The sequence below is a fragment of the Pseudorca crassidens genome, chromosome 5 (assembly GCF_039906515.1).
Source record: "Pseudorca crassidens isolate mPseCra1 chromosome 5, mPseCra1.hap1, whole genome shotgun sequence".
Lineage (NCBI taxonomy): Eukaryota > Metazoa > Chordata > Mammalia > Artiodactyla > Delphinidae > Pseudorca > Pseudorca crassidens.
Genome location: NC_090300.1, coordinates 143,807,515 through 143,879,603, shown reverse-complemented (window position 1 = coordinate 143,879,603; position 72,089 = coordinate 143,807,515). Strand labels below are relative to the sequence as shown.

The 72,089-nt window shown below is 45.4% G+C and overlaps 1 protein-coding gene across 1 annotated transcript; it reads right to left on the bottom strand.

Annotated features, from left to right (window-relative positions):
- Positions 1 to 13,643: 13,643 nt before the first annotated feature.
- On the bottom strand, positions 13,644 to 69,643 carry PCP4 (Purkinje cell protein 4). Its single transcript, XM_067739528.1, has 3 exons — positions 69,504 to 69,643; positions 42,964 to 43,015; positions 13,644 to 14,051 (listed from the first exon to the last, which is right to left on the bottom strand). Exons 1-3 carry the CDS (start codon positions 69,510 to 69,512, stop codon positions 13,924 to 13,926), a joined length of 189 nt encoding a protein of 62 aa, XP_067595629.1. The 5' UTR covers positions 69,513 to 69,643; the 3' UTR covers positions 13,644 to 13,923.
- Positions 69,644 to 72,089: the final 2,446 nt, after the last annotated feature.

Below are 72,089 nucleotides of genomic sequence, written 5' to 3'. Positions count from 1 at the left end.
CAATGCCTCCTATAGAGCAGGTACCAAGTAAACTGATGCCAACTCAGACCCTCAGATGCCCCCTTCCTCCATCCATGGATGGACCACAGCACTCCAGCTCCAAGGATGAAATCTACTGCATCTACAGTAACTGAGAGCAGATTTGCCATAACTTTTAGCAGGCGTGTCCCCTAACTATACCCTTGTCAAGGGCATGGAGAGAAGTACTCTCTCTTACCTCAAAACCAAGCTAGAGGGAAATTATTTTCTTTCCCCCTATTTTTCTTTTCCCTTCCTCTCTTTCCTTTTCTTTTTCTCTTGGATTTTTTTTTTTTTTCAATCTTACCCTTCCTCCAATCTCACTCCTCTCCTGGACTTTGTTTCCTTAAACAAATATTTATTTCTTTGTGTCTATGTGTACAAGACAGATCTGGATCAATAATCGTAATGAAGTACAAAATTACACAAGCATGTTTTTCGCTCTTTGGACTTCTGCAAGCCAGCAGAAAATTTTCCAGAACAGACAGGACAGCAGGGAGAGAGACAGTAACCCTGGTTCCCTCCTCCCCACCCTCCGTGAATCCAAGGCCCTTTTGCTTACAGATATGCTGCATGGCTCTATTCAGACAAGGTAGTTTGGATCCACCTCAAACAAGCTGCCAACTGACGTTTTGCAGGTTGATGCAGATTATGCTAGAGATGCTGAAATGCAGTTCTGTGAGCAGCCAAAATAGAAATAAATTTTCAGTGTCCTCTCACCCGAAGGTCAATAATTGTGCTTGAGGAACATATCATGCTCCACTAGCCAGCTTTTCTTCTTTGACAGATGATTTTGTTAACATTTACTTCAATCAACTTGGGGTATCTGCATTGTCATCCTCGTTGATTGGTGTCATCCGGTTGCAGACCTAGACGGTAAGAATTTTGGCTGTTTCATCATTGTCCATTGAGGTGTCCTTGAACAAGTCATTGTGGGGAGAAGAAAGATGAGACCCTTTCCAGAGTGAAGGAAAGAGCATGTAACCCTCTAAGCACTTTGCTCCAGACAAGTCAGTGCCCAGTGATGAGTACGGGTCTGAGAACAGACTAGGGGATGTGTGGGAGAGGGTAACAATTGTGCCCACAAAGACCAACAGCCAGGCATCAGGGCTGCTAGAGGCTTTGTCATAGGAGCTAAAGGCACAGACCCTGAAAACAGTCTGCTCAGATGAAAACAGTGGTTCTCCCATTTACAAATGACATGGGACATTGTTCAGAGGATTCTGTGCTTCTGTTTACTTACCTGGATAACAAAGAGCATCAACCTCAGAAGTTTCTTGTGAGAATTATGATGATTAAAGATGATTAAAATGAGATTGTCCTTGCAAAGCCCTTAGCAGGGCACCTGGCTCAGAGGAAGTGCTCCCTTGAGTATTAGCCAATGTTGGGGACTGGCCAGATGCCCACCACCTCTGTCTCCTCCCTCTGAGCAAACAGAACAACTATATTTCCCAAGCTCCCTTGCAAATAGAGCTGTACTGTGCAACTAGTTCTGGGCAATGGAATGTGGGTGGACTCTTGTGCCAGTTCTAGGACTGACAGTAAAACAAACCTTGTGTAGTGCGTTGAAGAGTGGCTCCCAAAAAAAGACATATCCAAGTCCCCAACCCCCAGAGCCTGTGAAGATGTCCTTATCTGTGACAAGGAGTCTTTGCAGATGTAATGAAGTCAAAGATCTTGAGATGAGATAACCTTGAGTCTAGGGTAGGCCCTAAATCAAATGACAGGTATCCTCGTAAGAGAAGAGAAAGGGAAAGAGAGTGAAAGAAAGAACACAGATACACAGTGAAGGGGTCCAAGTGTAGATAGAGGCGGAGATTGGAGTTATGTGTCTATAGCCAAAGAAACTCAAGAATTGTCAGAGGCACAAGACGCTAGGAAAGAGGCATGGAATGGATTCTCCCTCAGTGTCTCCAGAAGGAACCAACCCTGCCAACATCTTGATCTTGAATTCTGGCCTCCAGAGCTGTGAGACAATAAATTTCTGTTGTTTTAAGCCCCCAGTTAGTGTCAATTTTTTATGGAAGCCCTAGGAAACTAAGACACCAGGTAAGCACTCAAGCTCTTTCTCTCACAAGCAAATGACCCAAGGAGAGCAGACTCACCCAAGAGATGGAGCCTGAATCCCTGAGTCACCACCTGGATGGAGAGCTGCCCGGGAGAGCTGACAGTGCTTATCAGATTGTACAGGAGTGAGAAACATGCTTCTTGTATACTGAACTGCTGAGATATGGGGTTGTTTGTTACAGCAGCTAGCATTAATTACCCTGAGCAATACAAATATTATGATGAAGAGATCAAAAGTAGGAATCCAGGTGAGACAGAAAGGAAGAGCAACCCAAGAGCAGGAAAGTTGAACAGAAGAGGAGGCAAGTGGTTCTCCCTCCTCACCCTCAGTGGTATATCAAGTTCTGGGTCTTGGGGATTCCCTGGCAGTCATTGTCAAAAAAAAAAAGGTTCTGGGTCTTTCTCGTTCAGTTGCACTCAAAACTCTGCTGGTCCCACCTTATCCTCAAAACCTGCTGGAGCTATTGTTGGCTCAGAGACATAGTCAGACCCCTTATTACAGAACAGGGCTGTCAAGTCCAGGACCCCATGGAGAAACACTAACATGATGTCCTGGGGAGACCTCACATAGAGGAGGAGTGTGGTCTCAGGCCAAAACCAACCCAAGAGCACACCCAGGACTGAGCCAACACTGCTCAGGCATCCAGGTTAAAGCAAGATAAAGATGGTATAATCTGTCCAGAAGACAACTCAGTTTGTCAGATCGTCCATTAAGAAAACTGGGAAATCATAGCCTGGGGCTTAGAAACTATAGGAAAAGAGGAGAGATGGTGCTCAGGAAATTCTGAGGGGCCACAGTGCAATCTGTGTCATCCCAAATGGAACTGATTTTAACTGGAATAGCTTATCATGGTCCTAGGACAGCATAGGTGCAGGGAGACAGGCTCTGTTCTGTGCAACCAGGATGCCTAGATCTTGTGTCCATCAGAGAATTATTGTCACAGGCATCAAGGACCCTCCTGGAAAGCAGTAACCCTCTGGCAGAGAGCCTTGAGGGAGCAAGACTGGACCAAATGCAAGGGAACGAGGATCATTTGGAGAGCAGCCTGGAGGGTAAGGGGGCCGAGCGAGACTCCACAAAAACAAGCAAGGGAACATCTGGAAGGAGCAGGGAGAGTGGGCCCTGGGGAGCATCCCTGGGGGGAGGGATGGATGCACACATGCAGAGAGCATTACTCCTGTTCATCCTGAGATGCAGAAGCCATGTCCCAGAGACCTGAGCGCCAAGTCATAACAAATCAATAAAGAAGGCAGCATCCCTGAAACGACCTGAATTTCCTGTTCTCTGACCTGAAAAAGCAGAGGAGCATTCACAGGAAATTCCCAAGGACGAGAGGGAGGGTTTCTTGGCTGAAGTTCCAGTGATGAAGCGGGTGAGGCTGCTCCAGAAACATAAGTCAATTCTTCCCATTTTTTAATTCTTAAGAAGCTGATTTCTTCATAAAAGCAGGTTGTAAAACGTATAATATAAACAAAACATATCTTCCATATGGTCCAGAATTCTTGGAACCTGGAGTTCTGGCTAAAAATGCCCACACATCTCCCTTGTCTCACAGTCTTGGCTTGGACTCCCCCAGAAGCAAACTTTAAGGCAAGGATTTGGATGAAGGTGGTTTGACAGGTTGGTTATCAGAGGCAGCATGGGCGGGGAAGTGCTGACATGAGGCAAGAAGGGAGTAAAGCCAATAAAGAGCATGTGGTCGAGCAGGTCACTACGTGCTATTGGGGGTCACCTCCACCAGGATCTCTGGAAGGCAGGATGGTACAGCCTCGGAGTGACCCCACCTGAGGAGCAAGGGAGCCAGGATGGTTGTCCTCTAGCCCCCCACTGGGCATTGGCCAGGGACTGCCTTGAGTAGCAGTGATGCCCCATCACCACCGAGACCTGCATGCAGGCTGAGACAAGCCCCCGGGGAGTAGCAGAGGCTTGCAGGAGGCCATAAGCATTAACTGGAGTGACCAGGGCCAGGAGACACGGGAGACACGCAGACCATTTGTCTCACCACATCAATCCCAACTCCCCAGACCAGACATACCAAGAGAAGTGGACAGACAGCAACTGTCCAGGGAACTTGGTCCATATACGATGCCCATCTCCGTAGTTAGGCCACCAAAGGTGACCCTTGTGTGGCAGAGAATGTACCACCCCTCTATATCCATCCTCCCAGGTGTCCGTCCCTTGTCCCCTTCCTGGAACTGGAATGTGGACATCATGGTGATCCATCTTAAACCAGAAGGGAAAGGGCAGGTCCTCAGGATGGAGTCAAACGAGACAGAAGGAACGTGTTTCTGATCCCAGGAGCTGCTCTCCCAGCCCCGGAAGGCTTCACCCAGACTGTCACAGGTGAGGCAAGCCTGTCGTTGGACCCACTTTTACTGGGGGTCTTGGTTAAAGCAGCTGAGCTCAAATCTCGATTGCCACCCCCTACCGTCTGCTTTTCTGAGATCTGGACGGTAATAGCGATGGAGAGGCTCCATATGTGTTTGCTTCCGAGCTTTCTTCCGCTTCCATTCCCAGGGAATTTTAGCAAAAGGTTGTGTAGCCTAGCAAGCGGGGGGCCTCCTGAGGCCTGGCTGGAGGAAAGCACAGCCTCGTGTCTCTGATGGAAAGTCGGGGATATGTTGAATCAGCCCTGTTTGTGGGTTAAGCTTCCTCGGGAGACACGCTGGCCCTTTAGGACTCTGGGCCGGGTCCAGGTGGTGCAGCCATGGACCAACCACTCCATTTCTCACAGCCTTGCTTTATTTGTTTATGAAATGCACGGGTGGATGAGATCCCACCCCCGGCCCACCCCCGGTGGCTTGAAGCATTGAACGCTTTTTGATTTATGAACAGGAAGGCACATAAGGGAGCGGTAGATGGGGGTGAGAGGACCGAGTGAGTGAGTGCTGGATTGAGAGCCCACAAGTTCATTTAGACCCAGACAGTCACCAAACACACTCCTCAAACAGCTCCCTGGAATCACCATCACACACCCCCTCGGAGGTTATCACATTAATAAAGGATCCCGAGTCCTGCTTTCCCATCCAACATTCAGCTCCACCAGGAGGATGCCCTTGGAGCTACACTGCAGCGGGAGGGTGGCAACGTTGGGGGAAAATTACAAATGCTGCAGAGTCTGCACTGCCCCCTCCCCACTCACAGCTCTGCAGCAGCAAAGTCATTCCCATGGCCACTGTGCTCGTCAGCTTGGCTCAGTGCCCTAGTGCTGCAAAGGCTGCCAGCTAGCTGGGTTGCAAACAGATCACACACAAAAGAGCCTGAGCGACACCTGAACCACGAGAAGATCCGCGATGACAGCCAGTGCTGGCCCCAGGCCAACCTCTGCAGCAGGACACGCCTATGCGTGGCCTCTGCCCACAGTTCTGCGGTCTTGGTAGCGGTTGATGCCGTGATGCTGCCAGGTCACTTCAGCCATCAACACCTCCCACCTTGGGGGATCCCACAGAAAATATGGGTGTGACGATGCTATGCAGCTTCCATCCACAGAGACCCACCCTGGTGACACGGTGATCTGCCGGTCATCTCAATGGCCTCATCCCTGGGCCACCATCTTGGACCTCAACAGATTTCTACTCGACGCATTGATGTGTCTGCACTGTCCTCATGGAGAGGGGTAAACTGTGGTCTCCCCCTGCCAAGGGATTCTCCATTAGCTAGTGCGATAATAATTAACACACGCATAGCAGGTAAGTTACAAGACCACACCAAGTGCTAAGGTACAAGAGATACAGCACAGAAAACACCACTGTATGAATTTCCTATTGCTGCTGTAACAAATTACAGCAAACCGGTACCTTGAAATAACACAAATTTACTATTACAGCTGTGGAGGTCAAGAGTCCAAAATGTATTTTAAGGATTGAAAATCAAGATGTGGGCAGGGCTGAGCTCCTTTTAGAGGCTCTGGTGGAAGAGCTGTTTCCGCCTTTTCCACCTTCTGAATGCCACCTGCATTCCTTGGCTCACAGCGCCTTCCTCTGCCTTCAAAGGGCATCACTCCAACCTCTATGCCATCATCATATCTTTTTCTAACATGATCCTCCTGCCTCCCTCTGATAAGGACCCCATGATTATGTTGGGTTCTCCCAGACAACCAGTATGATCTCCCTACCTCAAGATCCTTAACTTAATCACATCTGCAGAGGCCCTTTTGCCATCTAAGGTAACATATTTATATTTTCTGGGGCTTAGAACATGGGCATCATTGGGAGCCATTATTTTATCTACCACCTCTGTTGGAATTTGGAGGCAAAAGGAACTCCTAAGGGCTTGAATGAATGAGGGAGGCATCATGGGGACCACTAAAGATTGTAGACCCCTAAAGCCACCCTATGTGCATAAGAAATTGGTATTTGATGCCTCGTACTGAGTGATACAGGTGTCAAGGACCACAGGCTCTTAAGTCAGACACAGATGAGAGATTCCACTTCACCCCTCACAAACTGCATGACCCTAAGCATTTCCTGAGCCTCTCTGAGCCTTAGTTTTCTCATCTGTAAAATGGGGATAAAGCACCTACTTTATAAGATTATTAAGACTCAATGAGATAATATATGTATAAAGTGCTCAGTGGCTTGCTTCAGCCTGACACACAGAAGGGACTCTGTTCCCTCCCTACCACCCTGGGGACTTTATTATACCCACTTTACAGAGGGGGAAATTGAGGCCAGTGGAAGTTATGGTTCTTGCCCAGGACAACACCGGTGGAAGTAACTGAGTTGGAGCCAAAGCCTGGCTCTGCTGACCACAGGTGCAGGGCGGTCTGCTCCCCTGAGAGGGTAGGTGGAGAGGAGGAGCTTCATTCCACATGGAAGGAATGACAAAAAATATGCTAAGCAGGATCCTGGATTTGCAGTGTTCAGACACCTGCTGTCTTTGCAGCCACCACAGGCTTGGGGATTTGTTTGCTTTTTTATTTTTATTTTGTGGAAGGAAGTGTCCTAGAAATGTACATGTCTTGGTGCCCATCTATCCTGATTCTATTGTATGTCTACACATTGTCCGCTGGGCTGACTTAAAAAATCTACCACATGACTGCCTTTCTAAGACCCTCTTAAGAAAGAAAAATGAAGCATGAAGGCTGATTTTGAACTCTGACCAAATCAAGGTCTTGCTTGGCTGTTGACTGAATGAAACCACAGGGTCCCTTTATGTCTCTCAAATATGGATTTTCATGCCCTCAACTACAATGGGAGCTGATTTCTTCAGAGTACATGCAACTTGGATATGTATTTATTCATTCACTCTCCCAGCAAATATTTAGCAAGCAACTAACTTGCCGTCAAATGGATGTCCCTGACCTCACGGAGCTGAGCAGAGGATGTGACACTGATCAAAGAAGCACATAAATGCATGTGAAAGTGAAGCTGTAATAAGAGCCTTCAAGAACAGGACCTTATGTGTGGAGTGGGGGTGTGAGGGGAGGAGTTGCACCAGAAACAGTGGTGTGTTTCCTCCACCTCCTGAGCACACAGGTGGACAAATTTCCTGCTTTCCTAGAAAATATGTGTAGCCACGTGCCTGTGTTCAGACCAGTGGAACTGCTTTGAGTCATTTCTGGGCCTGGCCCTTTACAAACCTTTGATGCCATCTTCCATGAGGAGGACAGCCATGGCTCAGAACACCTGCCTCAGGCTCTGCACTGAGTAAGAAATAAGCTTCTACTGGGTGTGGTCTCCTGGATCTGGGTGCTGAGCTCTTCCAGCAGTTAGTTTTACCTCAACTGCTCCTGAAGGTAACTTGTCAGCTCAGAACTAAAGCATGGTAGGAGGTAACCGGATGCAAAGACTGAGGGGCAGGCTGAAACGCCCTGACATGGGAGGAAGGCCAGCACATCTGAAAAGCTGAAGTATCCAGAAAGTGAGGGGAGAGGGCACGTCAAGGAGATTGGCTTTATCCTAAGAGCACAGGGAAGCTGGTGCAAGGCTTTAAGTGTGGGGACAATAAGGCAAGGAAAAGGTGACACAATCAGATTCACATTCTTAAAAGAGTACTCTGGCTGCTACAGGGGAATGTTCTAGAAAGAGAACAGCGGGTGCAAAGTGGAGGAATCAGAGGAACAGTGAAGTGATCCCAGTGTGAGTGGTGAGGCTCTCTCCCAGTTATCAGGTCAACCCAGACCTTTGGACCAGTGGATCATTAGAGAGTGGGGTACAAGCTCTCCTGTCTCGAGGTGGATATGCTCCGTGTGTGGCTTCCACAGCACAGTGGATGGTTAGAGGACTAGGGCGCGGGTGGCCGTGGCAGTACCAGAGGGAAACATGTAGTCAGGGTGATGCTTCTGGCATTGGTAAGGTACACATGAGAACATGGCAGGGAAGACTTCTCCCAGTCTAACTGTGCTTTCACCTGCAACCAGGTGTCTCTGTGCAGGAATCCATCTCATAAGTCAATGACAGCCTGGCTTGGGACAAGACAGTCATCTCACTGGAACTCCTCAGTTCATTTTGCAGGTGGGCTAGGAAATGGTTCTTTAGTTGAGGGGCTGTAAGAAAAAAACCCTCCCTGAAACCCAAAAAGCACTAACAGAGAAGCCTTTCTCCATCCATCCACCCTTTGTGAGCTGTCACAACTCGTGTGATGGCATCTTTCTAAACTCTCAAGCAGCAGAGACCCTGCAACACTGGCACATAGAAATAACGAGAATGGTAGCTTCGGGGATTCAAAATCTTCATATTCACATCTGCTTTACAGGGCAAGGAGCAGAGAAAGGGCTAGTTCAGTGTTGTACTTTTGACAATCCTCTGGTCATTTTATCCATAAACCCTGATGAGGCCCTATGCAAACCCATCATTATCCCTGCCCTGCAGACCCACCCCTGACTCCCACGGAGGTCACATAAAACAAAGTAACAGTCACCGATATTCAATTAAGCATCTGTTAGCAAAAGAACAAACTATTTCCAAAAGGGCAACGTGGCACTGAGCAGAGTCCACTGTCACAGCTGTGAGGAAAACGTCAAGGCAGCAACTGAGAGGAAACAGTGGCAATGAGAACACATCAGACCCAGGTGGTCGATCAGTGGGGTTGCGGAGCAAGGCCAGTGTGTTATTCAGTCCAATCACATTACGGTAAAGGACTTTCAGGAGAGCTGGTGAGCCCTGCCCCTGAGAAGGTGGATCTTGTGGACTGAATGTGCCCCCCCAAAATTCATAGGGTGAAACCCTAACTCTTAATGCAATCATGTTAAGAGATGGTACCTTTGGGAGGTAACAGGCTTTAGAACAGGTCATGAGGGTGGACCCCCATGATGGGATTGGTGCTCTTATAAGAGAAGAAGAGACACCAGAGCTCTCTCTCTCCACCATGTGGGGACACAGCAAGAAGGAGGCCGTCTGCTTAGAGACAGACGGGTGGTTGCCAAGGGGGGAGGGGGACGGATTGTGAGTGTGGGGTTAGCAGATGCAAACTATTATATAGAGAATGGATCAACAACAAGGTCCTACTGTGTAGCACGGGGAACTATATTCAATATCCTGTGATAAACTGTAATGGAAAAGAATATGAAAAAGAATGTATATATATACACACATATATACATGTATGTATATGTATGTGTGTGTGTATATATATGTATAACTGAATCACTTTGCTGTACAATAGAAATTAATACATTGTAAATCAACTATACTTCAATAAAATAAATTTTAAAAGAAGAAGAAGGATGCCTCCTGCAAGCCAGGAAGAGAGCCCTCACTGGGGAACCAAATCTGCTGGCACCTTGATCATGGACTTCCAGCCTCCAGAACTGTGAGAAATAAATATTTATTGTTTAAGCCCCCCACTTTATGATATTATGTTACAGCAGCCCAAGCTAGGATATTGGACATTGCACAGTGACTGAGAAACCCCACCTGGATCATCCATGATTTGAATTGGAGTCAAGTGAAAACTCCTTAACATGCCATTAATATGAATCCTCACCTTAAACACAAATTCTAAATGAACTCTAATCGTAAACTCTTTCCCCCTATCTAAACTTCCCCTACAATTATACTAACTTATCGAGGTTAAACTTCAGCGTATACAAAATGTGTGCATTCAAAGGTACAATACTAGGCTTGCAAGACTTGAGAAAAGACAACGGCATGAAGTTAAACTCAAACAACTCAATTAAATGACCTATGGAGATGCCTACCTCATGCATGAGATGGTCTCTCACTGTCACTTGAGATGGAAAAATCCCTTCGCCTCCATCAAAACACAAGGATGGAGTGTAAGGAAGACAAGAAAGAACAAAGAAAGAAGCTAAAAAGAATAGAAAAGAAGAGAAAAAATATTGTTAATTACAGATCATAGATAAGACTGTCTGCTTGGAAATCTTAAAGAATCCACTGAAAAATGATCAGAGATTATGTAGTTCAGTAAGATGAGTAGTTAATGAGTTAAATATACAGATATCAGTAGTTTTCCTAGAAAACAGCAAAACCAGCTAGAGAACACTTTGGGGAAAGATTCTATTTAGAAGGACCAAAAAACTATGAAATCCCTAGAAATAGAACAGAAAGAAATCTGCAAGACCTATATGAAGAAAACTATAAAACTTGACTGAAAGTCATAAAATGCTCTAAGGACAATATTATAAAGACATCAATTCTTCCCTCACTGTACCCCAGTTTAGTTATAAATTCGTGTAAGTCTGCTTGTCCGTGGCATTTTATTTTTTTCCTGCATGTCTTGGATGTTCTATTCTTGGATGTCTGTGAGACCCGAATAATTCTTTCCTTTTTTAGTTCATGTGAGTGGGTTTCTGCTCATTTCAACCAAATGAGTCAACCTAGGCTGCCCTCCCATCTCTCGTGGGCCCATATATCTTGGGTCTTGGATCCTCTTATGCATCCCCCTGCATCTCTCTCCACATGAAATTTTGCAGCTTCTTGCAAAAAAAAAAGTTTGTTTTAAGAATTTGGGGCAGCTTTAACCTGCCACCATACCAGCTTCAGCCCCTACTCAATATCTCCTTCCCATTAACTGGCTCAGGTCCCATGACTATTGGTTCAAACTCACGAGGAAAAGATTCCTATTGTCAGAGCCCACCTCTTGGGTCAGGTGCCCACCACTGGCCCAGCTGGCTACAGCCAAGAGCAGAGTCCCATGAATTGGGTTGACTCAAGAAAAAGCATGCTGGTGGTGGAGGTGACGATTGACTCTTTACCTCATGGTTTATCATTAATAATCTTCCATTTATCACACATCCACAATGAGATATTTTAAATCCCTAACATTTTCCCATCTACCTTGCCAAGAAGATTTTATCATCACCTTGATGGTAAGGAAACCAGCTGCTCAAGGTAAACTTCTCTGCGGTCACTTGGCCGACCTGTAGGTCAGAGATGAATCCAGTTCCAAGTCCCGAGTGCTGGGGTCCTGTCTCCTGGCCTGCCCAAGTTTGGGTAGCAGTACACCCCCCCCAAGCTAGGGTGTGCTAATACATCGTATCTCTGGGTCTGCAAAGTTCAGCACCTCTTTCTCCTGGGCTTTGCCCTGACTCTCCTCCACCAGCCAACCACCCAGGCTATTTAACTACAACTCCCACCATCTTTCAGATGGCTGCTGAGGGTGGCAATTCCTCAGGAAGACTTGAATGATTCTCCAAGCCTGGATGAGCTGTCTTCTCTCTGTTGCACTGCAGTATGAATCTCCCCATTTTACTGTCTATTTATCGGTGCCTCTTCCCCACCAGCCTGCCAGCACCGTGACAGCACCAAGTACATACATGTAGTAGGAGTTCAATAAACATGCATGAAATACAACTGACACCATGTGCAGCCCAGCTCGGGTGCACCCTGGAGAGGAAAGTTCCATCCTCTTCTCTGCAATGAACACTGCAGCCCACGGGAGAAGAAAGGCCCTCCAAAGGCGGGAGTCATGAGCCACTGCTCTTTCCTCTGGCTCCACGAGTCCATAGACCCAACACACCCAATTCAATGCAGAGGGAGGTACATTTGGAGTCCCCCCACCCCATTGCTGTTGGCTGGAGTTTTAGACTCTCATGAATCCACCTGGGAAGTAAAAATTTAAATTCATCCCTGTGGTTCACAAGAAGTTAGATACACCCTTGTCCTGTGATTGGAATGAAGGTGTATCAGAATCATTGAGGGGTCTCTCCAAATGTCACAGCCCTCACCCTACTCCCCTCCTTTTGCTCTCATGGGGATTTGTCAGGGAGGGAGGGAGAGTTTCCTGTCCCTTAGAATATTGGGGAAGAACCCCTCCCTAGGACTCCCTGCTTTGAACGAAAAGTCCCCTCTTGGGGGAGCATCCTCACTATAAAACCAGATTTGCTTCCAGATTTGTTGAACTGTGCTGGCCATCAGGGCCAGACACATACAGCAAGGGGATATCCCACTTCCTTTATGTGAAATATTGGAGAGAATGAGAGAGAAATGGGGTTGCTGTGAGATGGGATGTAGAGGGAATTCATCGGAATTCCTTAAGCACTTGTTTTGTTCCCAACTTTCTTTACATTGGTGCTCCAGGGAACTGCAAAGAACACTACGTCACATTCATACCCCTGCTGTCTAATGAAGCTTTCTATGGAGAGCTCCCTCAACCCACTGTCCTCTTTTCAGCGGGGACCACAGGTCATCAGGAGTCCCAAGAAGCCCTGGCTGCTTGCCAGTGCTGCAATGATCCTAACTAGTGCTTGTCTAATTGGAAACCCATCAGAGGAGCCCGAGTTCGCCCTGTCCCTAGCAGCCCCAGAGAACTGTCCAGGAAAAGGAATGAAGATGAAATGCAGCTTCCACATCAGGTTCTCATGCGGCACAGCTCCAACCAACAGCCAGTCTCCGGGGCGGGGGCTTCCTGCCACCTGGGGCCCCAAGGCAGGCACTCACCCCGCCCCCTGGCTCTTGACTCGAAGGAGTGTTCTCTGCATGTGACAGCCCTCTCCTCCCTGCCTACTCTTTGGGGTGTGGGAAGCAATTCACCTACAAGGTTTGCAGGGGAAGAGATGGAATGGGAGAGAACTTGCAGCTTCTCCAAATTGCAGGATGTGCTAAATAATCCTAACAGGTGGCAACTCACTCCCTGAGGAGTGTCAGGAGCTGCGGAGGGGATGGGAGGGCAGACCAGAGAGCCACCTGGCCCTGGAGCACCCCAGGTACGGAGAGCTGCTGATGAGCGGCAGACCAGCCCTCAATAGTGGGGGCATCCCCTGCGGAGCTCTGAAATGCAAAATGCGCCTGCTGTGTAAACCTGGGTGACTGCCCCTAAACAGATGCATCGCCCTCCCCCTTCTTGTTCTCCTGGATGAGTCTTAATTCCCCAGGGAACATTCTGACTCTCTAGCACCCCAGGATCCAGGGCTCTAATCCAATCATAAGAAGAAAATTCATCGCCATCGCCAGTCAGAGGTTAGAACTCTCCAAATGAGACAGGCACAGCTGAGAACGCATCTTCCATTCTCAGCAGGAAAGCTCCTCACAGAAGGCACCCACCGTGTTTCAGCTCTAACCCTTAGAGGGAGAAGAAAATAGACATCTAGCCTTACTTCTAGCAACGGTAACTTCCCAAGTTAATATAAAGGGAGAAGTGGAGGCAGACACTTGAATCATGCATCTCAACTCCATTTTATTACAACATCAAGGAAAATAATCAGTTGCGAGAGGAATGATACTGGAGATAAACAGATATTAAGCCGCTCACAATTGCATAGTCTATGCCTTCCTACAAGGGTATAAATATCACGGGTCTCTGTACATGCATTGTGGGACTGTGGTGCACGTGGGTATCATGTGCAGATGATTTCCCTCGAAGGTGTTGTTCTTTTAATTTCTTGACAGGGTGGTTGAAGGTGGTGACTTCTGGCAGACTAGGAAGGGGCTCTCCCGCTAGGACTGGGACCCAGCCTTTTTCTTCTGGAATTTTCTGAACTGAGACTGAATGGCCACTGCTGCGCGTTCTGTCTCTGGTGCATCCATGTCGATGTCGAACTCCTCTTGAACCTTCTTCTGCCCATCTGGAGCAAGAAAAACACAAACATAAGGCAATCACTGAGCTGCAAGCAGGAAGACGGACAGCAGCTCTGGATCAACAAAGCCTCCGGGGCACCACGTGGCACCACCCCCAGCACAAGACCTAGTTTGCAAAATACAAGCCTGTGGAGTGCGTCCTGAAACTCCTCCGAGCTCAGAAGAAGCATCTTCTGGTTGCTTGGCCTCTACCCCTGTGAGGGAGGGACGATGAAACTCAAAGACACAGTCGCAACATCATAGATATCTTCTGTGCATGATTTTCTGTTCTTATGGCCCCATTTAACATTAGGGTTAACAGATACACACTACTATGTATAAAATAGATAAATAACAAGGACCTACTGTATAGCACAGGGAACTGTACTCAATATCTTGTAATAACCTGTAATGAAAAAGAATCTGAAAAAGAATATATATATATATATATATATATATATGTTTAACTGAATCTCTTTGCTGTACACTTGAAACTCACACAACACTGTAAATTAACTATACTTCAATTAAAATTTCATTTTAAATTTTAGCAGTGATGTTACTTTCCTCTGGTTTCTCATGTAGATACAATTTAAACAGTGCTACAGATATGGACCCAGTGATACAACCACTGGAGCTAAAAAAGTCACTGAGTTTCTGTGCACACACCCTTCTATTACCAATGAGATTTACTTATTGAATTAGGGCTTCTGTTTTTATCATTGTCACAGATGGATGACACCATTCGACCTTCACAATCAAGCTGGACTTTCACAAGTCTTACGTTTTGTTCCAACAAGGTAGGCTTTGCATTTTTTGTTAAGGCAGAGGAATGAACTCATTCACGGTTACAATCATTGAAAATAGGATACAAGCCAAAGCGAACTGATCACCTGTGCTGATTGTCCCTGTGTGCTGTGACCTTTCCAGCTAAATGCTGAAAACAAACAGATAAATAAAACCCTCTAATCACTCCTTCGGTCTAGTGAAAGTTAATCATTAGAATCATTAAAGGCATTACTTATTTTGCTTTTCTTTTTTGGACCAGGGATTAAACCCATGACCCCTGCAGTGGAAGCGCAGAGTCTTAACCACTGGACTGCCAGGCAAGTCCCAAAGGTATTTTTTAATACAGACACAAGGACCCACCCCAGACTCAGGGCTGCCTCTTTGTATGGCCACAGCGGAAGAGCTCCTGAGAACAAGACCAAGTTAGATAAATCAGCGTCCCTGCAGGTAGGGCCAGACAGCCCTACTTTTTAAGAAAGCCTCTCAGGTGATTCCAAGATGCAGGCAGAGTTGAGATCCAGCTACTTGACTTCAGATGAAGTAACAAACAAGGTCCTGAGGTTAATTCCAGGAAGAACTGGGGGCAGAACCCACCTCGGCACCTGGACGGAGAGCAACCCTACCACCCTGGGCTCACACCTGGAGCAGACGGGCTGGACAGTATGAACAGCACATCTAGCTTGGGGATGGGAAAATCGGGGGCCTTTGAGGCAGGAGAGGAAGCCCAGCCAGGGAGCAGGGAAAAGGCTCTATTCCTTGACTTTGTCACCAGGCAGCCTGAGTTCATCACTTAACCTAAATGTGGTCCGTCTTTTCAATGCCTGTCTTAGTGCCCTTGGATGAAAGTATTCAGGCAGCGCCCCCAGCATAGAGGGTAGAGGACACTGGGAATATATGCGAGACAGGTTCCTTCTCTCCTGTTTACTCTGTCCTGTTCTCTCTCACACAATCTCGTTTTTTCTCTCTCTCTCTCTCTCTCCCTCTCATAAATAGCTAGCTAGATAGCTAGGTAGTTAGAAAAGATAGATAGATGATAGATAGATAGATAGATAGATAGATAGATAGATAGATAGATAGATAGAATGATAGAATAAGTAGATAGATGAGAGAGAGAGAGAGAGGGAGAGAGATGCATCTGGTTGCGTGACATTTCCCTTGTAGATCCTCGAGCAGGCTCCTCTCAATTTTCCCAGAGACTAAGCAGGTTCTGCCCGGAGCCCTCCAATCCCACCTGCAACTGGGAGGAGAGGATGCTGGCTTTGTAAGCCTTGCCGGACTGATCGGTCCATGACCTAAATCAGCAGAATTGTTTTCCTCTATCCCAAATTGACTGCCGAGGTCCCTAAGTGCAGAGATTTTGAGTGCATCAATGTCCAGGGACTATTTGGGGCAATCTTTTTTAACCCATGAGAACCCAGATGATACGGAGAATAGTGGGATTGTCTCTTACTGCATCGGGTAGCCATCCACATTTTACTCCACACTGCAGGGCCCTTTCTTCAGAGACTCTCTAAGGGGCAGGGCCATTCGGAGGGATAGGAGTTTCCTGAACCTCAAGTTCATCCTTTAAAAATGTTTCACTAATGTTATCACATGAGCCCGGGACTAAAGTGCAAATATCTAGCGAACCTGAAATGTGATGGCTCCAGCTCACCGGCCCACAGCAAGGAGGAGAAGCAGCAGCTTCTGTACCAAGATTGTCATAAGATGGTTTGGAGACCCAAGCCCCTGTCCTCCCGGAGGAACCCTTGCATCTACTGTACCGTGATTGCAAAGGGGGAAAATGAGCTCTGACTCAACAGAAGATGGGAGATTCCTTTTTCAGATTTAAAATGTCGCTGCAGCCTGAAGCTTTTGAATAGCCTGGTTTATCTTTTCCCTTTTACAATAATGGAAGAAAACAGCAATATTATTTTTTGACACATGATGAATGAAGATGCGGAAAATTATGTATATTTAGGGAATGTATAATGAGACAGTAAGGGCGGGTCATAAACATGAATTTCACAATTATATCTTCAACTAATATCTTCAGCCAAAAGTGATTTATCGATTTCTCCCTCGTTTGAAAAGTATTCCAGTGTTTACAAAAGAAACCACTAATATTTCAGGAATCGTTACTCTCTCTACTTTGTAGAGTCAAACATGTCTTGGGGAAGGTCTGCCATGGTTACTCCTGCTGAGCCGTCCAGGGACGTGCAAAGCAGGAGGGGGACCCAGACTGTGGTGGAGAGGGGACAGCTAATTAGAATCGGTGGCACAGTGTTCAATGCAAATGATGTGAGGGCCTGGAGATGGGTCCATGTGGTCCTGGGAGCTAGAAAAGCAGAGCTCTGAGCACCCCAGACTCTGCAGGAGGGAAGGGATGATGGAGGTGAGCATCTGAGGGACCACTGCCAGTGCCCAGAGCCCCTGGCCCTGCAGAAATCTCAGTCATCAAGCTGCCTGCCAGGCTCTTCTCCCATGACTTGGGTGATGGTGACCATGGAGGGTGCAGGGTGGCCATACGAAAGCCTCCCTTCCCCGTCACTCCAGGGCAGAGGAGAGATGCCTACCACCAGCAGCAGCTGAGACCCAGAGGTAGGACCTCAGCCATGTCCGCTGGGGACAGGAAGGGCCCCAGGAGGGTGTGCTCCCTCCAGGGCCCACCCCATCCCCTCCCCCCACCGCATTGTGGCTCTCCTTGGGGCGATCACTATCTTATTCTACTTCCTGCTCTCCTCCCTAGTTTGTGGTCCATTGTCCCACTACAGCATGAGCTCCATAAGGGCAGGGACATCACCTGCCTTGTTCCAGTGGCTCAGCCAGGGCTCGGCACATCGTAGTTGTTCCATGAGTAACCAATGATTGCAAGTGAGTCCGTTAATCAATAAGGCAGGCGGCTGTCCAGTGCAGGCCTTTCCTGGAGGACTACACCAAGTCACTCACCCTGGGTGGGAACCGTTTCATTTCCACATGGCAGGGGGTCCTCAGCCCCTCTTCCACCACATGGCCTCTCGAGGAGGAGACTGGGAGGTGCCACGGCAAAGCCTCCGTGGGGCCTTGACCTCAGGTGACATGGTGAGGAAGAGGTGAGTTTCCTCTCTCGGATGGAAAATGTGGCCACTTGGAATGACGTCAGGAAGCGTTTTCTAAAGGGTCTTAGGGGATGGCCAGGGCCCTGGTGGGAGAAGGGGTGCCCAGGCGTGCAGAGGTGGGCATCTTCCGATACTCCCACTGATGGTGGATTCTCATGCCAGGGAGCCCCGGGTGGGCTAAGCCCCTCCATGCCCAGAGCAGTGCCTGCCACCAGCACCATGTCAGAGAATAAACAAAAGGCAGGCCTCACGTCAGGCAGACAGAGCCCTCCAGCCCCCTGGCGGATGGAGCTGACTCCTTCCCAACCCTCAGACCCTCCCGGCCCGGATGAGGCCGCTGGCAGAAGCAGGGCTGTGGGTCAAGGCGAGGTGGATTGGGGGTGTCTCTGCCTGCTCTGTGGCTCTCGGGAAGGTTCCTAGCTTCTCTGAGTCTCAGTTTGCTCATCTCAAAAATGGAGAAGTAAAAATATTTTTTTAAAAGCCTGCTCCGGGAGTTCCCTGGTGGCCTAGTGGTCAGGATTCTGGGCTTCCACTGCCGTGGCCCAGGGTCAGTCCCTGGTCTGGGAGCTGAGATCCCACAAGCCGCACAGCACGACCAAAAGAATTTTTAAAAAACCTTTTTAAAAGCCTGCTGCACCTAGTCACCAGTGTCATGTGCAAATCCAGGCCATGGTGTAAATTGCATGCAGGCCCAGTTGTGACGGGCAGGCCTTGCTACGTCAGAGACGGCTGTGGACAGTCACGTGGTTCTCCAGCCCGGCCAGGGCCCTGCATCTGCTCAGTGGTGAGGCTTACGGGTGCTTGGTCCCCAACGTGAAGGGGAAGGGATGCTGTCCAGCAGGGCCGGCCATGCAACCTCCAAACACAGCCCGGCAGGGGCGTCAAGGCATCAGGCCCCTCAGGTGGCCTGTGGCATTTGCTGGGCTTGTGTTTGTTGGGACGGTCCCTGCTCAGCAGCACAAAGCACAGAGACTCCTCCACCTAAAGAGGACCCCCAGGTCCCGTGAATAGACACCTGGGAGAGTGCAGAAGGGCGGTGCCAGTCCCTGCCGCTGGGAGGCCCTGAGGGCACCGGGCTCTGCACAGCTTCTCCATCAGAAGGGACAGTAGACCTCGGTGAGCTGTGCAGGGGACCTGAGCCGTCTTCATTTCCAGATCTCCCTGCAGCCACCCCGCTTGTCCTCTGCTGCCACTCACATCTGCACTGGGTGGGCTGCACCTGACGTTTTTATTCAGGGTCCCGATGCCTGACGTGGACAAAACACATCCCGCTCGGTTCCTGGCGGTGGCTTTTGAGCCTGAGCGCCTTGTAAACTGCCGGGGACTGAGCAGTCCTTATCACCTGTATCTGTCTGGGGTCCTGGAATTCAATCATTTCTGTATGTCCCTCCACGCAGGAGTTCTAAAGCTTACCAGAAGAATGGTCAACAGATTATTTATTCCAATCCACTGGTGTGATACAAAAAGATAGCAATTGCCAACTTCCCTGGAGAACGAGAGGAAAACCCACTTCCTGACAGTAGAGCTCAGGAGGTGTGAGTAGGACCCCAATTGCCATGTTCCGTGGACCAGGGCCCCCCACAGACCTTCAGGCCCATTGCCTGGAGCATCTGGTCTCAGAGACATGAGGCAATCTGAGGAGGTGAGGATTAAAACCTATCAGGCGGGGGCTTCCCTGGTGGCACAGTGGTTGACAGTCCGCCTGCCGATGCAGGGAACACGGGTTCGTGCCCCGGTCCGGGAAGATCCCACATGCCGCGGAGCGGCTGGGCCCGTGAGCCGTGGCCGCTGAGCCTGCGTGTCCGGAGCCTGTGCTCCGTGACGGGAGAGGCCACAACAGTGAGAGGCCCGTGGACCGCAAAAAAAAAAAAAAAAAAAAACCTATCAGGCGGGACAGCTGACTGTTTCCACCACAGTATCCGTCTACCTACCCGTTATCCATCTCTCCGTGTCCCCATCTATCTTCTCTCTGAGAACAAAAGGCACAGCTGCAAAAGCGTCCCAAGCAATTAGACTTTCCTCCCTAGGAAGACACTTCATCAAACAACCCAGGCACAACACAGAGCACTGCCGATGGCCCCAGCCTGATGAAAAAATGGTGCTTCCTGGGGCTTGGGATGTCTCAGGATTCAGCGCTGCCATGACCTCCCCACCAGGAAAACATCCAGTCCTATTCAGATTTATACTTTGCACGGCTCTAGGTATTCCTTACACCATTTTCCTGAGATATTGCCTTTTCCTTGCAGAAACTGAGACAGGGAATGGCCCTGCTGGTTTTCATTTTATTATATCATAGGAGAAACGTTGAGGTAGCCCTTCTTAAAGATGTCGTTATGTTAAGAACCAGTCTTCCCTGAGCATTAAACGGATCTTCCTTCCTAGACGTAAGTGGATTTTCTTTTACAGATCATTTGATGGCAAATGGAAAATCGAGAATCATAAATATAAAAGGAAGGAACTGCTACCGGGTAAAGACAATCCCAAATGGATATGACAAGTCTATGATGCTGTCATGAAAATCCATCCAATGGGAGAACGGTTTGATAGACTACAATCCTCTTTGCATGATAAACACAGAGTGTGAACTGATAAACACAGATCATCCCTACAGCCCATCAAAATTTCTTACTGAGCAGCTGTATTAACCAGTAGGGCTGCCATTATGAAATGCCACAGACTGGGTGTCTTAAACAGCAGACTTTTTTTTTTTTTTTTTTTTTAACAGTTCTGGAGCCTGGAAGCCCGAGACCAAGGTGTCAGATGCTGTGGTTTCTCCTGAGGCCTTTCTCCTTGGCTTGTAGACGGCTGCCTTCTTGCCATGTTCTCACATGGTCTGGGGTCTCTTCCTCTTCTTATAAGGACACCAGTCAGATTGGATTAGGACCCACCCTGATGACCTCATTTTAACTGAATCACCTCTTCAAAGGCACTATATCCAAACACAGTCACATTCTGAGGGACAATAGCAGTTGGGGGGCGGCAGGGGGTCAGGGCTTCAGCATAGGAATTTGGGGGGAGACAGAATTCAGACCTAATCTAACTTTGGGGCTCTCTAGGTTTTAAAGTAACTTTGCATTCTGTGCCTTGTCTGGCTTCTGCAAACGTTTATGAGAGCGGCAGGGGATATCCACCGTCCCCATTTTACAAAGGCTCAGAGACCATAAGGTGCCTCACCCAGGAGCACCCAGTGAGTGCTGGCCATGGGCTGATTCAGAATCCAGGTCTTGTTTTTATTCCCCAGGATGTTGTTCCTTTCAGGGCCTTAGACAGAGGCCAAGATGACAGCCTTCTGTATGGACCAGTTAATGTTGCTTAGGGGGAAAAAGAAATCTTAAATAGTCCAAGTCTAAACACATGGTACCATCTACCAGTTTGGAAAATCTGCCCGTTTACTAGGTGGTCCAGGAGAATTTATACCAAATTCTGTCGTTCGGCAAATGACCTGGAAGGCCTTGTACGGGCCCATCACTGTTCTAGGGGCTGTGAGAAAACAGAGCGCAAGCACAAAACCCTGCTCCCCTGAGAAAAGAGAAAATAAAAAGGTAAATTCATGGATAAGTATTAGAATTTCAGAAACTTCAAAAATAAAGCAGGGTGCTGAGTGGGAGAGCGAGTGTGCATGCTTTAAGGTGGCCAGGTACGGTCTCTGGGAAGGGGACAGAGTGGAGGGAGGAGGCCCGAACCCAAAGCGAACCTCACACCCACCTGCCCAGATTGGGAGCGGGGGGCAGGGGCCCTTCACCAATGAGAAAACACTTTTTGAAAAATTATTCTTCACTTGTTGAAAAAGTATTCTTCATCCATGCAGTTACCATCAAAGTGGCAGACTTCAAATAATTAGCATAAATTCTGTAGAAATTACCAGACATGTAGTCATCCAAGGTATAACAGAGCTACTCATGGATCCTGCAACAGCTCAGGATATGATTTTAAAAGTTGGAAATTCAGCATCATTCCAAAATCTATCATATTAACCACACGCTTGATCAAAGGAACTCTCACATTTGTTTACAATGAGGCAAAGTCATTGCCTAAAGATACTGGCAGTAATTCGTGAACCCAGGGGCTTGTGCACGCGTGTGCGCGCGCACACACACACACACACACACACACACACACAGGTAAAGGCTTTCGTTTACACATTTATAACCCTCCATATTTTAGGATTTATTTTCTAGAAACATATTACCTCCTAAGGCCTAATCCTGTCGATCAGAAATTTGCACATAAGCAGTAAATTGGGATATAATTGTCCTGAGTAGGAGTTTGCCTTGATTAGGAGGCAAAGCACAGAGCGTACTATAAAAGGACCTAAATTTTAGCACGCCATCAAGAAATAACAGTCATTTAACTTCGTATGCCCTGCAAATGGGGTATTTTAATGCCAAATTTCTTAGAATGTCCTACCTTCTTTCAAAGAAAAATGTTAACTTGGAAAGAAGTAACATCGGTCAGTTGGGTTGCCCTTGATACATATAAGCTAACTGACACATTGTGTTCAGGCTCCTGGGGACCCTGAGAGCTGGCCACTGACCCTCTCCCGACCAGGACTACCACAGAGTGGCCCAAGGACAGCCAGCATGGCTTCCTTCATAAGGATCCAAACCCAGCCCTCCAGGCAGGAAAAGTAAAGGGACAAATAAGAAAAGTAAGAATTGGAATGTTTATCCTTTAAGCCTCAAATTGGGTCAAAATACATCCAGAGAACAAGGCAGCTAATGTTAGGGAAAAGGTCAATTCCTCCTGGGAAAAAAATAATAATAAAAATAAATTGGTATACCTAGTTCATCACGATGTTGACACAGAGAGCCATTTCATGAAATGCCAATAAAAACAAAGACAACACATTCTTTAAAAAGCTGGAAATGAACAGGAAGAGGCCACAGCATCCTCAGCCAGTTGTTCCTGAGTTAAAACAGTGCCTCCCTTGCTGGGCGGGAGCATGGAATCCCAGCAAGCCAGCTCCGAGCTCCGAGCTCTGGGCGATTTCTCACTCCTGCCCGCTGGCTCAGGATTTATTGAATGGAGGCTGCTGGTGCGGAGAATTGCAATTTTCCAGTTCTGTGCTAAGCGGCAGAGACTAATGAGCAGGGTCAGGCATTAGCGGCGGCAGGCAAGGGGGTGGCTTTCCACAACTGCAGTGTTCTCTCTCGCATCAAATGAAAACACATTTCCCATTTCTCCTAACTTTGCATTTACCAAGTTAGCGCCCTTTTGGTACTTACAGCTTTTTCCAAGAGAGAGAAATTCTCTTTTGTCCTAAAATAGAGGCCTTCTGAAACCCACAGCCTCCACTGTTCCCATCAGGCTTTGGTAATATGAAGCCTCTCTCTCCCATAATCCCATTTCTCTGGCCCCTACCTGGATGTACCTTGCTCAGATGACTACCCAGCTGTGGCATTTAGGTAATCAGATAAGTGCACATCTGTGGGAATCAATGGAAAAGAATAAGCACTGGTGAGACCAAAAATTTCCCCAAACTCATTAAGCCTAGGAAGAGAACCAAAAAACGATATAAATATCGTTGAAAAAAGTTTTTCTATTGGAAAGGCAAAATCGGTTTCCTAGTTGTATTAGTCTGCTAGGGCTGCCTTAACAAACCACCACAGACAGTGCAGCTTACACAGCAGACTTTTATTGGCTCCAGTCCTGGAGGTTGGAAGTCCAAGGTCAAGGTGTGGGCAGGCTTGGCTCCTCTGAGGGCTCTCTGCCTGGCATGTAGACGGCCGTCTTCTCACTGTGTCTTCACACGCTCTTCCCTCTATGTGTACCTGTGTACTGATTTCTTCTTATAATGACACCAGGCATCTTGGATTAAGGCCCACCCTAATGAGCTCATTTTACCTTCATTACCTCTCTAAAGGCCATATTTCTAAATACAGTCACATTCTGAAGCACTAGGGGTTAGGGTTTCAACAGATGGATTTTAGGACATATAATTCAGCCCATGACACTAGCCAAAATGTCTCCATTTTCTAGGAAAAAAATAAAGGCGATGAGGTATGATAAGAAACAGCTTCGCTAGAGAAGCCTCAAATTCAAGTTCCAACTGACTGAGTGTGGTCAGATTTGCCTTTCTGAGGTTCACATCCTCCCCTGTGTTTGAAATGGGCATGATCATGAATCAAGGCTTGTTTCTGTCTCAAGACGTTTACAAGAGAGTGTGCACTGGCTGCTTTGTAATGTGTAAAGAGCAATGACAAATTCAGGGTTATCCCCTGGTGGTAATAGATGGGGGCCTACAGGCTGGGTTGCCCAGTACCCTCTCTTTCCACCTTCTCCCTCCACCACAGGTGTCCTGGGAGCAGAATTCTGCCACCCAGGCGAAGGGCCAGCCCGATAGGTACAGCGTGGCAGGATCTGAGAAGGCAGAAGTGAACCCAGCAGAGGCAACCAAACATAGGAAGAGGCCCCGTCCGGCAGACACAGAGGCAGAGGCATCCACAGGGTTTCGCCAGGGCAGTCGGCAAACATCAAGCATCCTGTGCCCAGTTCCAAGGGCCGGGCAGCAGCAGCAGTAGAAGGGCTTCTGCTGGAAGAACTTGCCGTGTGGTTGAGTGTTTCCGTATGCATTGTTCCTGGCTGTGCACAGCCAGGGCTGGGTTCTCTGCCTCCCAGAAATTCTGCAAGGCACCGATAACCTGTAATAAACCCCTTTCAGCTGAATCTAGCAAGAGTGGATTCTGCTGTCTGTGCCACCATCTCCTTCCTACAGGCACACCTAGCTTATGTGGGGCTGTGGGAGGAGAGGGGAGTTATGTAGGGAAAGGGTTGACATCAGATAGCAGGCTTTCATTTTATTTACATAGAAAATTCTTTACTATGTGCTGGAGAATAACTTGAATGAAAGTAGGTAAATAAGAACCTGTCGGACACAAGGATCACACTTCAGATGTTTCTTTCCTCTTCGGAGTACGTGGTGAAAATTCCTTCCCAGGAATCAGCAGCTAACTCACTTAACAGCAGACCTCTCAGAAAAGCCCCCGTTTTCCCTCCTTCACACTCTGAAGACTTCAAGCTGATTAGGGGTAAGGGGAATGTGGAGAACTTATGAGTCATCTAACACCTTAGACCTGCCCTCCATGCAAGCCAGCCAGGTATGTAAGTGCTCAAGAAACTCCACTAGTAGAAATGTGTTGTGGCCGAGTTGATTTCTTGCCTCTATTGACCCCCTTTTTCTTAGTTATAAAACTCCTGATTTGGTGCTGGGCACATGGTTACCCAGAATAAGCTTTTTATCCTCCTTACTGTTGGGTGACGTAGGTTCTGATCAATGCAATGTGGGTAGAAAGAAAGAAATCTCATTAAAAGAAAGCTAACCCTTTGCCCTTTTTACTTATTCCTATCTGCGCCCTACTAGCTGGAATGCAGATGAAATGGCTGGTGCTCGGGCAACTATTTTGGACCATAAGCCTTATGCTAAGGATAGCAAAACAGTAATACAGATGCTTGATGTTCCTTGAAATTATCCTGACTGCCCTCGACTACCTACCTCTAGATTCCTTTTGTATGAGAGAGGAATAACCGTTTTTGTTTAAGCCGTTGTTATCTTAGGGTTTCAGCTTCTTATAGATAAACCTCATCTACTTACACATATGTCCTTATAAGGGTATAGTTCATTTAAAAGCATTTTGTTTCAAGCTGATAACAAATTCAAATACACATCCCTGTGCATAGTATGGCTTCATTGTCTTCACTTAACTACATGCTTGTTCTTCTGATATATACATCTGTCCAATTTCTGATATGGCTGGCCATTTCTTTATAGCACTTAATACTTTAAAAATCTCAGGGGTTTTTACAGAAATATTGCCTGCATATCCAGTAACCTTTGCCAACCATCACTCGCAGGTTTCCCTGCTTCATCTCTCCTTTTCTCCTCATGGGGCATCAGCTTCTCTCGCCATACCCTTCCCCTTCTAGCTTTTGAAAGTATGTAGCTTTTCAAGTGCTTGAAAATTTAAGAAATGAACATGAGCTAGGTGGAGCTCCTAGGAAGGCATTCTCCCCAACCAGGTTTTGGCCCACTCCTTCCATTCTGCCTCAGGTCCATTTTCTTCTCTTCCTTTCAGAGCTTTGAAATAATTGGAGGGTTTTCCTTTCATTTATGTTACCTGGTTTTACCACTTCAGAAGGGTGGAACCTTCTCAGACTCACTTTTTCCCCAGCGTCTAAACTTCAAAATACCAGCTTTAAAGGATTAAATTCTGAAAATTTCACCAATATAGAGAATTTTCTAAAGTTCCCAAGTTTGAAATGAAAGAAAAGTCAAATGCAATCATAATCACGGGACATGTTCAAGTAGCTTCAAAGCAGCAATAATGCACCTAATTAATACTAAAAAACCTCACTTGACCCCATCGAATTTCTAACTCCCCTCACTGCATCATTCTAGAGAATTTGATTTAAAGGGGGAAGGTAGGTATCACCTCACACAAGTCAGAATGGCTATCATCAAAAAATCCACAAACGATAAATGCTGGAGAGGGTATGAAGAGAAAGGAACCCTTTTGCACTGTTGGTGGGAATGTAAATTGGTACAGCCACTATGGAAAACAGTATGGAGATTCCTTAAGAAACTAAAAATAGAGCTACCATACGACCCTGCAATCCCACTCCTGGGCACATACCCAGAGAAAAACATGGTCCGAAAGGATACATGCACCCCAGTGTTCATTGCAGTGCTGTAAACAGTAGTCAAGAGGTGGAAGCAACCTAAATGTCCATCGACAGAAGAATGGATAAAGAAGATGTGGTGCATATATACAATGGAATATTACTCAGCCATAAAAAAGAATGAAATAATGCCATCTGCAGCAACATGGATGGACCTAGAAGTTGTCTTACTGACTGAAGTAAGTCAGACAGAGGAAAAGAAACATAGTATGATATCACTTATATGCAGAATCTAAAAAAGAAAAATTGATACAAATGAACTTATTCACAAAACAGAAACAGACTCATGGACTTAGAGAAGGAACTTATGGTTATCAGGGGATAATGGTGGGGAGAAGGGATAGTTAAAGGAGTTTGGAATTGACGTACACACTGCTATATTTAAAATAGATAACCAACAAGGACTTACTTTAGAGCACAGGGAACTCTGCTCAGTATTCTGTAATAACCTAAATGAGAAAAGAATTTAAAAAGGAATAGATACATGTGTATGTATAACTGAATCACTTTGCTGTACACCTGAAACTAACACAAAATTGTTAATCAACTATACTCCAATATAAAATAAAAAGTGAAAAAAAAAAAAAGAAAGGGTGGGGGGAAGGTAGGTGCTAAGGTAGATGGAATGCATTCCAGAACTCCGAGCCGGAGGAGAAAAGCTGATGAGGACAAAGGCCAGACAAGCCTTAGGGTTCTCGTGAAATTAGCCAAGCTTTGTGAATGACGTGGAAAGCAAACAGCATTGTGGGTTGGAAAATCATCACATGGACGCCAGAGAGGGACCAAAGCTGTTTTCAGACTCTGGACCCGGGGTTCTCTTTTCCTCCCCTTTGCTCTCTGCAGCAGGCACTGACAGATTAGAGAGGCCTTTCTCCAGCAGCGTCACAGGTGCTTCTGCACCCTTCCTGGACCCCCCCGCCCCCGCCAGCAGCTGAGCAAGGTGGTGCGCTCTCTCCCCTGACACATACTGCTCCAGCTCTTCAGACCTGAGCCTTTAATCCAGGAGGACCGGTGTTTTCCTTGGCAGATTTTCAGGGATTACAAGATTTCTTAGACGCACAAGACTATTGGGCAGATGTGTCCGCTGTGTATATAGAATTTGACTTCGGAAGCAAAGCTTTGAAAGCAGGTCTGGGAAGCATGGCCAGAGCTCGGTACCTACCAGGTCCAGCTGCAGCCAGACCGATCAATCCCCATTACAGCTCAACAGCTTAAACCCGAGGCTGCCATCAGCATTGATTTCCCCATCTGGTGATGCACCTTGTGCTTCACAAATGTCCTGAGACAGGGACGGGCTCTGCATCGCGGTGCGAGCCTCTGTGCACAAATGCGTCTTTACATGTCAACAGAGATGCACATTCAGCTCCAGGAACTGCCGGCCCGTGGGTTTAGACTCAACATATTCTGGTCTCTTGATCCCACAGTGTCAGTCTTCCTTCCACACCCCATTTTGTAGGTTTCAGGCAAAAACACATCACTTCTGTTTGCTTTTTTAAAGTGACACTATCTTAAGAGCCCATGACCAAGTGCTTGCTGATTTGTTGGAAAGAGCTTTTTAGATGTGAGCCATTTTAAGCTTTGGGCTTCGTTATTCTACTTACCGGGAAGATGGGTTCACATATATGTAAAAAGAGAATAAAATCAAACACCCAAGGAAGAATAAAGTGATGTGATTTCTGGGCGAGGCAGCTCAATCACACAGAGCGTCTCAGATTCGGGAGGAATAGCTCACAGTAGAGTTTGGGTTTTAGTTTTAAGCATTATTTAATAATAATGTTCTGATGAGGAATCCCAAGAAGAAATGAATAAGACGTGCTTTCCCAGGTAAGTGGAAATGTGTTAAAGCCCCAGAGTCCTCTATTGGTTCAGGTGAAGAACACCTGGGAAGAATCCAGATGTGGGCTGTGCTCGGTCCCACGAGCCCTGCTTAACCAGGGCTTTATGTGACCCTGTGACAGGAAAGCAAGGCCTTGAACTTTGTACAGAGACCATCTGGCCCACCCCCATCCAGAAGTTCTTACCGACCAAAAATAAAGCAGAATATTTTTCTTACAAGAATTCCAAAAAGAAAACAATTTCCAGTGTCAGGCAACATAATCAAAACAGTATTTAATTTTGAAATAAATTTTTAATAACACGTAATTTTTCAAAGGACCAGCATGAAAATATTGTCCCTTGAAGCATTCTAATTATCAACGGAGGTAGTAGAAGCATTCCTGTCTAGATTAAAAATGGAAGCAGTGAAAAAATATCCATTTTTGGTGGCAGCAGCTCAAGGGAGCATTAAGTAGAGGCTGATGACAAGAAACTGATGAGAGAAACCAATTTAGATAGAATGCTAGGGGGAGAAAAAGTCTAACAGTCTAATGCTGGGGGGAGAAAAAGTCTAACAGTCTAACAGTCTAATGCTGGGGGGAGAAAAAGTCTAACAGTCTAACAGTCTAATGCTGGGGGGAGAGAAAGTCTAACCGTCTGCTCGAGAACAATGTGCTCCCAGAGCCATAGCATCTGACCTTTCACTAAAGTCATTTTAAGCTGAACTGAAAATCTACACAGCAGGGACTTCTATTCTGCCAGCTGTGAATGGCCAGGGCAACCTAGCAGGCTGCTTCCAGCCCAGATATGGAATTGGCAAGATTTTTGTTTTGTTTTGTTCACCTTTGAGGTGTGTGAACAGAAAAAGACTGAAAGACTGAACATCTTATCTGCAGCTCGCTCACAATGCCTTCAAAGACCCTACGCTAGCCTTCCCTACGCTAGCCTTCCCTACACTAATCTAGCTCATGATTTCAAAATTATAGTGCCGTTCCTGCACGCCTTGTTGTCATTTAAGATGTCAATGGGCTGGATTGATAGAAAATGCAAGTGAGACATTTTCCAGAAGTAGCTGCAACTCAATATTCAATTGCCATGGGGCTGGGGAGGGTACACCGCTGACAACCTCACATACCATTCCAATGATTCAGGGCAAATGGTGGCATTGCTTGGCCCACAAGGGAAATGGTTATAAAGTTTCAAAAGAAAATTGCAATACCTTCTGGCTGCAAAATCACAGTAACAATTTAATTTCAGGGGTTAAGGGAGCACTGACAGCAGCCTCTTTATGTGCACAGGTGTGTCCATTTTCGCCCTAGGAGGCCACCCACCTCTTTGTGTCCCTTTCATGCATGGACTCTTGTCGTCTACACCTGTCCTCGCCTGGAGGCCGGTCCCCAGCCGGGCAGCCTCGTTGTCAACCTGAATGAACACCACAGAAACATCCACGGAAATAAGCCACATTCGGAAACGCAGTTTGTCCAGACAAAAGGCCGTATTTTTCCATTTTAACCCATTTTGTTGAGATAGTTAACGTTAGTTATCACATGTCCACAGCCAGTGACAATCTGATTCAGATTCTGTCCACTGTACTTTCTTTCCCCTCTACTGCTTCCACCAAGAAATAGCATCTCATTTCTTCTTTGGACTCACTGGCAACATTCCCTCGATGTGTACAGAAAAGAGACAGAATCAGAATGTAGCCAAATTAGACAAGAGTCCAAAGAGAACATCGTCCCACAAAGAGGACATGGGGACCAAAAAAGTGAAATGATTCACTGTGAGTGAGCCGCCAGCAAATGGCCAAACCATAGAATGGCAGAGGGACCAGAGACTCTGGGGATTCACCCTTCCCCCACCCGCTTCACGAGAAAACTGAGACACAGAAGGGGTGTTCAGGCCAGACCACGCCGCCGAGCAGGTTCAGAAGCTCTGCGATCAGGGGAATGGCTAAAAAGTAAAGAACCTTAAAAGCAATTGACTGAAAGGGGAAAAGCCCTGCAGAGGAGGCAGATGTGGTGTCAGCTCTTCCATGGATAGACCCAGCAAAAATTTGATTCTAAACATTTCTCTATTCCTTTTGAAATTCCTAGGAAACAATTACTGAGCGTGACTACCTGGGAGGAACATTTAGAGCAGCCAGAAAATGCACTGTCATCTACAACAGGCATCGCCATGGGCTGTGTCTGATGACCCAGCTCATCTTTAAAGCTCACTATAAAAACAAGGTCTTTATGGGCTGGTGAGAAATTGAATTTTGGTGAGCGCACATCAATTCAAACTGCCAAGAGGTTCATGTTTGCCTTGAAATTCTGAAACCCCGAAACCCCGAAGCCTAAGGAAGGCCAGAGACAAGAAGCCTCATCTCACTGTGATGAGCACGATTAGTGATCACTGTGCTGTGGGAAATGGGCCCTGCCATGTAGGATGCTTGGCTCTGTGAGCTGATTGTGATTGGACGAGTCTAAAGGGAGAGTGACTTCCCTCGCATCAGCACCAAAGCCACGAAAGCATCCCTCTGACATCCGAGGAGATTTTGCTTTCTAAATGAATGCCAGAGTGCAGTTCAATTTTTCAATTATCTTCAGGGTCTGGGACGGGGGGGAAGGGTAGAGAGAAAAGAATGTGCTTTGGAAAGACTGAAGAAGCCACTTGCCAAGCATAGAAATAGAGCGAACTTCCATTTCGCATAATCGTAAGTTCCTGGAAGGAGTGTTCTAAATAAATAAATAAGGAGTGTTCTAAATAAATACTGTGAGGAAGGCCACCTCGTCATCTGCCCATTTCCCATCCTTCCCCTGCGGCCCCCCAGGTCTGGCTCTGTCGAATCAATACATATTTCAGTTGATCATTGGTCGACTCAATTCTAGATCCCAACAGGAAGAAGGAAAGTGGCAGCTGGAACAGGACAGCTGTAGCAAGAACCCAAAAGCATCCCAGAGGGTTGATAAGAAGCATTTATTCTTTAGTTTGCTTTTTGAGAGAAAGGGGGTAATCTTCAAGAAAAATATAACTTTTTAATGTCTTATTAAATTAAATCTAGTAATATGCAAGTAATTGGTCTTCTCACTCATAAGTGGCAATTTCTGTAAATAATAATAATAAATATTCCTTCACCTTAATGCTGGAAAAAGTGAAGTCTATAAATAATTATCTTTTAAATTCAATGATCCCACAGTGTTGCTTCTTCCCTCTTGAAGTTTCAAATTCTGGCTTATATTAAAGGGGCTCAAATCCTCATTTCTTTGGGAAATATCTTCACCGTGGTGCCCAAAAGAACAATCTCCCTGGTTGTGTGGGGAAGGGGAGGGATGAAGATTTGGGTTCTGGTTTGTACTTAATTAAAAGAAAGAGATGGTCATTTCTCATATTCTTTTAAGCAGCTGATCTCACAGTCACAAGTTTGAAGTTTAATTCAAAGTTCTGGGACCCAGGAATCCAAGAGGGACCAAAATGAAAGCAAATCTGCTCTTTGATGCCTCCCCAGGACAGGGAAGGCAAAGGTTAGCATCTCTAATCTGCAGCGCTGGCTGGGAGAGCACGGTGCCGTCCATCCCAGATCAATACTCCTGCCCCAGGCCAGACGGAAGTTTGTCGAGGTCTCCCGGGGGACACCTGGATTCCTGGCAGCCCCCCTTCTCCCACCTTTCTGGTGGCCAGGGCGGCTGGCTGAGTTATCCACAGACACAGTAGATCCCACATGCACACTGAAAGCAGTTTTTCTGGAAACTGGTGTGGCTTCCAGCCCCAGTTCACTGGAGGAGGCCTGGACATGCCCCATCCCTATTTGGGCCCTGGTGGCCCCAAATCCCAGGAGGCTGTAAGCTGCTGTCCTCTCCCTACTGTCCCAATAACCCTGACTTCAGGGGGGAACCAGGCCTGCTCTGCCCCCCACCCCCTTTTCTGGCTGGCCTCTCCATAAGGTTTCTCTTGAGACTGGACTGAGATATGTCCAGCCTCACCCCCGTCCTGGCTGCATTCCCGGTAAGCACCCCCCATCTCTGGCCACCTCCCTTGACCCTTGAATGACACCTGAGTTGAGCTGGGAGGCTAAAACTGACTGTGTGAACACACATTAACCTTTACAGGGACAGCCTAATTGCTCTAAGAATGTCAAATATGTCATCTTTCCCAAAAGGTCTGACAGTTTTCCTTCTTTTAGAATTATTAAGCCAACCAACAACACCGCAGTTAAAATAAAAGGATGATATTGATGGACTGCTTTTCTTTTCTTTCCTTTTATTTTTGTCCTGAAACCAATCCAGAATTTGGGTACAAAAATCACTCCTACTCTGTTTTTGTAAAGCTGCAATCACTTACAGTATAACAGGCTACATTTTTAATTAGGGAAGACTGAGAAGGGCACGGGTGACCTGGCCCACAGCCCAGTCGGAGAAGTGCAGGGGTAAGATGCAAGGCAGTTCTCACCTCTCGCCCCTCCTGATTCACTCTCCACCCTTTCCCTAACCATTGTGCTGTGGCTTTGGTTGGATTCATCCCAAGGGTGGTCCTAGAGGCAATCAGAAGACAGACAGAACGAGATCTGGGTATTTATTCCCTTGCCTCCTTCCCTGCTAGGGTTGTCAGATACAATACAGACTGTTCAGTTCAATTTGAATTTCAGATAAACAACAAAAAACAAGTTTAGCATAAGTACGCTCCAACTATTCCATGGGATATACTTATACTTTTTTTTTTTTTTTTTGCTTATCTGACATTGAAATGTAACTGGGCATTCTGTATTTTTATTTGCTGAATCTGGCAACCCTAGAAGTTTGCAAAACTGCCCGAGGCTTAGCTATGTCCTTCAGAAGACCACAGGCTGCTTCTGCACACAGCGCCCTCTCTGGCTTCTGTTGCCTCCCTGCAGGCCCTGCGGTTTCTAGTCTGAGGTGTTACGCTGTTCTTGGTGGGCTACCCTGAACCCTGCACGCACCTTTGCAAATGGTCCCTTGGTAGTTAACTCTCCTCGAATTACTCACATGGAAGGTGCCCTCTGGTTTCTCCCGGGACTGTGACTGATACATTCGTTACTAAGGACATCCGACCTCACTCTCCCGGCATTGCTTTTCTAAAGTATTGCATCCCCAGCTCTGAGTACCATCTCCAACGTATATTAGGTGCTTAGCAAATATCTCCTGAATAAATGGATGAAGGAATGAAGGAGCAAAACCAAGCTAGAGTCCAGAGTGTTTTGCAGCATCGCTTTTCTGGTTATTAAGGACCCAAAGGTCTGCATTCTGAAGGGATGCTATACTAACCGGCAAAGAAAATGATCCAGGATATACTTGAAGGAGGGCAGAGTGAGTGAAGGAGAAGCAACCGATGGGTTAGCAAAGATGAGTGGGTTACGTGTGTCCCAGTTAACTATTCCCGGGGAATGAATCACTCCAAATTAGCAGCTTAGGCACAAGATCTGAGTATTCTTTGCCCCCAGTTCTGTAGGTTGGCAAGCTCAGCTGAGCTCCTCTTGGACGGAGACGCCCACACGGTTGCAGCCAGAAGGCCCTGGGGCTGGGGTCACCCGAGGACCTTCACCCACACATCTGTCAGCCGGGTGGGGAGAGCTGGCACAGTCACTGGCTGGGTGGGCATCTCTCCAAATGGCTGCCCCACGAGCTAGCTGGGCTTCCTCACAGCATGATGGTTTAAGGTAGCAGGACTTCTTAAGTGGCAACTGGCTTCTCCCACAGCAAACGTTCCCAGAGAGAAAAAGCAGAAGCTGCCAGTTTCCTAAGGTCCCAGCCCGGACACTCACAGGCCTCCCCTCTGCTGTGTGCTATTGGCCTGAGGAGTCCCAGCTGCCCCAAAGCAGGAGGAGGGGATTTAGAACTCCCTCTCCAGCAGCCGAAGACCCTGTAGCCATCTCTAATCCTCTTCAAAGCCAGAATCCAAACCAGAAATCCTACAGAGTCACAACCAATATACAAAGTGATCCAGGAATATTCGCCAAGGCCATTAAAAGGTAAGGAAACATATAAAGAGAAGGGAAGTTTTGCACCCCTGACTTGGAGAATTAATTAGATGCAAATCAGTTCTCATACTAAAAAGTTCCCATTATCTATCTGCTGTGCTTAAACCAGGGTAGCAATTTAGAAAGTGCTGGGAAAAAACATATTGTGAAATGAATGATACATATTGAATTGTTTTTAAAAAGGAGTTTGTCTGTGGCACCCCTCGGGCCGGCTGCACGGCAGGCAACGTGCACAGGGACCCTCACTCAGAATAGCCAGGGCTGGACTGAATGATCTGCTTAATAATTTTTAAGAAGGAGTCCATGCTTTCAATATTCCCTGGACCCTACAACTGATACAGCCAGCCCTGTCCTTTGCAGAGAGCCAAAGATGTAAAGAGGCAGCAATCAGAGAACAGCTGAGGATGAGCTTATAGAGGTTTGTCTTCTAGAGCCTGTGGCTGGGTGACACCGTGCCAACCTCGAGACAACCTCCACTGTGGTGATCCACGGCCTTTGTTCTCCTGCCTCCCCCCAAAGTGGGAGGCACCTGCCCTCTGTGAGGCAAAGCCACAGTGATGCTGCTGGTCTGCTAGACTAGCTTTTAGCGCAGGGCCAGCTAAACCCACTATCACATTTTGAAGTCACTCTTAAAAAGAGGATTCCAGATAAAGAAGATGTGAGATACACACACACACACACACACACACACACACACACACACACAGTAGAATACTATTCATCCATAAAAAAGAATGAAATTTTGCCATTTGCAGCAACAGGGATGGACTTGGAGGGTGTTATGCTGAGTGAAATGAGTCAGACAGAGAAAGACAAATAAATACTCTATGATACCACTTATACATGGAATCTAAAAAATACAACAAACTAGCGAATGTAACAGAAAAGAAGTCACAGATATAGAGAACAAACTAGTGGTAACCAGTGGGGAGAGGAAGGGGGGAGGGGTAATATAGGGATAGGGGAGTAAGAGGTTCAAACTACTAGGTGTAAAAAAAGCTACAAGGGTATACTGTCCAACACGGGGAATACAGCCAACTTTTTCTAATAACTATAAATGGAGTATAACCTTTAAAAATGTCCATTGCTATTGTACACCTGTAACTTATATAATATTGTAGAGTAGTTATCCTTCAATTTAAAAGTTTTTTTAAAAGAGGACTCAGAGCCAGTCTGTCCTCAGCTTGCCAAAGTTAGTGAAAAGCGGTCACTTCCTGAGCACGAGGGGCTCACTTAGGAAAGAATAAAAAATTGTACTTGGAGTGAAATAGCACCATTTCTTGACTGAATCGTCTGAATTCAGGGCCAAATCATGGCAATTAATTAGGATTGATTGGAAACTCCAACTCGTTACTGATTAAGAATGTTGGACGAAACCCATCAATCGTGTGCAGTGGACTTTACAGAAACACACAACAGTCCCCCGGGGCTCACCCCACAATGACGTTCTAGAATCGCCGGCAGAGGACCTTCTGGTGAGACCCAGGGAGACTTCTGCCCTCGGGTCTGAGTGAGTTCTGTGGGTGCTCTAAGGATGCCAGGAGATGATCACAGAGACACGGAGATTTCCTTTTCCTGCACAACTCAGATAAGACAGCAGGTCCAGCCTAAGAGGAGGTCCAGTCTCTGAAGACAATTCAGCTCACTCTGTTGCTCAAAAGGATTTCTACATGCCTTTGTAATCACAGATACACCCACTGATAGGAACCCTACAAATTTCAACCATCTTAGCTCAGGCTGAAATGTAGCTCAGGCTGAAATTCTAGTTGTTTCTCTCTTCTGAAAAGCTGTTTGCTGTGCAAATTAATTCTATAAATAAAATTATCAACGTATCACCTACTTAAAAGAGCAAAACCTATTCAAGCACTTGAGACGCATTACGTCCATACAAATAACTGATAAGCAGAATAGGAAATATTCCTATCTCCTGATCGGGGCAAAGGATAGACGGATCATCATTTTCCTGGTACAAGCTACTTCATAGGCTTAAAAAGATCTTGAGTAGCAATTCTTTCAGCATAATTTATAACTAACAGTTATAATTTATAACGCTAAAGCATATGGGCCTTCTCCGTATGATACAAAATTCTATCTTCAGTTAGTCTAAAGCTGTAACATATAATCTCTAAAAGACAGGAAGAGAGGAGGGAAGGGAAGAGGAAATAAGGATAAGCCTACAAATTAGAATATCGCTTCAGTTTTTTAGTTTTGAAAATCAGCAGGGCTGTCCCTGTAATTAGCCTGTGATCACACCTCTTTGCCAGAGAACAGTTAAGTAAACTGATGAAAAGATGGTGCTGATGAGACTACGGTTTCCAGCCTGGCCAAGGTGTAAGTCTGTGAACTTCCTTCAGTTCTATGGGCTCAGACCACAGCCCACCCCAGTGGCCAGTTTACACCCAAGACTCCCCGTCAAGGAGAACTCAGGAGAGAGCGAACTTGGGGACAAGCTGGTGTGTTTAGATGGCAGTCCAGATGACCTGCTGTCTTTCCTGTGATTTATGTGACCTTGGGGCCTATCACCTGACTTCTCAAGGAACTTGGCCTGACATCACCTCCCCTACCCACCTCCCAAGTCGGCCACGGAATCGGTTGTGTGTGAGAGCATTTTAAACTATGCAAACGCCTAAAGACGTAGAGAATTATAACCAAGAGCAGGTAAAAGGCTCCGTGTCTATTAACAATGCTTCAAGCATGTTTATTTCAAAGACACTGAATTAGAAGCATCGTATTTATCCAAGGTATTACTAGCATGTTGACGTTATTATAACGCTCAGCCTGAAGGGGGGAAATCACCCTTGTAACTAAGATCGGCAGTAATAAATTCCCTGTCAGCACTAATCCCTAAAATAACCTTCACAAAGAATCGATTCACTTGTTGAACGATAGTACCCATTGACCAGGTGTGTGTGGATACCCTGATTAAAAGCCAGGCTTCATAAGCAATTCCAGTTTCATTCCTTCCTCATCTGGATCCATATCAGAAGCAAACATGTGTATCCATATCTTCCTTCCGGAACAAAGATTCTTTAGAGAGTTCAGAGCCAATAGCACAAAGGGCACGTCCTGCTAATAGTATTTGGAAGCCGTGTTCGTATTTCATCCATTCTTTTTCGAATTTTTTTCTCTGGTTACTTCAAATGCAGAAAAAGAAGGGGAGAAAGGGCCAAGCGACCCCCGACAGAGACCAGAACCGTTTGATTGTTCACCTCGAAAGCTCTGTGTGACTCGGGATTCAGGGCAGCACACACAATACATCAGTCCAGGTGAATGCGAGACTTCAGGCGGGTTTTAGCGCTCTAACAGGAAACTGATTTAGAGCTTCTTGGCCTGGGAATCGTTGCACACCCTAGTGATTGATTACCTCAGGGGGGTGCTTTTCCCACAGCCAGATGCAGTCTCTGAAAGTTTAACCTGCACATTTCTGAGACCTGTGGCAGCTCAACATTCAAGGTTATCATTTTCCCTGTTTGAAGGGGTTTAGAGGCTCAGCGCGGTAAGTTTCCACCTAAACTCATACTGAGATTCATGCAGAATTGGCATATTAATCCTCAGGGTGGAGGAGAGCTTCACAGCCCCCGCCCCCCCTCCGGCTTCCAGAACCCTGAGCAGCCTGCAGAACCGACACACATCCAAATTCTCTGAATCCAGCCTCAGACTCTGATTTATCCCATCTGGTATTAGAAGCAGAATCGAGTCATGTGTCCACCGCAGGCAGTTAGAGGAGATGATCCCTCCATGGCCTTTCTGGAAATTGTATTTCCCCCCTTGCCTTCCATCCTAACCTCCCTGGGCCCAGGGAACCAGACCAGCCCGGCAGCACCTCCTGCCAGAACTGAACTTCTCTCTTGGGTGCGGTAGTAAACACACAGTAAGTCCCCTTCTGTTCCCGGCCTCAAAGCAGTCCCTTTCTACTCCAAGCTGATCTTCCATCCTTGCACACAAGACCTTGCCCCACACACTTCCACAGACCAAGGAGAGGCGATAGAATAAATGAACCCCCAGACAATCTGCCCAAGTCGATGCATAGGCATAGAAAGGTCATCAAGAATACCACAGGGAAAAAATGGGGCGTCTGCTGTGCGCTCTGGAGTCAAGGGGGAAAGGGGGTGGGCAGTGTGCAAAGTGCTTTGGGAATAACTCTTTGAATTTTATTTCTTATTTGAAAAGTCAGGCTCAGATAAATGCTAGTGTATCTCTCTGCCTATGAATGCAGGTCCCTCTGAATCAATCTCTCTCTACCTACTTGATAGCAGAAAAACAAAATTACTCTGTGTGTGTGTGTGTGTTCCCTCAAATCCAAAGGTGAGATAAACTTAACTGTGTATGATTTTTAGTTTTATTCAAAGCAAGGAGAGGAGAGTACCCAGTACAACAACATTTGATCTTATTCATTGTTAGTAATTGTATAATCATATCAAAGCAAACCAAATCTTAGGTGCTCCTAGCATAATCCCACACCTACTAGAAATTTCTCAAGCCAGGACCTCTTTTCCAAAGAAGAAACCCCTATTCAAGTTGGGCTGAGTTTTTGCTCGGCTACTCACATCTCAAAGAAACTACAATGGCGGTGAGCCCCATGGTATTTCAGAACGATACCTTCCTTCTGGGCATCTACCTACAGCCTGGATTGGGTGGGGTGGGGGGATTCTCTTATCAAACTCAGGTATGTCCACATGCCTCTCACCTCCAAAGACAGACTTTTGGAAACAAATATATCACAGTTCACTAAGTCAAAAGAAATCCATTCCAGTTTTAGAAATTCAATTTAGCTTCGGTAAGCCTCCAAGCTCTGAAAGTAAGCTCCACCAGAAGTTTATTACTTATAATCTTTCCTTCGGATTGGAAGTCTCCCAGCAACCACTCTACTTCCAGTATTTTCCTATTTTTGTTGGTCAATAAAGGAATTTAACTCTTAGAGTCTCTCTGAAAGATGACTATCAAGATATAAATCAAGAGATCCAGTGAAATTATTGTCTTACAAAAAGATCTTTTGACTGTGTCCAAACTGGTGACGACTGGTGAATAATCTAGATTCAGATGGTAGTGTCTGTATTTATAAACATGTTTGAATTTAATGTAGCAGATGAACGGTAACTGGAGGTCTGAACTGTTGTTTCACTCAAGTAGGGCATTATATCTAGAACCAAACTAAGTCCTTAGCCTAAACTACTCAAATCATAAGGGTACTTTGTTCATATAGGAATGAAAATCCCTGAACCAACAAGATCCTAATGAATTTATTTTTTAAATTAAAACATAATACAACCCTAATATTTCTGAAAAAAAAAAACGTCTTCACGCTGCAGGTGAGATGAGGAACATCCGGATTTGCTGGGTTGTGTATCCAGAAGTTGGTGTCCTGGAGAATAAGGACAATTTCAGGGTTGTTCTGGATAGTACGGGGTGGATATATGTCAAATACCACGGCAACAAAAACAGCGACACAAAAATAAATCTTAAGAGAATCCAGATCCCCAGCCAATGGCTCTTTTGAGATAATACTCAATATAATAAAATTTCAGCAGAGCCCAAGACTTTAGATCCCACTGGGGTTTTAATGTAGCTGACTTGTGTCTTCTCTGATCCAATTTAGAATTTCAAGTCATCCATAATTCACTACCATAGCCTTCATTGCTTTGTGTTACAGATCTCAAATAAATTCATAATATTTGAAATAAGAACACTTTGGCTTGTAGTCAACTAACAAAATTGAGGGATGTTCATTTTACAATGAATTGACTACTATCCCCACCTTATAACATTTTGATAGTCTACGCCTTATATTTCTGCTCTCATGGGTCCCTGTTCCTTCCACATGTGTAGGCAGCTTCATTTGTATTAATAGGAAATATACATTAGATAAAAGATCTCTCTAGATACCCGTGATGACAGAGTAAAATCATCTGAATTTCAATGGAATGTAATATTAGGTTAAAACAGAAATTCCAAGATGATCGTCTCATATTATGAATTTAAGAATAAGGAATTACACAACTTAGATTTTTAGGAAAACATATTTTAGACCATTTCTAGAAATCTTTACCCCAATCTTTGTTGGGTTGTTACTGACTTTTGTCTTTGTCCATCTTTAGAGGCAAAAGCACAAACTTAATATTATAATAAAATACCATGTACGTATATCACACATGAGCAGTTTTATCTGAAATTAAGACAGAACATGTTAATAGCAATTTGAATGTATACAGCACCTTTATTTTATAGCTATCAAATAATCTCTAACTTTTTCTATTCAAAAATGAATATCCTCTAATATCTAGAATTACATAAAGAAAAGTTTTATCCGTAGCACCTTGAATATTTTTCTTTCTATCAACTTTTATACCTCCAGAAAAGGCACACACAATTTTCACTAGAGTGGATCAATTTTTATCTGAAGGAAATTTCATGCCTTAGAATAGCAGAAGGTAGTGTCTTCTATAACAGCTGGTAATTCCCTCTGGTGCAAAGCAGAGCATGTAGACTTGCTTTGAAGGACCCGTGGATGCCAGGGGAAAACAGCGCTGCTGATGTATCAAGCACAAAGGACCTAGTCTTGCCTTGGTCACCTCTCTGCTTGATCTCAGACTCCATAACTCCTGTATGACCTGGGAGTTGCCTAGAGCAGTAGTTCTCAAAGTGTGGATGAGGTACCCTGGGGGCACTTCCTTCCTTTGAGGGAACCCACAAAAGCAAAATTATTTTTTCATGGTACTAAGGTATTAGTAGCTTTTAAAATTTGCATCTGCTCACAGGTGCACATAGAAAATTCTCATAGAATTTTCTAGAGGCTACACAACACGTGCTATTACAACAGATTGAATGGAGAAGCAGCCATCTTCCATGAAGCCAGACATTAAAGCGATTTGCAAAAATACAAAACTCTTCCACTAAATTTTTTTTTCTGTCTTGGAAAATATCATCACTTTTTATTTTTTAAATGTTATTTATGTTAACATGTCATAGGTTTGTCACTTTATTTTTAATGAATGAATAAGTAAACCCTTTAACAAGTTCTCCATTTTAATTTCTAATGTGGGAACCATCAATAGATATAGCCAACAAAAATGGAAGCTCTTAGGGGTCTTTAAGAAGTTTTAAGAATGGAAAGAAGTTGTGACAGGAAAATGTTTGAGAACTGCTGCCCAAGGGCATCTCTGAGAAGCCTTTTGACTCTAAATACAATGATTCCGAGGTTGGCAGATTCCATGGCTGTGAACTCCAATGATGAGGTGGATATGAATCTGTGAGCCCAGCAAACCGGGAAGCACCCGTGTGGCCGTCCTTCCTTCTCTGTTTGAGCAGCTCTCATTTTGCTCCTCTCTGCTTCCTGACCTCCTTGTTAATAACCCACCCCCACCACAGCCCACACAGAGAAGATGAGAAACGCCGTGGGCATCGTGAAAGGCTTATGAAAGAATTTATTTCCTCCCCCACCCTCCTCAATCCCCCAGGTCTGATCAGGACATTCTTGGGCACCAATCCCTCTGCTTATTAATATAATGACCATTTCATCCCAGCGGTCACCACCACACAGACCCTGTCCAGTACGATGGTGCCAAACAGGCAGCTGAGTCAGCAAGGCCCCAGATGAGCGCACCACAGAGAAAGATTCTAGTACCTTAGTCTTGTTCAGGCCACACTCAGACTCATGACTGAGGACCCTAAGTTGTTTTCAGGGCTCTAAGGAATTTTTACAGCTGGTTTTTGAGATTGGCATTATCCACAATTGGACGCACACCAGCCTAAATTGCATCCAGCAGGAAGCAGGAGTAGTTTTCCGTAAAAAGTGTGTTCATTTTGTAACTAAGAAAAAGTAGGAACACCCAGAACCTAACCCCACAGAACCATAACTAACCCTCGGCACTTACTTGGCGATTTTTCATTATGACCAGTCACCCTCTATCACAACCGCTAAAGCTGGGGAGCTGGGCTTCCTCCCAGCTCTGTCTCTTTCCAAGTCCACACTCTTCCCATTCCTGGCCATATCCCAGCTCTTCTGCTCCCAGTCTGTTTCCCCATCCATAAAATGTAATGATCATTCCTACAGTTTAAGGCTGAGGTGGAGACTGGAATCAAGGAGGCAAATGCTCTGGTCTCTGCCAGTTATTGTTATCTGCTGGTGAATCCCTGCGGTGACACTGAGCCAGGACCTCCCCCGGTCCAGCACCGCGCTCTGTGTACGAGGGAGAGAGAAGCGAGTTTTAACCCTCCTTTCCTGTGAAGTTGAGCCCTTCACAGTTTTCAAAGCGCTTCTCTCATTTGATCTCATTTTATCCTCACACCAACTCGGACGATTCTCACCAACCCTAATGAAGAAAACAGAGAACGATATTTGCATTGTAACCATGTTGCCCAAAATGGGAGTCCTCCTTTGGGAAGGAAAGTGTTCTCATCACTGCATTTAGCTCAGTTTTCTTTGTAAAGCCAGACCACGGTGTTTACTTTGAGTTGCTAAAATCCACTCCAAACCAAAGTGCAGACGTACATAGTAGCCGATCAGGATGGAAGCTATGATCCGCACCTGCCATATGCCCAAGGCTACAGACGGGAAAAAAGTAAGTAGTTGGACTATTCATGGGGTCTTACCATTTTCACCAGATGTCTTGTCTTTTCCATTGGTTGCCCCAGCTCCTTGTCGCTAAAGGCATTATAAAAAAAAAAGAAAGAAATTGTTATCAGACACTTTCAGGATTATTTTCGTCTCTCTTATTGCTTCAAATACCTCTTGCATTATATCAAGTTCTGTGTTACTTTAGCTCAGATGGTTAAAGCATGATGCTCGTGAGACCAGGAAAAGATCAGCCCGTGAAAGGATGTACCGGAACGTCACAGACCACCACCCCACTGGACCAGATCCACTGCTCTATGCATGCAGTTCACTAGTCACTAGTCACAAGGAAACCAGAGAGGAGACTGTTGATGGATCAGAACAGCATCAAAAATATGAGGGAAACAGCCAAGAGTTTGTGCCAGCCGCGAGATCAGAGCTGTCCCTTTTGTCAATGATTACACTGCTATCGTTTTGTTCCAATCACTATGTTCAATGCCTCATCTTCAAATAAATTGGAATCAACTAAAAAATCTTATGTCAATAGAGTTTCTCCTATTGTTGAGTTATTTTTCTGTCCGTGTTTATAACAGTTGATAACAGCTGTGTGTTTTCATTTTACCAGGTCGACCAAAAGTATGAATATATTATGGTTAGTCTTGAATCTTTGGGCATGATTCTCTGGATATGTGGTCTGGGGAGCTATGTGCACTGTATTCTATATGCAAACGTATAGGCATGTTTCCTTGAGGCTTACCCAGCGACTGTCTTTAATTAACATGATGTTTGGAATTGTTCGAGTCCTTAGAGAGAGAAGTATCTCATTAATCCAATTTTCTGGTCATTATCAGAAAATATGCTTTGAGTTGAAAAAAAAATAAAGTGATTGTAAAGTCTCTAAATTTCAGGTGAAGAAAATGAGGCCAGGCAGGGAGCCTGATTTGTCCAAGGTCATGTAGCTAATTGGATGGAAGTTACCACTGGAGACTGGACTTCCTTGCCAAGGTCAGTGTGTTTCAGGAATTGTCATCGTTATGTAACTATCTGATGGGATCATGGAAAGAGAGGCAAGGCGCTGACCAAGGAGAAAATCAATATAGATGACTTCCACCAGGGATAAGTGTGCCCTTAAAATTTATATTTGGGTCCAAGACTTCAGCCTAAAAACAATATTAAAAAAAAATCATCAGTTCCCAATATTGCTCAGGGTTGCCATGAGAAATTCCCAGGTCCTTGGCCAACACTTGATTAACAGAAGCCGGATCATCTGGGAAAATCTTGCTTTCAAGTTCTGATTAGTGTAAATAAACAGGGTGAATGAATGATATAGACTTATGTGAACAAAATTAACCATCCCTGTGTACGCTTATTACCTGGTACATTTGATAACTCGAGAGAGAGGCAAAGCCAAGCCTCCCGTTTATTTCCAACCCCACCACACACATGCCGCACACGCGTGTGCACACACACACACACGCGCGCTCCACACACACACCCCATCTCAGTCAACAAGAAGCTCAAACTCCCACCCACGGGGGAGTTCACGGGGTCACGGGGGTGCTCTGCCTCGTCCTGCGAAGAAAAACCACCTTTCTCTGGCAGGAAGTGGAAGGAAAGGCTAGATAAGTGTGGGTTCTTTCTTCATATTTCACTTGAAAGTTCTTGAATTTTCAGAATCCAGACCTGCCCATGTTCCCGCGGAGGAAGAAGGCTGCATCTGGCCAAGCATCAACTGATCGTCAATAAACTCCATTGAGCTCCCCATGTCATGGCATCATTATCTAAAATCTCAACCTGTAATACACATCATCTTGATTTAAACCAAATTACACCTTTCTTAAATACAGTCGATTTGCAAGTAAAAATGCCACTTTCTTCTTGCCTGTACTTATTCTGTCTCCTCTTTTTAAACACAAAGCTGGTAAGTTCGCTGCTCTATGGAAATCTGATCACCATCGTGAAAGATCAAGCTAGAGGCACAGCAGCCACCCCTGGGGGCTGAACCGCTCCAGGGTTTAACCCCTCCAGCCTTCCTCACGTAATTCATAGACAACTCAGAAAACAAAGTGAATTCCACGGAATAAAAGGACAGGGTTTTAGAGTTGAATAAAGTCAAATTCAATGGCATAGAAGTACAAAATAGGTGCACACCCAGCCCCACTGTCTTTAAATGCCTTAAACACTGACATTTTTCAAATGTTGTGAATACTTCGTTCCATAAAAGATCACCTTTTAGAAACCTAAAGAACACCAAGATGAAGTGTGCACAGGGGAGAAGAGGGGTTCATTTTTAAGGATTTCTAAGATAGGGGTTTTGGGTCAGGTCTTATATGATGAAGGTAAAATGAAGCTGATAGATGTCATAAGGAGATGGTGTCTCGGATCAGAAAATGATCCTGACAAAAAAAAAGTAGTCTTTGAAAGCACCTCATTTCAGAATTCTTTGAGACCTGGAGACATTTTTAAGGCAAGGCTGAGAGCAGTGGGGGAACATCCAATAGCTCTCCTGTTCCTGGGGTCTACAGCAGTCAACACACGTGATTTTTTTTTTATCACCAGGTGAGGTGGCTGAAATTCCCTTGAATCTGTACCTGGAGAGGGTCTGAGTCAGGCTGGATGTCGAGGTGCTAAAGCCAGACATGCCCCAAGTGGTCCTGGGCATCAGTGAATTCTGACGGCATCCCTAACCAGGTAGGTAGCACCACTGTCCTCATCAGCATCACCCTACACATCGTATCCCCCGGCACAGAGGACTTGCTCAAGGTCACACAGCAGGGAGGTGGCAAAGCCTGAGCTCCAACCCAGAAGCACTGGCTCCAGAGTTGCCCTGGGAACCACTGAGCCTGTGCCTCCCCCAATATCCTCCTGAGGCCCCACCCCAGCAGGTGGGGAGATTTCCACATGGAGGGAAAGAAGACAGCACCACAGAGAAAAATAACTTAAGAGAAAATGCATCACCATTAAAACCCCCTTCTTCTATCTCGCGCCCATTTCACCATCAGGAAATGCTAGGTCCCCATCTAAGGACACGGCCCAAGAAGTTAACATCACACACAGCATCGGAGTCGCCTTCTTCTGCAGCACAAGCTGGAGGCTTGCATGATGCTGGGGTGTCTGCAGAGCGGTTGTGAGGTGATGTGAGGGAATAAGGCAGAACAACGGTCGGGAGAGGTCTTCTCTGGGTCCTCAGCCCTTAAACCCTCACCTGGCAACTCCCACGGGTCTCGGGAGGGAGGTTTCCTTCCTCGGTGATGTTAACTAATACAAGGATAGCATTACAGAGTCTAATAAAAACCCCAATTAAAAGGAGCCCAGGGCTTCCCTGGTGGCACAGTGGTTGAGAGTCCGCCTGCCGATGCAGGGGACACGGGTTCGTGCCCCGGTGCAGGAAGATCCCACATGCCGCGGAGCGGCTGGGCCCGTGAGCCATGGCCGCTGAGCCTGCGCGTCCGGAGCCTGTGCTCTGCAACAGGAGAGGCCACAACAGTGAGAGGCCCGCGTACCGAAAAAAAAAAAAAAGTATGATTTTAAATCATGCTTTTAAATCATGACAAGTATGACTTTTGAAGTCATTTTTCCTGACAGCCCCCTTGCACCAAAGGCTACAGGAAAATAACAAGGAACATGTCTTAGTTTGGTCAGTCTGGTTTCTCAGAAAGCAGAGCCTGAGGCAAGAGCCGTTTGTGCTACAACTCAGCTGGGGAGGGAGGTGCCAGTAATGAGGCGGGAGTGGGGGAGTGGGGCCCAGACAGCCCACGCGAGGACTCGTCATCCCTCTGGCACCGCCAAGCGCACCCAGACCCCGAGCCTGCGCCCTCCGGCAATGCTTGAACTGTGTCCCGGGATCCACCAGCTCCCATCTTGCACTGACCCAAGACATGCGCCACAGAACTTAATTCCTGATGCTTCTAGTCTGGGCCGCGTCTGTAACCTGGCATCTGCTCGGGAAAAAGGAGGACGCCCTGGGGAAGGAGGTGGGGACGCACGGTGTGGGCAGGAGGTGACACGTTGTCACTTCAGACCTGCCTGAAGTCTGCGGAGCCCACGCCAGCCGGCCACCCACAGGGGCCTCAAGTGACACGAGAGAGGTGCCTCACTCACATATCAATTTGGCTGGGTGGCTCTTTTCCACCAAGTTGCAAAGTCACGGACGGTCCTTTCATATTAGATACTTCACTAGTGGAAGAGGCCACGCCTATTTTCCGGCACGTAGGCGTCTTCAGATCTATTTCCTCCTATACTTTGAGCTCAGAGTGGACATTACACTGTGTCTGACCCCTTTGGTGCTACACGTAGAGGCCGTGAACATATCAGGAATACTTGTCTCAACGATGCCGGCTTGAATAGGAAGCATGCTGGCGTCCTGCCCATCACAGACAGTCTCAAACACAAGCCTGCTGCGTGTCCATCCCAAGCCTCCATGTGCTGTCACCTCTCAGTCCTCTACTCTTCCTTGTGAAATCTATCACAAAACCTGAGTTCTTGGAGTATCACCAGTGGGTTAGGAGAGAGAGGCATTCGCCTTGGGCACAGAATTTAAGAGGGCCCCAAGAAACGCATTAATCAGGACAAACGCTGTCTGGGATCACTTATATGTGCAATCTGGGGTTGGGGGTCATAGGAGCTGAGAGAAGGATGGTGGCTGCCAGGGGCTGGGCGGGGGAAACAGGAGACGTGGGTAAAAGGGTACAAACCGAGTTATGAGGAAGGTCTGAGTGTCCAATGCATACCACGCTGACTGTCATTGATAGCACTCTGTTATAAAATTGAAATTTGCCAAGAGTGTGAAACTTAAGAGCTCTCACCAAAAAAAAACAGAAAGGTAAATATGTGAGGTGATGGATGTGTAAATTAACTCGATGGTGGGAATCTTTTCATAACATACATATATGTCAAATTATCCGGTTGTACACTTTCAGTATGTTACAATTTCATTTGTCCATTATACTTCAATAAAGCTGAAAAAAGGCAAATAATATCTTAATGCAATATTTTAGAAAGTCAAAAGTACTGCAAAAAGTCATAAACAAAATAGCAACATTGTACACAAAGACGGGTAGCTCGTACCACTGAAGTTCCCTCAGGCTCCTGTGCAGCGCTACCACGGACTGGCCACATGTTTCCCCAAAGCAAGTAAAAGATTCAAGAAGTCAAGTCATTTCAAGGATTTAGAAAATTGTTCTAATACGGCCTTAGAAACTTTTCATCTGCAGCTTTCTCACGGGCTATGACTGTGAGTCATGAATCTGTGCTGTCATTCTGTGGGTTTTGTTTTTTTGGGGTTTTTTTGCGGTACGCGGGCCTCTCACTGTTGTGGCCTCTCCCGTTGCGGAGCACAGGCTCCGGACGCGCAGGCTCAGCGGCCATGGTTCACAGGCCCAGCCACTCTGCGGCATGTGGGATCTTCCCAGACCGGGGCATGAACCCGCGTCCCCTGCATCGGCAGGCGAACTCTCAACTGCTGCGCCACCAGGGAAGCCCTGTGGGTTTTTATTATACGATTTCTAGAATACTGCCATGGAGGGTCTCATCTTTCATACTTTGCCATTGATACCCATAAAACTGGGTATGCCAGTCATATGTCGCACAGGACACGGAATCACAAAAACCTGCTTCCTCATTAATGCAAACTCAGAACCCTGGACAGATTATGTCTACTTGGGAAATCATTCAGCCAGTATATATTGTTTTCATCTTTAGGATAAGACACAAGTTCCCATGAAAAGATATTTATTTTTCATTCTAGAAGGTTGGAAAGAATGAAATATGAAATGAATTCCAGCAGGTGAAATTTGGGGCACAATGGACAGTCCAAGAATATTTTCTGAATCTATACCTATTAAGTGGATAAACCTGTCTTCACTCTAGAACTTGGCTGGATGCTTAATTTGGTGCAATGTGACTAGAGGGTGACCAGTTCCAAAGGCCCCTTAGAGTTGGGGAACGAAGTGCCTTCTGAAGCAGTAAGGGTCCCCGTTCATCCCCAGGGTCCCCAGGGTCCCCCCAAGTCTCCACCCCTTCTTCCTCCATCTTCCCAAGCAACTCGCCCATTGTGCCACAAAATTCTGGAACGAGCTCTCCCTAGGCATGCATTTGCTTTGACAACACTGGAGAAAAGACGACAACCCTCATGGAGCCAGGTCCACAGGGGACAAAGGACAGAGGGACCCACAGAAGCCTTTGGCTCACAGAGGCATTTCTTCTCAGTCCTGTTATCCAGCCATCAGGGGAGGGAAGTGAATGGGCTTCTCAGAGTCCTGGGGTCAGCCTGTCACTGGGGCTGCATTAGGAAAATTCCCCAATTAGAGGACTCTGGTGTTTCCCAGGCTAAGAAATGAAAGATTCTTTTCAAAAGCAGATTATCAAAATTAGGTACATTCACCAATGCACAAAACCATGGGCAGTGAAGGTCACGGATTTAGCGTCAGACAGAGGCCCGGAAGCAACCCGGGGGTGACGCGCTCCTGGACTAACAATTTACTTTTCCTTCTATGAGGCAGGCACTGAGCCGGGCCCTGAGGATCCCCAGGAGAAGAGAACGTCCTCTGACTTTGCTTGGCTCACAACCTAGAGGGACAGAGACTAAACCAACCATCTCATATGGTGGGTAAGAGCTTGACCAAAGATGACCAAGATCAGGGGCACGGAAAAGGGTCCCCAACTCACACTGGGGTGGGTGAGGGCAAGGGGGGTTCCACATCTTGTGGAGGACCATGAGTCCCAGCGACCCCACCAGCTGGGCATGGCTGGGGAAATCCCTTATCGAGTCTCTGTTCCCTCCTGAGAAGGAAAGATGCTAACCTCTGGCTTCTGCTGTCACAGGTAGGGACCTGACATGCAGCAAGTGTGCTCTCCCCATCTGTCCATCAGCGAAGGAGTTTTCCAGTAGAGGCACTATTTATTGGGCAATATCAAGTGGATGGCATCTCTGTATCAAGGGAAAGGAAAATACATGTTTCAAGGCATCTTTTAACCTTTTCCCCTCTGTCCCCAACATCTGGCCTCTGCTGGACTCTGTCTACCAAGGAGTTGCAGAGACTTGGCAAAAGAGGGAAAGAAAAGTCCATCCCATCCTCAGGGTGGCTTGGAAGCTCTTGTTTAGCAAGTGCTACTTCACACCATCTATCCCCCGATGATGCATTTCCTCTGAAGTTATTTTTCTGTGTGGCACTGTTTTCCTTTTGTGCTGTTGCATCCTGATATTCAGACTGCTAATGGGTTCAGGGATCCTGGAGCCCCTGAAATGGCAGCATCGTGACAAGCAGAGCCTCAGATGGGTCATAAATAAGAGGAAAAACACCTCTCTGCATGTCTGGCGTAGAAGGGACACAGGGACCGTGACGGCTCAGATACTGCATATTCTTACCAGGGTCAATATCCTTCACAGGAGAGATGACAAGATGCAGAACCAGCCCCAAAGATCTCAGCCCACCCTTCTGAGGTGTTTTTTGATCACTGTGTTTATAAAGAAACAAAAAAGGCATGTTCCTATGGTATTATATTAAGGCGTGTTTCTACGGCATTACATATAATGTTTTATTGACAAAAGATCGTGAGTGTCTTAGATGAAATATCAGATTTTAAATGGACACAGATGCGAAATCACAGCGATCGTGCAGTGAAATAAGATAAACAGCTGGGTCAGCCAGCAGGTAGCTGATGGTGCTCAGAGCCACCACAGTCATTAAACCAGTGGCTTCTCAGTGACTTCAAAGGCACACCATGAAAGGCCCCTTCCAAATCAAAGGCCCTGAATCTGTCTGAAGAGCAGAAGAGTCTTTTCTGCCAGCATTTTGTGATAAGGACAGAATTGATTTAATTTCTTGCCACCAGTATTTTAAAATCATCTATATTTCTCCTGGTAACATTCCAAAAACTGAGTATTAAAAAAAATCCACTAATTTAATCCCTAAAGGTGTAGAAACCAATTTCAGAAGAGAACTTCAGCTGCAGGGTTTCAAAGAAAGCCAAAAAGTTGGTTAAAAAGAAAATGACAGGATCTTGCATGACAAACGCATTAACCTTCATTATTCCTCCTAATTCTTCCGCCCCCTGCTTTCACCTCTGAAAGACAAATAATTCCGCCTTAAATACTGTATTCAGCTTCTAGCATTTTCATCCTGACCTTTATGGTAAAAAGATCCCTCATTTTTAGGGATTGGTGGTTTGCCTTATTGAAATTTGCTTTATACTTTATCCTATAGCCATATATTTTAAATTAGTATTTTCTACCCTTAAAAATCTCCTCTGTGCCCATCTTCTTTTCCAAGAAAAGAAAATTTTGGAAAATAAACACACAAGGAGGAAAGCAAAAAACTACTTATAATCCAACTATTCAGAGTTAATCTAGGTAATCTTCCTTGAAATATTCCAGAGTATTTGCTTCCCATTTTTTTCTGTGTGGACATGCATAAATATAGCCTCCGTTTTATAAAAATGGCATATACCACCCATACAATTTCACAACAGGTAAAGGTTGCAATTTAAAGAATAGTTGCTATGTAACGGCTTCTGTATGGGATCCTCTAATTTCATAGATGCGATGATGAGTCCTATGAGTTCATCGTGGGATGAGTTCATGTCCTATTAAATTCATTTGCAGTAAATACCTCTAAATTTTCAAATCCACGTACCTCAAATATGCCAATAAAATCACTTTGCTTCATTTATTCAACTTAGCTCAACAAAGAGTCACGATGACATGTGTTGCTGTCAATTCTCCTTGAAAATGAAAGGCATGGAAGGTTCCAAATGGTCTTTGAAATTGGGTGGAAGGCACCACCACATTTGCAGTGTTATTTGTTGAATTGTGTGTCCCCAGAATTGGAGCCCTAACCCCCAGGACCTCAGAAAGTGGCCTGATTGGGAGATCGGGTCCTTACAGAGGTGATCAAGTTAAAGTGAGGTCATTAAGACAGGCCTTAATCCAATAGGCTGGTGTCCTTATAAAAAGGGGAAATTTGGACACAGACATGCATAGAGGGAGGACAGTATGATGAGACAAAGGGAGAAGATGTCATCTACAAGCCAAGGACAGAAACCCAGAGCAGATTCTCCTTCACAGCCCTCAGCAAAAACCAGCCCTGCTGATACCTTGACCTCAGACTCGTGGCCTCCAGGACCAAGAGAGAATATACTTCTACGGTTTAAGGCAGCTGGTCTGTGGGATTTGTTACAGCAGTCCTGGCAAACGAATAATGCAAATAAGCAGCACGTCAAAGAACAGAGTCCTCCACTTGGGCTGAACTCTAGATGCACATAGAAGAAAGCTCTGCACTGGCCTTGCCCCGCGTGCCCTGGACCCTGGTCCCAGAGAGCACGGGGCGTCCTCCTTCCGCATCACTTTGGGCGCCTGCTCTCCATGGGTGTGCCATTCTGTGGGAGGGGGCTGAATTCCCTCCTGAACCCCGAAGTGCACGGAGGCAGGATGCTGTCTCGGGCTCGAAAGAAGGTAAGTGTTCTCTTTTAAATCACACGGCGTGACCCAGAATCAGTCCAGAGCCAGGGCTTTCCCAGCTGCATCACGGACGTCCTTGTCTGCAGCCACACGGGTGCAGACAGTGATGCAGGGCAGAGCGACGGCAGAGGGGCCCTGCTGGCTGGAAGCTCCTCGCTGGTTTCTGCGTGGTCACAGGAGCCTGGCCAGAGCCAGGCCCCACGAGTGGGACCAGGTAGCGATGCTGAGCGTCAGTTTAAGGGCCAGGACAGACACCCAAGTGGAGACTGCGCTGAGGCTGCTGTGCGGAAGCTGAGCACCCCCTACTTCACAGCATACCCTGTCTGCTCTGTGAGACCCGGGAGTGATTGACAAGGACCTGGATCGTCACCCCTCCCTGGTCATTTTTTTTTACATGTCTAATACATCAGCTCTCAACTGTAAAGCACCATTTGGAAATTGTTGCAATATACGATTTAACTTATTTTCAACTATGTGATCGTGCTATTCTCTAGACACTGTGAACACCTTGCATAACCTGTTGGGCTTACTTTTATTTAAGGTGTGATACTGAAGAACCTGGGTTCTGGGGCTAAGAGTAGAGCCAGGGGACTGACTCCAAAGGGAAACAAAAGAACTTCTGGGAGTCTGATAGTCCATATAGTCTGATAGTCTATATCGCAAGTGTAAGACTGTAAACATGTCAAAACTCATCCACCGTACAACTTTAAAAAGGGTAATTTTACTATATATAAAATATACCTTAATAAACCTGACTTTAAAAAAAAGAAAAGAAAGAGAGCCCTGGAATCAGGCTGTCCAGGCTCTCCAGCCCTGTCACTTAGCAGCTGTGTGACCCTGCTCACAACACTTCTCTGAGCCTCAGTTTCTGCTTCTATAAAATGGGCGTAACAATACACCAACCTCATCAGGTTGTGAGAATTCAATGAGATAAAAATAGTCACATTACCTAGATGTGGTCCCTAGAAAATAGTCAGGCTGCCAAGTAATGGTAAAAGAGACTTGGAAAGACAAATGCCTCCTTCTTTTCCATCGTATTCAACTTGCAGTAAGTTAAGGTAACGGAGGCATACGGGGCTCAGCAGTTTGAGGAAAGAGGAAACCCAGCTCTCAAATGTGGCTGAAGGACCCTGAACAAGTGATTTCATTCAGCTGCTTCTTCACCTGCTCAGTTTCTTCTTCGTGGAGAATTAAAATAAATACGATTAAATTAAGCATGTATTTCACATGGCTATGATGAGAATCCAAAGACAGAATACTGGTCTGCATGTTCATTTTTTTTCATAAACTATGCAGCCTCTGCCTGTTAGTTGTTGTTACTTTCACTTGAAGTTCCCTGGGCCTCTGTTTCTGCTGTGGATGCATTTGTGTGTTTGGTATAAATCACTGATTTATTTTCTTTCTAGAAAGAGAAGATGCAGGAGGAGGGTAGACGATGACCAGAGAAGGAAGGTGGAAGGAAGCTGGAAGGACCTAGTGACCCCCTTACATCGTGTGTGCCTCTCACCCAATCGGCAGACTCTCCCCAAGTCTGAGCTTGAATAAAAGGACGTGGGGGTCAACATACAGCCACAGTCAACTCAACCTGCCTGGGCCATCTCTGAAAGCCCCAAGGATCTGTAAGATGCTAGAACAGGGCTCCAGGACCCTGCAGACAGCTCTCTCTCCGTAATTCACTCTGTCTGGGTGTCCCGGTTTATTTTCACACGTTTATCTAGCTTCATAAACTCTTGCCTGGACACTCCTCCTAAGAAAAAGCCAAAGCTCGGTCCCTGTACGTTGACTTGTTGTGACGGAGCGCAGACGTTGACTCAGCCCCACTCGCTACTCCATGGGCTTCTCCAAAAGGGGGCTGTTCCAGGCTTCAGAAGCTAGTGTCTTTTTTTTCTGGTAATAAAGAAGCAGCCAGGGATTTTTTCCCCACTCAAGTAAAACAAAAATAGCTTCAAAACATGGTAAAAGTCTGAGGTTTTATACTTTTGGAAGAGAGGGGAAGGCTTTGTCCTAAATAAGCTGTCACAGCTCAAGAAGTGAATTAGAAATTAGAAGACAGCAGAAAAGCTATACTATATATAAAATAGATAAACAACAAGGACCTTCCGTAGAGCACAGGGAACTCTATATTTTGTAATAACCTATAAGGGAAAAGAATCTGAAAAAGAATATATATATATATATGTCTGTATAAATGACTCACTTTGCTGTACACCTGAAACTAACACAACACTGTAAATCAACTGTGCTTCAAAAATAAATAAATAAAATGAACAAAAGAAAAAAGCTACATGGGCCATTGAATCAGCTGCCCCCTGGGGAGGTGAAAATTCTAGCAGTCTTTCCACTTAAAACAAAACATACACAGGCCCCACCCACCCAGAAGCACTGACCAGCTCAGTCTAATGTCTCTGCCTTCTTCATAAGCAATATTGCTCCAAATTTTATTTTCAAATCCCTCCGAAATCCAGAACAATTTAATTTGCTGGAAAACAAAACCCAGCTGTAATTTAGTTGAAGGTTGCCTTCCAGGGACGGGGCTGTTAAAAATGAAGGGAGCTCACGCCACCAGCCTGTCTCATACCCGCCCACCTGGTTCTTACTATGGTTAGAGCTTTGTACTTCCCAAGCCCAAAAATGTTCCCTTAATTGGACAAGCATAACACACCTGCCCTCTGTGTCCCTTGACATCACACACACAAGGAGAAAAGGGTGAGGACGGAAGGCTTAAGTGCAGGAAAAGTCTCAGGACGAAACGGGCCCCTCAGAGCCAGCAACCTCACTCAGTAAAGACGTTTGGAATCCAACTCAGGGGAATTTTTCACATTGAGGTTATAGCTTAGCATTTATATGGTCTTTAAAAAATATATGCTTTCCAAGTGTTTTTGAATCAGTTTTATGGCTCCAACCTCATGACAGTCCCGCGGGGTCAGACGGCATCATCGATTCCTTGTTCAAGCATGTCCCTGGGTGGGCTTCCTCCAAGCTGGCATGAAAGCTGCATCTGATTTGTAGCTAAGACCCTCAAGCTACCTTGCTTCCATGGTCAGGTGTGGGCCATTCCGGAAGCTTCCACATGGAGAGGGGAAAACTATATATAAAAAGTTCCAAGCATGGCAAAGAGATCATGGAATTATGTTGCAGCACTCTGTCTCTCTGTTTTGTTTTTTTTGTTTTTTTTTTTAACATCTTTATTGGAGTATAATTGCTCTACAATGGTGTGTTAGTTTCTGCTTTGTAACAAAGCGAATCAGCTATACATATACATATATCCCCGTATATCCTCCTTCCTGCGTCTCCCTCCCACCCTCCCTATCCCACCCCTCTAGGTGTTCACAAAGCACTGAGCTGATCTCCCTGTGCTATGCGGGTGCTTCCCACTAGCTATCTATTTTACATTTGGTAGTGTATATATGTCCATGCCACTCTCTCACTTCGTCCCAGCTTCCCCCTCCCCATGTCCTCGAGTCCATTCTCTACGTCTGTGTCTTTATTCCTGTCCTGCCCCTAGGTTCTTCAGAACTTTTTTTTTCTTAGATTCCATATATATGTGTTAGCATACGGTATTTGTTTTTCTCTTTCTGACTTACTTCACTCTATTTGACAGACTCTAGGCCCATCCACCTCACTGCAAATGACTCAGTTTCATTTCCTTTTATGGCTGAGTAATATTCCATTGTATATATGTGCCACATCTTCTTTATCCATTCATCTGTCGATGGACACTTAGGTTGCTTCCATGTCCTGGGCTATTGTAAATAGAGCTGCAATGAACATTTTGGTACATGACTCTTTTCGAATTATGGTTTTCTCAGGGTATATGCCCAGTAGTGGGTTGCTGGGTCATATGGTAGTTCTATTTTTAGTTTTGTTTTTTTCACTAAAAGGCAATCGGCAGCCCCCATTTCCACACCTCCCTTCCCCCACGTCACGGGGCCAGCCCTGTGGCCCTGTGACACTTGCAGTCCCCTACAGGGTCCCTCACTTAAAGGGCCCACACTTGGCATCACGTTCTCGAAATTCTTCATCATGTTCAACATGGAGCACCACATTTCTATTTTTCACTGTCCCCCCAAATCATGTCACTGGTCTTCTCCCCACCACCCAGTGACAGGCTCACTTAGACTGCCCAGCTCTGAGCTCCTGTCACCTGGAAAGAGGTTTATGGTAGAGATGGACTGGAGCAAAAGATGACAGAGCTGTGGCTTGTTTTTAAGTGGCCTCATTTCTGATGGGAATCTGCTCTACTCTTCAGCCCCTGTCCTGCTTCCTTGTTGTAATACTGAAGGGACACAGGAGCAGAGCAAGGTCCCCTGAGGCCCCTGCTTGTGACCCTACAGTTATATCACACGGCATATATATTTGTGTCAGGTGAGAATTCCAAATCCTCATCCAAAATTCAACTGCGGGGAAGCTCTTGCATGCATTTCAGTCAAACCTGGCTCTCAGCAAGAACTCAGCATAAAAAGGGTGATGTGGAAATTCACAAAACAGTGCCCCGCAAGTGAACTGAATCTGCTCTGAAGTTGGGAAAGACAAAATCTAGATGAAAAAATAACAGTGAACTTGCAAGAGGTATTTGGTGGAAGTACAGATTGACAAATGGCTACATCTATTTTAAGAAGACATCAAGAGGAAGTAAAATGGCCCACATTTTGGAGGTAGAGAACATTGCCAGAAATAATATTTGTGATGTGACACTGTATTATCTTGGTATTTTGAACAGGACTTATGCATATGTGAGAACTGAGCTATAAATACAGGGATGAGCCCACGCCCTGAACGAACTCCAAAGACAAGAAAATAATAATAATAAGTAAGAAGCCCTCCGGGGCTCTGAGATACAAAGCGTGCAATGATATTCTGCCATAGACAAACGTTAATACCCTCACAGAAGATAGATTACAGGCATATCTAAATTCACTTAGGCATTTCTCACAATCAGAATATGGAACTTTTAAAATAACACAATATGCACAATTCCAAAAATCGTATTGACTGTCCTCATGTAATCTGCTTCCAAAGTACTGAACAGATTTATTTTCACTTAACACTTTTAAAGAAAGATATGACAAGTCAGTAGAACCCAACTATTCATTAATAAGGATGAAGAAAATGTCCAGCATGTTTAAAGCAATTTACATCACTAAGCAGGAGTTAGAAATCAACTACTGTCAGCCCTCCGTATCCGACAGTTCTGAATCTGAGATTCAACCAACCGCAGATTTAAAATATTTTTTAAAAGTTCCAGAAAGTTCCAAAACGCAAAACTTGAATTTGCTGCATGCTAGCAACTATTTACTTAGCACTTACATTGTATTTACAACTATTGACATAATTTACATTGTATTAGGCATTATAAGTAATCTGGAGATGATTTAAGTATATGGGAGGATATGTGTAGGTTATATGCAAATATTATGCCATTTTATATAAGGGACTTGAGCATCTTTGGATTGGTATCCATCCGTGGGCAGGGTGGTCCTGGAACCAACCAATCCCCCTAGGATACCAAGGGATAACTGAATAGTATCCTAATAGATGTGTATCCATTCATTGGACCTGAAGATTGCTAAATCCGCGTGAGGTTCTAACATAGATGACTTTTAAGATTAACCATTAGTTATGGTGGTTATTCTTCAACCAACACGTACTGAGCCCCTACTTTTGTAAGCATTGACTCTTTGGGAAGATTTTGCAGGTCACATCCTTCTTCCCCTTTCCAGGTCTGCACAATGATGTTAACCAATGCTTCCCTGGCACTTGGTCTATACAATGAGTAGCCCCGTACCCTGTATGGACCCTGTCGTCCAGTTAATTTTATGTGAACTCTGTCTCCCCCAGTAACCTATAAGCTTTTTGAGGGGTGGGGCCTGTTCACCCAGCACAATGTCCAACATATAATGGATTCTCCATCAATGTGGGTTGAATGGTATGTGCTGGGGAGATGAAAGAGTGTCAAAGACACAGTCTCTGTCTTTTAAATGTTCATAATCTAGAAGGCAAACAAATTTGAGAGGGTAAGTAAATACCAATAACAGGCATATCTCGTTTTACTGCACTTTGCAAATATTGCATTTTTTACAAATTGAAGGTTTGTGGCAACAGTGTGTCAAGCAAGTCTATTGGCGCCATTTTTCCAAAAGCATTTACTCACTTTGTGTCTCTGTCACATTTTGGTAATTCTCACAATGTTTCAAACTTTTTCATTATTATATTTGTTATGGTGATCTCTGATCAGTCATCTTTGATGTGACTGTGCAAAATGAGTATGACTCGCTGAAGGCTCAGATGATAGCATCTTTTCAGCAATACAGCATTTTTAATTAAGGTAGGTACTTTTTCTTAGACATAATGCTATTGCACACTTAATAATAGACTACAGTGCAGTGTAAATGTAAATTTTGTACGCACTGGGAAACAAAAACATTTGCGTGAGTCCCTTTATTGAGATATTCACTTTATTTCAGTTCCAGTGGTCTGGAACTGAACCCAAAATATCTCCAAGGTCTGCCTGTACATGCAATGGTTTTGCCATAGAAAAGGACTCTGTTGCCTGAGCAAACATTTTCTAAGAGTTTGATTTTGGGGGTTTAGAATGGTCTTGCACTTTCAAACAGAGCCAAGGAGGGTAAGGCAAGGAATGAAGGCCACTGGTGTAAACTCAAAGTCAAGGAAACTCTGCTGGACGGTGCAGAAGGAAACTTTGTGAACAGAGATCTTTACGAGATATTGTACAAGAGTAGCAATACTGACATTTACCAACTTCATGTGTGATTGGGGTGGGAGGGTGAGGGGGTCGGCTTGGATACGTGAACCTCTAGAAACAAAGTGGAAGCCCTGGTGAAGGAAAGAATAACTTTGTCAAGATTTCTGTGGTTGTTCTTTTTTTACTCGGAAAAAAATAATCCAGGACAATATTAGTTTTAATATGTTTCATGTCCAAGTCCTAAATGGAATTGGGACAGGTATAAAAGAAATTGGGCTGTATCCAGGATATGTCAGAAAATGAGAAATTTAATAGGATAGGAAATGTGTAAGTGAAACCTAGCCTGACTTTTGCTCAAGAATCTCTGTGATTTTGAACAGGATTAGCCTTGGGGCACTCAGTTCCCTATTTTAAATGACTACCTGGAATGAAATGACAATAGGGCCTCCTTTAAGTCTAAGCAGGACGGTAGAAACAACCTTCTTTCTCTGGGTCAATGGTCTTTAAGCAGGCCAGCTGCGCCCCAGGAAGGGGCAGGACCACCACGTTCAGCTGCACAGGTTGTGCACTGCACAACTCCAGAGGGCACCACTGACACAGACTGCAGAATGGATGGCACCTCAGGGGCTGCAAGGTGCTCAACTCTTACAACTATGCGTGGTGAAGAGAATTTCAGAATGTCTATGTATATCAGTTTAGGATCTAAGATCAGTAAGAAAGAAATTAGATGTTACCAGTAGCTATTATCTGGATTGATATCGACATCATCATTTGGTGGGTGGGAAACAGTGGAAATCCTACGACTGAGGATTGTCCAGAACACCCTCCCTCTTTTTTTCCCTTTTTTTTTTAATTGAAGTATAGTGATTTACAATGTTGTGTTAGTTTCAGGTGTACAGCAAAATGATTCAGTTTTATATATACATATTATATATAATATATATATATATACTATTTCAGATTCTTTTCCATTATAGGTTTTTACAAGATACTGAATATAGTTCCCTGTGCTATACAGTTGGACCTTGTTGCTTATCTCTTTTATATATAGTGGTATGTATCCATTAATCCTCCTCCCACCACTTTCCCCTTTAGTAACCATGACTTTGATTTCTATGACTCCCTCACTCTTAAGTTGCTCTTGGAATATCACCACATGCTGCACTGCAGTTCCTTGTGCTCCGGTAAGAGGATTTATATTTATACACCTACATTTAACCAACCTAATCGCACCACAGTAGGTAAGTGGCTTTAAAAAATTCCTGCATAGTCACATGCTACAACATGGATGGACCTTGAGGACGTGAAGCTAAGTAATACAAGCCCGTTACAAAAAAAAAAAAGACAAATGTTGTATAATTCCACTTATGTGAGGTACTTAAAGTAGTCAAATTCATAGAGACAGAAAATAGAAAGGTGGTTAACAGAGGATAGAGGAAGGAGAACAGGGAGTTGTTTAATGGGTAGAATTTCAGTTTTACAAGATGAAAAATTCTGGAGATCTGTTTCACAACGAAGTAAATAAACCATACGATTGAATTACACACTTAAAAATGAGAAAGATGGTAAATTTTCTGTTTTTTACAGGAATAAAAAAATTCCTGCATAAAATTTTCACAGATATTAATACTTCCAGCAAAAGCAACAGGGAAACAATGGAAATGCTACCTAACACTTCTCCTATTAGAATATCTTCACAAGTGCCAATACAAGCTTAAAAATCACACTCAACAAATTCAGCTCAAAAAGAAGCGCAGGGCTTCCCTGGTGGCGCAGTGGTTAAGAATCCGCCTTCCAATGCAGGAGACAAGGGTTTGAGCCCTGGTCCAGGAAGATCCCACATGCCGCAGAGCCTGTGTGCCACAACTACTGAGCCTGTGCTCTAGAGCCCATGAGCCACAACTAATGAGCCCATGTGCCACATCTACTAGAGCACGTGCTCCGCAACGAGAAGCCACCGCAATGAGAAGTCCGTGCACCACAATGAAGAGTAGTCCCTGCTCGTCGCAACTAGAGAAAGACCGCGCACAGCAACAAAGACCCAACACAGCCAAAAATAAACAAAATAAAATAAATAAATATTTTTTTTTTAAAAAAAAGAAGTGCAGTTACCAAGACTATTAGTTACCAAGACTATTTGAACTATAGATTTCCACGTTTTCCATCAACAATTATCTCTCACAAGTATATACGGTGCCTTGAAATTTTGACTAAGATTAATAAAGCCATCACAATTAGCAAGATATCTAAAGTATAGCTTATTTCATCATTCTGTCATTCTTTTCAATGCTTATTTTTGGTATGTTTCATAACTGCACTTAAGAGATGAGCACATTAGCATGAATAAATAATTTTAAAATAAGTTAATAAAAAATTATTGTGCACGCATGCTCCAATTTTTTCCCTGAGAGGGTACACTCTTCTTGAGAATTGATACCCACGGTCACTGTGTACACCATTCCATTGCTCTGTCACGGATCTGCAGGATGACTGAGGAAATGGTTCCCCAAAAGCTGATAAGCTTTGAATGTTAGTTTTTAAGTACTTGTGGATGTTTATTATTAGAATTACCACAGCTAATGGTGAAAAAGTCAAAGAAAGCAAGGGGCAGGATAGCGATGGTTTCACTAGGGAGAGACCAGAATCATTTCAAACCACCTTGAATTGTTTCAGGGATGTGTTCCCATGGCATAATAGTTTGAAGTTTTGCTTGTTGCATCTCCATCTACAGCTCTTTGAGACTCATGAAGAGAGAGGATCTTTATAGAGGGTTCAACACACTCTGCCACCTTGAACGTGGGCAGGTTTGTGTCAACACCTGTGTCTACTGATGACCTCTCAACCCTCCCAAATGAGGAGACCATCACAGTGGATGCTCTCAGGCTCAGAATTTGACCACTTCACGGCCTCAGGGATTCTTCTGCACATCAAACAAGCGTGCGGAAATGTGGAAAAGAAAAGCCTAGGCACAATTATCCATTTTGCCAGGCTCAAGAAAATAAAGTGATATTTTTCTAACAACCCCTAAGGAAACAGTGGATAATACTTAGTAAGGAAATTATTTATGTAAGAATCTTAGGGCTTCCCTGGTGGCACAGTGGTTGAGAGTCCGCCTGCCGATGCAGGGGACATGGGTTCATGCCCCGGTCCGGGAAGATCCCACGTGCCACAGAGCAGCTGGGCCTGTGAGCCATGGCCGCTGAGCCTGCGCGTCCGGAGACTGTGCTCCGCAACGGGAGAGGCCACAACAGTGAGAGGCCCGCGTACCGAAAAAAAAAAAGGAATCTTAATCTTTAAAACAAGTGTAATTTCTTAATTAGTTTTTAAATATTGGAATTTAACCACATGACTGACAGAAAAGTGTATTGGCTAAAAAAAAAATTTCAAAAAGATCTTGGGAAAAAGAAAGAACGTATTTCCTCGCTATATTTTTACTCTCTTGTTTGGTTAAGACCAATGTTAATGAGTATTGTCAGTCTCTGGGGTCCTCTTCTCATGCATCGTATAAAATTAAAATAACTAGTCGCTTTGCTAGAACCTTGGCCACGATACAAGTGAAGTGTTATGGGGACAGATGACCATTTCTTTCACCGTGCCACTCCACAACAGTTTTGGATCGTAACAGCCAGCAAAGTGTAATCTCACGTCAATCCAGAAAGAAACTCAGTTATCAAATCTCCATAAGCAAGTATTTGAAAACTAACATTCAAAAGACATTCCAGGCCATTTGGTGAAGGACTGCAATATGGATGACTTGAGATATTTCAGTCTTAGGAAATCCACCAGTGTCCTCAAACTGGAGGCTGAAACCTCCCAGAGCCAAGGACTCCCTGTTCTTCCTTATAGCTCCATCATGATATGAAAATTGCCCTCTTTGAGTGGGGCAGTTCACACTTTGGGGCTTCTTCCCTTTAGATGTCCTGCAGGAGCGTTTTCAATGTGTGGATGATTACCTTCTTGCTTTATGATTCTAATTTGTCTTCCTTTTATTTAAAAAGTGGCAGATTAAGAGTAAAATATAAAATAATGGCATTTAGTGGGTGCTTGATTTTTCCACTGGCAATGTTATAAACATGGCCAAGCGTTTCCCTTTCAGATATGGAACAAGAAGTCATTTAGTGAGATTCTGAAGCATAAATGTAGGGCTATTTGCAAGGCACAAACAATATTCAAGCAGATTGATGCCTGGAATGTGTAACTTATACTGAATGGTTCATGTAAAACAGCCCAGAAATGGATGTTGGATTTATGGGTTTGGGCCGTTGCCAGATGTGGCAAGCTTGCTTGGCCTATGACACAAAGCAAAGAGCTATAGAACATTCTCCTATCTGTACCCAAAGGGCACCTGTACCAAATCGAATGGAAAATGTTTCCCCATTCCTTATTTATACCTCACTTCATTCCAAAGACTGGAAGAACGGTAAGTAGTTTGTGCCTGGGGACAATAAAAGAGTGGAGACAGACCCCACAAGACTGCACAGCAGCCTGGATGCACAATTCAATGTCCTACTTCCCAGGAGGACAAATATGAATTGATGTCTTTTAGCATATGAATTGTCCTGTATTCCTATTTCAAATATAAATTAATTTGAAATATTTAAATATGCACCTATAATTAAAATATTTGTTTTAATTAGTACTAACATTGGTGCTTCATTTTTAAGTATTAATTAAAATATTTAAATATGCAACTTGCCTCCTGTATGCTAGATATATTGCGCCTGCAACAATACTCCAGATTCACAGTTTGGCTGATGACGATTGGGCATATGGAGCTAACTTACTAAAGATCAGTTTGGACTATTTCTTATTCGCCTCTAATCCCAGTCAAATTGGTTTTCCATTTCAATACATCAGCCATTTTTCAAGGTAGTCACGGGTTCTGCCCCTCAGGTTACCACCCCTTTATGTTTGAATTTCACAGAACTTGTCTGAATCAAAATAATCTCAATGTAGAATAACCCCAAACTGAAGGATATTAGAATTCTCCATCCCTCCCTCAGCTCCCTATTTTCCTTGACATTTTCCCAAATGTCAAGAGTTCTTTCTATTGAGATTCTTCTAAGTTTTTCTCATTTTCTTTGCCTGCCGTGAAGGTATTTATTTTGCATGTATAACAATGCACCCATTTCCAATTTAAAAGGATTTAAATGGCAAACACAGGTTTCAAACCCATAAACAACAAAAGAGAGAATTTTTTGCTGTCCAAACTCACCTGGACCACAAATCTCAACATTTAGAGAAGAGGGTGCTGGTCTGTTGGTCACAGTAACTGATAAATCCACAACTGAAATCTACTGATTCATCCAGTAGATTAATCTACTGAACATTACAAAGTGCCAAACCAGGAGCCAGGTCTGTGGATGACTCAGGAAGTTCAAAGTCTAGGTAGGATAATTCTAATAAATAAAATGCAACCCATAATACTTGCTATGGTCTGGATGTTTGTGTCCCCCAAAATTCACATGCTGAAATCCTAACACCCAAAGGTGATGGCATTAGGAGGTGGGGTCTTTGGGAGGTGATTAAGTCATGAGGGTGGAGCCCTCATGGATGGGATTAGTGCCTTTATAAAAGAGACCCCAGAAGGCTCCTTCACCCCTTCCACCAGGTGAGGATACAGTGGGAAGTCTGCAACCCGGAAGAGATCCTTCACCCAAGGATGCTGACACCCTGGTCTCAGACGGCCAGCCTCCAGAACCGTGAGCGATAAATTTCTATTGTTTATAAGTCACTCAGTCTGTGGTACTTTAACAGCATGATCTTTACTGCAGTGTTTCATAAAAATATCAATCAAATATAATATATACCTGTGCATATGCATCCCATAAAATCTTTCTTTTCCCCCACTATGAAGCCCTTTCTGGAAAGTCATTCTAAATTAATGGAAAGCCCCAGGCTTGGGTTCATGATATCATTCAGGTGTTCAAATAGTTCAGTGTGCCCCGTGGACCAAGAACAGAAAGACCCCAAACAAATTGTGAATTCTTTCCACCTATGACAACACCTCTGATAAAGCACTGAGAGCGGAAATTAGAATTTTAAAAAATAATGCAGAGAATGTGTTCATCATAAATTCGAGGCACTTCCCATTACAAAAGCTCATGTTTCCTCTTCATCTTGATCACACTATTCTACTAAACCCCTAATAAAATCAATTGTGAGTCATTTATTCAATTTTTCTCTCTAAAAAAAAATACATCTTGCATTCTGTCACTCTTAGAATTCAAAAGAGAAAAACGGTGAGACTTAATCCCACAGCATTCGTTAATGAAATGCAGGATGGGGGAAATCAATCTTATAATAATCCATTACCATCACCAGCCCAGCAAACACATTTTCTTGCTTCACTGTGGCCTCTTCCCACTTAGGAAATGTTGAAACTCAAACCCAAGTTGCAATTGGTGTCTTTCTAGACCTATTGTTCCCAATTAGAGTAGAGAGAGCATCTATCAATGTGTGATCCAGCAAAACCATATGGATTTTGCTGGATCTTCCTATATCTCCTCTCAGGTATATCCCCAAATGAGGTTAAAATTACATAAGGAATTGCATTTTCATTTGACCTTCTCTTGCTAAGCCTTTGGGGCCAGTTGCAAAATCTACACTGTGCACAGTTACCCTCAGAATCCGTGCTCAACTGGTCTAAATTATACTGTTCCTTGCAAACCTATTACTCACCCGTCAGCATCTGTTTCAGTTCACTATTACATCATAGGAAGCACACAACTATACTAATTTTCATTTTAGGCCTGTTTCATCTTACTATTTCTCTCACCAAAGGGTTACCGTGAGAGCTGGGTAGATGAGCCCTAAACCCGTGTCATATGTGATTTTTAAACCAATGGCTACTTCCGGAAAAAAAATCAAGTCTTTTCCATCCCCCGCCCCCCAATATAAGTGGGCAAAGCTTTCCCTTGCAATCTCTGTCCAGAGCAACACTGTTCACTGCTTTCTTCTTGCTTTAGAGATTTAATGTATCAGGCAAGTAGCTTCTGATTCTGTGCTAAGGATACACATGTGGGTCTAAAGATTTGACCCACAAAATTCCTCGGTGTGTTCAAACCATGGCTTGACAGGTGTGGTCCTTTTGTCGTGGCCAATGTCTGGATGCGAGAAAGGCCCAGAAACCTGGCACCAAATTGCACATCCCATCCAAGCCGATGCAAGAAAAGAGACTGTGAACAGCAACAGGGAAGCATCAGGAGAGCGCTTTCCCAAAGGAGTCTCAAGTCTAATTCACAGCTGTCAACGGATGCATTATGCAACCGGGAACTCCCCCATCCTCTCACAAACAGGGCGATGGTGTGTGTCATTTTTTAAATCAACTCTCCAAATGTGTGCCTTTATGCATTAATATCTTGCTCCTGGCTCTCCTAAATAAGTTCTTTTAAAAAGCAACTTAAAAACAGACACCTGAATGAGAAGATGGAACTGATTGTCATTGTTGGTGGAACTTTTTTTCAAATGGTATTATTAGGTCACTAAAAAAAAGGAGCCTTTCTCTTTCTTGGGCAGGGAAGAGATGAGAATACATTTTGTAAACTTCAACCTCGGTGTTTAGGATTTTTGATCCAGTGAACGTACCGAAGCCTGTATCCTGATCCCGGCTAAATTGTCTTCCAGCTCATTTCGTAGATTGTTCCAGGCGCATCTGACACACTTTAATACTGAAATGCCAATGAGACACCCCTGCAAACCACCTCCACTCTCTCAGGTTACCCTAAATTTGGACTTTACTTTCCTTGCTATACTTGAGCTGCTCTTTTCCATCACATGCCATTTACCCCTAAAAAGCGTTGTCAAAGGGGAAAAAGATGTGTGGTCGTAAAGTCACCCAGTTTAAAACCAGCTCCAGGCTCAGTCCCCCCACCAAAGCCTGCAAGAACTCAAAGAGAGAGCTCACCCCAGGGAGCCTGTGGCCCTTTAGGGACCTCTCCTCCCAGCCCAGCTGTGAGCTAGGGAATTTCTGCAGCCGGCACTATACCCTGACAGCTGGAGCAGCAACTCTGTGCCCATCAGACCCAAATAAATCCTGAGGTCAGGGGAAAGTCTGACAAAATCCATTGCTTTGGCCCTCTGGGGTAAGTAAATGATCATCTGAAATCCATCCCCGCCTGAGAATTATTAAAATTAGAAGCTACATGGAAGTCATCCAACTAAAGAAAAGCTTAGGGGGAAGGGGGGAGAGATCCCGTCCTCTACCCAGAAAAGGAGCTTCTGTTCAACTTTATTAAATGTTTTAAGCAGATTTAAGTTTGAGTCAAGGGACAAATTCCCGCCCTCCGAGGGGCACGCTCCCAGAAACTTGGAGATGAGCTGCAGACCTGGTCACCGGGGCTGCACGTGACGTGGGGGGGGGGGGGGGATGGGTGCAGGAGGAAGAAAGGCGGAGAGAGCTGGAAGGGAAGCAAAGGGGGGCAAAGGTGTGAGATGTTCATGTTGTGGGATTTTATCAACATTTAAGGAAGAAGGCAGAGTTCTTGGAAGAGCCCGCAAAGGCCTCTGACGGAATGCTGGGGGGCGGGGCCGCGGCTGCAGAGCTGCCCTAATTACATGTTCAGCAGAAACGAGGTTGTGATCCTCATGATGGGTGAGCTCTGGGAAGTTTGCTGTCTCCCTGGGGACCCACAGTTAAGTGACACTGCCAAGCTGAGGCATTCTCGAAAGCTCATGAGTGTGGCATGGGACAAGGAGCCTCTGCTGAAGATGGGTGACAGCCAGAGGGGAGAGCCAACGGGGGGATCCCCACACCCGAAGAGTCCCCTTTAGCTAACTTGATGGAAGAGGGGGAGCCCCCTGGGCTACACAGGCTTCTAAGCCCTTCTTCTATCTGAAACTATTAAGTTGTATAAAAAAACCCCACCCCACACGGCCATCCCTTCTACTTGCAAGTATGGTGAGCCGATGCAAACAGAGAATATACTGAAATCTCTGTCCAGTCTACAGAAAGCCCCTCACCTGAGCATTCAGGAAAAGAAGGCCTGGCTCTCATTGCCCTGTCTCTGTTTCAGAGCCCCAGCTTCCTGGCCTCAGCTCCCCACTCTCCACCTCTTTCGCTTTCTCTGGCATGCATTGTTCATACGGATCAGAAAATTCCATACGCAATTTGGACATCAAGACCCACCCTAGTCCTGGATCTGCCCTTCACTAGCTGGTGGCTTTGAGCCAGCTGACCTTGAACTTCTCTGAACCTCAGTTTCCTCATCCATCAATTGGGAATCATAATAGCACCTACTTCACAGGCTTGTGGGGAAGTTCAAATAAGGTTACTGGATGCCCTGCTTGGTACTGGGGACACTGGGCAAACAGGAGCTGCTGTGGTGGAAGGTTTGCTGCTGCTGGAAGGTTTCTGCCTCCCCATCCTCCATCCACGCTCGCACTCTTTCTTGCCCGATCCCTTGGCTCCAACCCAAACCCTGTTCCTAAATTTTATAACGCTTTGCCTTCTCCGTCTTCATGTCATGTTTATATCAAAAGTCACCCATCAGAGAGATGAAAGCAGGGAAGAGGCATTTTATTTCTGAAGTTGTTAATTTTACTGTAGATTTCAAAAAAAAAAAGATGACCCATCTGTCAAAAAAAAAAGGATCAACCGTCTGTCAAAAAAAAAAAAAAAGGCAAAATAAAAGATTTTTTAAAATAATGATTTAAGTGCCGGCCAAAACGATATGAAAGTGAATTTATCTCAGCTACCAAGTGGAATTAGAGGGTGTTGGTGTACAACCCCAAAACTGCCTTTTTGAAAAGAAAGACAGAGAATAGGGTCTTTTAAAAAATACAATGAGCTATCAGTTTGCGCCAACAAACTCTTCTGGATAAACAGATACAGAGCAGTGACTTTCAATTGAAAATTGGAGCCAGAGTTTCTCCCGTCTTAGACACACACGCCCATACGCGCAGATTTTTTGTGGTTCATACAATTTGCATTTCTCTACTGGTTTTACTCTGATTAACTGCAGATGTAGTTTGTACAGGCAATGCTTCCACATGGCCGTGCAATACAATCCTTCCCTCACTTCTCTTCTGAGGCTGACTTTCGCCAGCTGGCCTGTCTGCTCACATTCTGACAGGTACCCACCAAGGAAAACACGTGAAGACACACACGCTGCAAGAGTGCAAATCTTCGCAAGGGACTAAAAACACTCAGCTTTCTCTCCTGAGGTCTAGACCCCAAAGCACTTTCCAAAGTCACAATTAAATCACAAGCAAAACAATGAATCCCTTTCTCTACCTAAGGTGAATTTTTAAAAGTTGCAAACTTAACCAATGTCTGCACTTGCCATGCAAACCCAGATATGAACAGAGTCAGTCTCCCAAGCAAATGGTTCCAGGGTCGAAGTGTTCTACATTTTCTGAGCCTAACTGAGCCCCTTCTCACCCCCAGGTTTCCCTCCAGGAGTCAAAGCCCCACTCACCTCACTCATGATGCTGTAACAGCAGCTCCAATATCTCTACCAGCCACACGGAGAGCACTGCTCAGGGGTCGCAGCTCCCCGGTCCTGGCTTTTCTCTTAAAAAGGGCTGCCCAGTGGCATCATGCCTCCCGTGAACCAATGAGATTCATTCACCTGTCTGAACGCCTGGCAGATATCTGAGGGCTCCCAGGGCCACCTAGTGGAGCAAAGGAAGAAGGCGGGCTCGGTCACATCTCCAAGTCCTGCCAGGGAGGGAAGGAAACCACAGATGACAAAATAGTCAGTCAGAGGCACACGGATCATCACAGGTTTGCCATTGAACATAATTTCAAGGGGTACAGGATTTAGACATGTGGAAAATGCACTTTCAATGTCGGTGGACAGAAGGGATTTTTTTTTTCAAAGGAAGACCAGTTCTGAAAATGCCGGTGCCGGCCGTTCCACACCCCTCCTGGTTTTCTCAGGAGCTGCCATTTCCTCATCCTCTGTAGCACAGTCTCAGCCTTCAGAGTTGAACATTCCCCACTCCTCCTCCAGTCCCAAACCTGCCAGCCTGCTTGCACCCCAGAAACTCATCCCCTGGTGGGGTCATGGACTTGGAGAGTCACGCTGGGACCTCAGAGGAGAGCAGCTCCCCCAGCTTTGCCTATTGGGTGTCATAGCCTCACAAGAAGCAGGAGGAAAATGGCTTTGACCCTGGAATCTGCCCGTCCAACCTGGCTGTGAAGATCCTTTTGCCCAGGTCTGGACTCCTAAGACCCTGAGAAGCATCCGAGTGGGCGCTTGATTTTCACAAGGCATACGTCACAGATGAGAATGTGGCTGATGCACAGAACTGAGATGCGTGTGACTGCCTGTCTCCTTGGTCCTTCCTGCAGCTTGCCGGCTTCAACTGGGCCCAGATTCAAGCACAGGAGCCTCAGAGTGGTAACAACGATGCCTTCTCATGGCAGATCCTCCGAAGGATAACAGTAACTTCTCACGTGCCGAGGACCTACCAGAAATACAAACATACCCAAGTGGTGACTATGGAATAGCTCATGTAGATAAATAAATGAGGACCTGGGTACAGCTATATGATCCTCAGATGCCCCACGGGTCTCACCTTTCACCCAGAACACAGACATTCAATCAACAGCTGCTCTTGGAATCAATGCTAGTCACAGCCCTGTCTCTGACTCTCCTGCATTGGCTTCCATCACCTCCATCACCTCAGCAGCATCTCCCTTCAACTTCCTCCTCCACGGCTCCTTCCTCCCTCACTTCACGCCCCAGGGGGTTTTCAGGCCACCTCCATGCCCTTCTTGTCCAGGCTTTCTGTTCCCAGTGGGCACCCCCAGCTCTGTATCCCAACAATCATGGCAAATCTTAATCCTCTCCCCATTCCCTGTACTTTCCTGATTGTCCTTACTGCCTGGGAATGGCCCACGGTGACCGCTCCGGGGTGGAGTCCCACCATCTCTGCCTCACAGCCACCCTGGGACGCAGATGCCCTGGTGGGACCTGGGAATATTTGGGTGACCTACTGTTTGAAACCCGACCTGTTGGATCCACAGAAGCTACTTCCTGAGTTTGGAGGAGGAAGTAAGAAGTGGTGACCGCAGGGCAGGTGCAAGATTTAAGGAGGCACTCACTCTCAGGTCCATGCACATGCTGACGCTGCACTTGCTCAAACCCGAGAATCAGCGCCTCCTTAAATTGTGTGCCCTGGGTGCCGGAATTGTGCAGCCTGGTCCTGGCCCTGCTGGCAGCTCCCCAGTTCCCAGGAGGGGGTTGATGAGCTTCATACCAAAGAATAAAAGCACAGTGAAAGGAGAGAACAGAACCCCTCTGGACGCCATCAAAGAAGAGGCTTGAACGTGGTTCTTTGGGGAGTGTTCAAACGAGAATGTACATTTCAAGATGGAACCAGGACAGATAAATACAATCAACAGCACGAGCACCGGATGGAAACTTCAAAACCTGTGAGCACAGGCTGCCCAAGGAGGCTGAGGCAGAAGCGCTGGGTCCGAGCCCTCATCTGTGCCCTGTGAGCACACGTGAGCAGGACCACGAAGCAGCAAGAAACACGAGTCTCCTATGGCTTGTGGGAACCCATCTTCTTAATTTATAGCTGCTTTAGGTGGGAATTGTGTCTGTAGAAAGGCCCCTTTCAATGGGAAGATTGGTACATTCATTATAATAAATCCTATTTCACAGAGCAACAGAAATGGACTTAATATATAAATTATGCATACATGCACATATCCTAACCACACAAATCATTTGCAAGCTATCAAAGCATCTGCCTGCTGGCACATCCTGACAGCGTGCTCCTTAAATTCTCACCCTCCTTCCTCCCGCCCCCTGTTCCCCATTTCACACGTGGGAGGGCCCAGGTGGGATGCTTTTAGGACTCCCCAGCGGGTTAGAAAGTGGAGTTGGGAAGAGGAAGGTCAAGGTGGAGAAATGGGACTGCAGTGCTATCCACAAATGCACCACAGACCAAGGAGGGAGAGCAGGGCTCCATCCTGCCCTTGAGAAGCAGAACTACACCCTCCGAAGGGGAGCCTGTGTGGCTGGGAATTCAGAGCACCCGGTGGCTGG

What these genes read in the sequence shown, in the direction of transcription:
- PCP4 (XM_067739528.1), bottom strand. An exon ending in CAAGACATCTGGTGAAAATG is followed by an intron (nt 14,052 to 42,963) that starts GTAAGACCCCAT and finishes TTCTTGCTCCAG; the next exon opens with ATGGGCAGAAGAAGGTTCAA.